Raw genomic sequence first — 72,089 nt, forward strand, 5'->3', positions numbered from 1 at the left:
TTACATGAATTTTAGGAAGAAAAAAAAAATTCACTTTGAGACAAAATTACCCCTATCTTTTTTAACCTAAAATTAATGTTTGACCTCTCTCTTTCGATTATAGCATGTCTTCTTCTTCTACTTTCTACACAGAACGTCAATTAATAGGCCAACCTCAATCAAATATGTTTTCTCAAAACTTACTTATCTATTTTATTGCTTTCATTATGCAATACTAGAGTTTATTTACAGTGTGTTACCTAAATTTTCAAAAGCAAAATTTGAATTTGGTCATTTAGGATTTATAATAATAATAATAATAATAATAATAATAATAATAATAATAATAATAATAATAATAATAATAATAATAATAATAATAATAATAATAATGGCATTTTAGACTTTATACTATTTATTCATTTTTTAATAATATTGACTCTATTACAAGGTAGTATCTGTTTTATACTTTTAATTTTCATTTATACCAAATATTAAAATTGAAATTTCCAATAATCATATTCTTGTCAACCAAAAACTTGTATTTAAATTACCACTTTATTCCCATATTATTTCTCTCCTATAAATGCAATCATTTTCTCACATAATTCCCCCCTCTCCCCTCCCCCCTCCCCCCACTCTAATCAAACGTCCCGTTAGTTTGAGACGGTACTCATCTATAAGCAGCTTAGACTGGTTTATCTTTTTGTGATTTTTAGCGGATTAAAACCACAAGATAGATTTTACTTAAAGAGGTAGAAAGTATATTTGGATAGTGACTATGATTTTTTTTTTTTTAAATCAAAAGTTGGTGTTTTTTCTTTTAATTTTAAATGTGAACTACGAGAGGAAATCATGGCCAAAAGTTCTTGGAACTCTTCAAACGTCAAGGGACCAGTACTTCCAAGTTCCAATCAATTTCCAATCAACGCCGAAGTCTTGCACGATATATATTATCTAATCAATTTGCAGAATATAAATTCTCCAAAGTCAATTCTTAACTTTAAAGTAGACTAGCTTCTCTGTCAAATTGTTATCTCAAGTCTTGCTATTATCTACGGCCATACGGTCAAGGACAAAAATAAAATAAAAAACTTATATGATAAAAATTATATAACGATATTGCATACATACAAAATTTGTAACAATTTTGGTCAGGTTGGTGAAGTATAATTTGTAAGAAAATTATATGAAATGCAAGCGAAGCAAAAAACAGTTAGGGTAACAAAAATCTGAGTAAGTATTCAGAGAAGATGTGCACCCCATCGATGCACAAAAAAGAATATCTATGTTATATAATTCAAATCCCTCCAAAAAGAGAATTGTATATATACTACTTCAAATCAACGTTAATTTTCCAAAGTGGGACACATGCATGTTACTTACAAGTCTTTTCAATTTTATTTTTCCTAACTCAAATAGGCATGTACACTTTGAATATTAATTTCTCATTGACATATTATCCGTTTTAAAAGTAATATATCGAATTAAAACTCTCGCTTAGAAGAATCCAAATCTACTTCATCCTGATCCAAATTGAAAGTGAACCCCTCCGATCAAAATTGTCTCGAAATGATCATTTTAAATGTAGCTAATTTTTTTTCTTTTAAAAATTGTTTTTGAAAGGTGATGAGTTTGATTCGGGTGGAAAAAAATTTCCAATCTAAAGAAATTGAGATATTTTATTCATTGCGGTCCTATGCAGTAATCTAAATTATGTGTTCTTTTATATAATTGCAAAACATTGGTAGCTGATTTAATTAACTAATCTGTTCCATCCTTTTTGGTAGAAAGGGGCTAGATCATGTGCAAACTTGGGGTGTGTTTGGTTGGTGGATTTTGTCCATAGGAATGGGTATGAAAGTGATTGTTGTTGTTTGGTTGATAGGTTTTTAGAACACTACTATGGGTTTCAAATACCCCATCAATTGAAAAACCCATACCCAAATACAATAAGGGTTTCATTCCCTTATTCATTTTCAAGCACTACTATTAGTAACCATTCCCATTCCACCCTACTACCAAACATGTTAAATACTTTCACCAAAACCCATTACCATTACCAAGTATTTGATATCCATTCCGATTCCGATTCCGATTCCTATGTGCGAACCAAACACACCCTTATTGTGCCCAAGTAAAAAAGTGCGAACTCTAAAGTGCACCACAAAGTGCATTTTGTGATACTTAGAAATTCAACTCAACAAGTAAAGCTTCATTACCTAGAATTCTAAAAGTTTAAACTATATATATATATATATATATATATATATATATATATATATATATATATATATATACTAGCATTTTGTACCCGCGATGCGCGAAAATTCATGCCCAATATTAAAACATTGATAAATACAAATAATTAAAAATTATAATTTGAATTATATATACACAAATAATATATGTATTTTGTACACACATATATAATTTATCATTCATAGAAATTTAATTAAAATATAATTAATTATTAAATTAATATATAATGATTTTAATAAAATGATAATTAAAAAATAAGAAAAAGATATGATAGATATAGGTGTATGGTAATAATGATGTGTTAACAATGTTAGAATTAAAAACTAACGGTGTTATAACGGTGTAAGGGTAGTTTTGTCTAATAACATTGGAATGTACAACATTTAAAGTAAAATGTACAAATTTATTTGCATACAAAAAGAGGGACATAAATCAAGGATATAACCTTAATTGAGGCTTATTATATATATATATATATATATATATATATATATATATATATATATATATATATATATATACATATATATATATATATATATATATGGGTTCCCGTGCGGTTGACCTTCTCAAGTGCGATTGTGCGGTTGTTTTAGGTGTGTGGTTTTCCTTCTTAAGGTGTGTTGTTTGTGTGCTTAATGTGAGTCAGTATTTATTTATATGTATGTATGTGGGAGCATTCATGTGAAAACCATTCAAGAGAAAATTAGGAACCAATTGTAGTTGTCCACCTAGAAAAATCTAACACATGCATTAGAAGTAATTATAGAAAAAATATAATGGCATTTTTATAAATAACTCAAATTTTAAAGCGTAATTAAAAACATTATAGAGTGCAATTAAGTTTGCAATAATTATAAAATGAACCTGTCTTTTAAAATTTTTAATAATTATAAAATTGACCCTGTATTTTTTTACCAAAACCCTCAATCATTGATTAACTTTGATGAACGATTGATATCAATCTTCACTCTTTACAGGAGAACCTTGTTAGAACAATTAGTAGACTGGAGATTATAATTTTTTCTTTCTTGAATAAGAGTTAAACTCTTGCCAAAGATCTTATGGTCAAGCGGCATGAAGTGACTCTCTCAAGTGGGAGGTCATTGGTTCCAGTCTCAGTGGAGGCGGTATTGACTCATTAGACTAACAGATACTACATGTAACAGGGTCAATAATATAAAAAAAAAAAAAAAAAAAAAGTTAAACTCTCATTTCAATTAAGTAATCTACTCTACAAAACTAACTATTGAACTTAGGATGCATGGCTATGCAATAGGTTGCCTTACTAGACCATTTCCTAAAATATTATAAAATCAAAAATTAAATAAATAATTTGGTACGTGAGGATTTAATTTGGTCAAACCTAAAATTGTTGAGTATTAAAATTTTGTTGACGAGAGACTTGGCAATTACATCATCTACTAGGTAAGAAAACTCTAATCTTTTTTACTTATGATGAAAAACTTTTCACACACACATTAAGAGACGATTCATGCGAAAAAAACCTCTCACATAAAAAACTGCGGACAATGAAATAAGAAATTGAAGATTAAGATCTTATCATTACAATACTTTTAAGTTTACAATGATTATAAATGAACTTTGCTCTTAAAAGTTTTCAATAATTAAAAAATTGACCCCGTATATTTTGTTTTACTAAATATATAACCATCAACTATTAATGAAGACTAATGGATGACTGAGATAAGATCAGTCCTCTCTTTTCACAAGACCTTGTTCTCATTTAATCATGCACCTATGTATATGGGCGAATTCAAATGAGAACAACACCCTCTGTAAAAGATACATTAGATCAATTTTATAATTTTTATAAACTCTCAATTTGCAATATTTATAGAAATGACCTTTCCCTTTTTTCCTTTATTTTTTGATAGTAACCCTCAATCGTTGATATACTCAAATGGATAGATCAAATCAGTCTTCACTTTTTGATAATTGAATTCTTCCCATAGTTGCTTTTCAGTTTTCACCTTTTAATTGTTAATTGATTGCTCTTTCGGTCCATGACGGCCTAAAACTGTTAAAACTTAACATTATATATATATATATATATATATATATATATATATATATATATATATATGTGTGTGTGTGTGTGAGAAATTCATTTATACATCATCAGTTTACAAATTACTATGTAACTAAATGATAAATTTCATGTCTTTCACAGTATTCATCTTATGCATATTAAGAAAAACAAAAACTAAAACAAAATTGAAGTCGCATTTAATTTTATGAGTCTTAAGATTTAAGCAGTGGGATAAGAAGCCCTGGTGTTAACGCCACAAACTCCATCACTATTGATCCCTCTGGCCATCCTCATATACCCATTCTCACCCCAACTGGTTCCCCATGAATTTTTCACCAACCAATAATCCTTCCCATCATCGCTCGTCCCGTACCCGATGATCGTGATGGCATGGCGGGACCCGGAGCCGCAGTCGCCGTTGTTGCCGGTGAAAACGCCGCTGCTGTAGTGGTGGAACAGTCCCCCGTCGAGCGAGATTCCGGCGGAGACAGGCTGGTTCGTGACGGCCGCGAGGAGGGACGATTCGCTGGCTTCCACCTCTTGGTAGCCCGTGATGGTGGCCGCCCGAGTGCCGAGGTTTTGGGTGTTGCAGCTTTCCTGAGCGCCCTCGTAGGGGTAGTTGGACTCCGTCACGAGGCCGCCGTTGTCCTTCACGAACTGGAAGGCCTCCGTTCGGATTCCGCCGCCGCAGCCGTTGCTGTTGCGGTCGCAGTCGAGGAGTTGCTGCTCGGATAAGGAGATTAATTTGCCCGTTCTGATTTTGGTTATTCCTTCCACCGCCGCCACCACCGCAAACGCCCAGCAACAACCTTATCCATAACCAATCAATAAAACCAATTATTATTATTATTATTATTATTATTATTATTTTGTGTTGCGTGTTTAAAAAGAAAAAAAAAAAAAAAAAAGAAATAACACTTGTGGCCGGTCCATAATTAAGCAATTAAAAAAGACATTTTTAAAGTGTGTAATAATGATTAATAGTTACATACCGCAGGTGCCTTGGTTTTTGATATCAGTCACAGCACCTCTCTCTCTCCAGTCCAAAGAGTTTGGAACTTGAGCCAAACTTTCATTCAAAAAGGATGCTGGTTTTGAAGGCTTTGGGAGTGGGGTTGACTTCTCTTCGTTAAGCAAGGTGGCCCGGAACTCCTCCTTAGTCAGATCAGTAAACTGGTTGATGCCAAGTTTGTAAGACTGGTTGGTAGCCTTGTTGAAATTTTCAATAAACTCCACATTTTCTTTGAAAATTCTGAACCGTTTTGCCCTCTCCACTTCATTTTTGTATGAACGCCCATGGCGAGCCATCCAGTTCTTATGGCGCAAGAGTAAGGAAGTTTCTTCCAAAGTACGTGCAGTGACTAGAGGTTCCCACGCCCCCATCAAGAAAAGGGTTGAAAGAACAACCAATCCGAAACGAAAGTTGAGAGCCATAGGAGATATATTTAGTAGTATATCTCTATATGTTATGGAATTAGTAATGTGTTATGGAATGAGGGATGTGCTACCGGTTTATTTATAGGGAACAATATAATCTTAAATTTCCTAAAATAGATTTAGGAGTTAATATAGATATAGGAAATTAGATGGTTTTAAACCCCTAAACTCCTAAAATTTGGATTTTGATGAATATAGGAAATTACATGGTTTTTTTTAATTAAAATTAAAGAATTCTTAATTATAAATATAATAATTTAGAAATTTATTTTTAGATATCAATTAGAATTCTTAATTATAATAGTTTGAGTAAAGGACCTCTTAATTAACATTATTGTTAATTAGAATTCTTTTACAGGTTAATTAACATTAATTAATAGATTAATCATGTAATTAAGTAATGGATTAATCCAATAATTAACTAATGACTTAATATTTGATGCATTATGTCAATTTACGTCCAGGTTATTAATCTTTCATTAATAATAATTAGATACATATAATAATTAAGTAATAAATATATTTAGGAAAGTATATACATTTTGTTAATTAGAAATAAAAGAAGTTTCCTTAAAAATACCAATCTTAGATATTTTGTAAAAAAGGACTCAATTAATATTGATTTTAATTTTTAATGATGTGTCATCTCTTTATTCTCTCCTCATTTACCGTTGGTGTATAGCATCTATACACCGACGGTGCATAAAATATTAATCCATTTTATTATTGTTAATTTGATTTTTCTTGTATAATAAAATTAAAAGAAAAAAGTCAGAAACTTAGCTGGTTTCCGTTTTTTTTTTCTTGGGGGGGGGGGGGGGGGGGGGTGGGGTGGGGATTAATTCTGACCCAAATAAACAAAATTTAGAAATGAGTTTTCTGGGTCAAAAACAATGTGAGATATTTTATGCAGGGTTGTAAAAATCCCGCCTAGGCACCGAGTAATCGGCGCCTAGGCGCTAGGCGCCCATAGGCCGTGGCGATTTCCGCCCTAGGCTCCCGCCTAGGAGACCGGCCACCTAGGCGCCCGCCTAGCGCCTAATTCAGCCGCCTAGCGTCTAACTCGTCCGATTACGCCGAGTTAACTCGTCAATTTCTGTCGAGTTAACCCGACCGACTCGACCTTGCTAATTTTTTCCATTTATATGACATATACATATAATATGACATATATACACTCGTAGACTAGTTTGATACTTTCAATCTTTGGATGATTGAAGTATTTGGGTATTTCATTTGATTTTTTTTTTTTAAATATTCTTTTGATGTTATGACTTATGAATTGTCATTATGCCATTTATTTGGATGTGTTATTTGATAAAATGTTGAAAACAGCCTCATTAAAATTGTCAAATTGCAAGTCTGCTACTGTTTTTTTTCGCGACCGCCTAGCGCCGCCTAGATTCCGCCTAGGCGCCGACTAGGCCGCTTAGGCGCTAGGCGTTGCCCGGGCGCCCGACTAGCGCCCAACGCCTACTGCAACCATGATTTTATGAAGATAAATTTGTGAACATAGAAGACACTATCAATCTATCATTATTAGTTTGCTAACTTATCTTTAGATTAGCTTGATCTAAAGTCTTAATCTTTTACTAAGACTATGTGGTCTAATGGTATCTGGGTTGAACTTCCATTTGGAAGGTTGTGAATTCAAGTTTCAATAGAGGCGTTATTGGTTCTTTGTGTTTCAGTAGCTCTACATTGTAATAGAGCAAGTAGCATTCAAAAAACGTCTTTATCTTTTATGAAAATATTAGCAAAAAATACAAATAATTAGAATGTTTAATTAAATATTAAGGTCTAAAAATATTTTATAGTTTATATGTTGTATTTTTGAGTTAATTTCAGTTTTGGTCCTAAAGTTATAGGTGGCAATTCACTTTAAGTTCTTTTTTATTAGGACATTCACTTTTGGTCTTAGTGTTATTGTGATTTGACCATTTTTGGTCATTTATCAACAAAACAGTTTAAATATCGTTAAATACAAAGGCATTTTAGTCTTTAATTATGATTTTTTTTTTTAAATATAGCAGTTCAACCTACTTTGTATAAAAAGAGATTGAAATGTCTTTGTATTTAACGATATTTCACGATTTTGTTGAATGAGGACTAAAAATGGTCATGCCACAATAATACTAGGACTAAATACGGATGTTCTAATAAAAAGAACTAAAAGCGGACTTTTACCTATAAATCTAGGGTTCTCGAATTTTAAAAAAAAAAAAAAAAAAAAAAAAAAAAAAAAAAAAAAAAAAAAACCTCCAATTAAATATTTGAACTTTAAAAAAAGTATAATTAGCCCATTTTGATATGTTATTGTAGGTAACTTTATTCCCTTAGAATGTCACATTCCCTTATTATTATTATTACGATAAATATTAAATTATTATATATATATATATATATATATATATATATATATATATATATATATATATATATATAATTATAAACATAATAAGTGTGAATGGAAGTTATACCCCTGATTTATGTCCGTTTTTTCCGTTAAGTTTTTTGTACATTATGCTATAAAGGTTGTACATTAAAATATTTTGGACAAACATACCCCTACCGTTATAACTTTCGTTATCTTTTCCACTATTGTTACCATGCACATGCATCCACCATATATTTTCTTATCTTCTTCATTAATAATAATATATATACATTATATATTTGAGTTATATGTTAATTATTACATAAAATATAAATATCAAATTTATAAAAATGATGATGATTATTATTATTATTATTATTATTATTATTATTATTGTTATTATTATTATTATTATTATTATTATTATTATTATTATTTAGAATAATTTAAATATGTAAAATCTAAATAAATTTAAAATTTTAATATAATGTATTAATATTGGGCACCTATTTTTTGCGCATCGCGCATAAAAAATACTAGTATATATATATATATATATATATATATATATATATATATATATATATATATATAGTTGAGTTATATATATTAACATATTTGAGTTATATGTTAATTATTACATAAAATATAAATATCAAATTTATAAAAATGGTGATGATTATTATTATTATTATTATTATTATTATTATTATTATTATTTAGAATAATTTAAATATGTAAAATCTAAATAAATTTAAAATTTTAATATAATGTATTAATATTGGGCACCAATTTTTTGCGCATCGCATATATATATATATATATATATATATATATATATAGTGCCCCGCACCACCAAAGCCTGCCATTTGGTCGAACGGGCTAAAAGCTCGCCAATTTGACAGATAATAAAACTAAAAGCTCACTCTATTGTTTTTGCGAAGCGAGGTGGACTAAATCCCTTTTGATACCTTAGTCACACAAAAAGAGCCATACAAATAAAAACCAACAAAAAGCCATTATGGGTAGGGATGACAATGGATCGGGGTGGGTCAATAAGGGCTACATTCATCACTCGACTCACCTTATATTTTCTCCACTCATCCCACCCCCACCCCCCACCTCGCATCACATGGACTTTTTCAAAATCAATTCCCACCCCACTGAATGCGGGTGCCCACCACTTATTATCAAAATAAAAAAATTTAAAATAATATTTCAATTATTTATACATACTAAAATTCACTAGTTATATTAAAACATAAAATTATAGAAATATTCAAATATAATAACTAAATTAACTACAAACTTATACTTATTTTACTAATATATACATGGTGGATCAGGTGTGGTTCTAGGCGGATTTTATACATAAAACTCGAATCTAACCCGATTCACCGTGAGTTTAAGTTTTTATGATCCATCCTAACCCACCACCCACTATCACCGAAGAAATCTTATTTATACAAGATGGATTCGTATGAATATCCGTGAAGCGGATTGAAATTGTCTTCCCTAATTTTGAGATGCTCTAATCAATTTGCAATTTGCAACCAACACCAACATTAATTAATGTATGTCCTATCAATTTCCATGGTAGAAGTACTTCTTCAAAGTCAATTTTTGTTAACATTAAATTAGATTTTCTCCCAAACTTATCTTTTACATACGTCTATTACCTAAGAATGAAGGCCGGCTTAATTAAGCTGTTTTATTACTAATTATCTGATTTTTACTCACGTAAACCTATACAATATTGTATTCCATTGTGAATTGAATGTAATGCAATATAAAACACGTTTACAAAATTTACACATGTTAGTACCAATCATTTATCATTACATGCCCTAACTAAAAGTTGTACTAGTTATCAAAATAAAATACTATCACGTTTTAATGATAAGATGTTGAACTTGACCCTCCAACCTCCATCCAATCATGGACGGAGCCAAAGGGGGGCCAGCTGCCCCCCCCCCTCCCCCCACCCCCTCCCCCCACCCCTCACCCCACCCCCACCCCATATATAATCTTTGTATGTATATATGTATATATAGTACATGTTTTTTTTTTGGTAAGGATATATAGTACATGTTTGAGTATTAGTATATAAAAACTGTTGATTGTTAATAAAGAATGAGTTAGATTAGTTGGTAGAGTATGTGTTTGGTTATAATAAAGGTCAAGGGTTTAAATTCTGTGGTTGGCAATATAGTTTTACAACTTATTTTTAATATTTAATACACACATACATATATTCAAATTATTTTATCAAATTAATTATGTTTCATATTTTGTTATGAATATTTTTATAAAGTTTTGATGTGTTATTTTTCGCTCATATCCCATAATATTTATACATATATTTCTTAGGTAATTTTTTTTAAAAAAAATGTCTGTTTTATTTTAATGTTTTGTCTTTACTGGAAAAAAAAATTTATGAATCCGTCCCTATTTCGCCCCCCCTTCCCCCCCCCCCCCCCCCCCTCCCCTCAACAGAATTCTTGGCTCCGTCCCTACATCCAGTAAGACACTCGATGTTAGAAAAGTTAGCTAAATATGTATTTACAATAATGGATGCATGGGTCAAAGGATAACACTTACATACCATATGTTGTAGGGATCATTTGTTAGATACAATCGTGACTTTTTATAGTCCCAAAAATCAATTTTTCATTCATGTGAGGATTGTTGAAAATATTAGCTAGCTAAAAATGACATTTGAAACAATTTTTTTGTTAAATGGGGTATACTTATGATTTTGGTTGGGTCAAAGTGGTCGGATCCCAGTTCTCTAAAGTGAGAGATTTAATTTGTTAAATAATACACTCAAAAACAAATAATGAGTGAATGAGAAATTAATTTTCAAAGTGTAACCATGAAGTTGGAAAAATTATAGTTTTAAAAGGCTTTTAAGTAGTATTTGCCCATATTGGAAAATCATATGTGTTTGCATTAATATATATACAATTCAACTTTTTAATGAGTTTGAATCGTATATTATAGATATTCTCTCTCGCATGCAGGGATCGGAGGTGGGGGCTTGAACTCGTGTACACCCTCGATACCAAATTAGCAGCATAGATAAGCTAGTAGTTTCTATTGGTGTGACTAAATTATTCTTTGGAATAGTAATTTTAACCGGTGATTAAATATTTAGCTTCATTCAATAATACACTTTAACGATAATCTGGGAGGTGTGATTGAGTGAGAGGGACTCATCCATCCTTAATCAAAAGTCAAGGGTTCGATAATTGGCTTTAAGTATAGAACAACCTTAAATCTCCAGGCCAGCTGTAGTCACTGTGTCCAACAGTGAAAATCCTGGGTACAAAAAAAAAAAAAAAAAACAAAAAACTTAACGATCAGGTTGGTCCTAATTGGATCTGATGTAATAATCTGAGGAACCTAACCTGGGTACCAAAAAAAAAAAAAAAAAAAAAAAAAAAGCTTAACGATCATGTCGGTCTTAATTGGATCTGGTGTAATAACCCGAGAAACCTAACCTCGTCGTAGTTGAAGCGGAAGCAAAGTTGATCTCCAACCATAATTATCGTTAGCCATTTTTGTCCCATACTCAAACTACTTAGTAATCATATTCAACTTGTACCACTTAATTTTAAGTCCTAATATATAATATATTATATGGAAAAATCATACATAAGGTATATAAAAAAGTTGTATGTAAATGGCCCTAAGCAAATGTTAATGTAAAATTATATTTGAGGTGGTCAAAAATCATGATGTTGAGATGTTCAGTTAAATTCAAAGAATTTAGGCTAAAGTGTCATCCCGCACCATGAACTATATCGGATTATTCATGCCGCACCCTGATCTTTCATAACGTACTTTTTGATCCATCTACCATTATTTTTTTTTCACCTAGCACTTTTTACAGGTTTTCCAGTTATGAAAGTGACATGGCACCGGTAATTGCTGATGTGGACATTCTTTTTAAGTCAATCCTCCCAAATTTAAATATAATAACTAAAATATTTTGAGTATTCATTCGCTGCCTACTCCGACTTGGCCAAAAAGGACGGGAGTTCTTCCTACCGTTGCCGGAGCGGTTGTTGCGACTGGAGTTCCTCTACTGTTAACGCCCCATCGTCTCTCCTCAACAAATCTGCATTCGGCAACGACGAGGATGGTCTCCACCTCCCCTGCGACAGTCGACAATGAGGACCACGTACACTCATATACAAGAGGTTTCAATTCAACTATGACTTAATGATGCTTTTGGTTCCGATGATTCCAGAGACAATGATGCTCATGGTTATAAAGCGAGACCGAATAGTAGGGTGGAACTTGGTGATGAGTTAACGCAGGCAATGTTATATTAGGTGAAGTGCCTGGAGTTGAAGTTGGTGATGAGTTCTAGTATAGGGTGGAACTTGCTCGTTGGTATTCATCAACTATATCAAGCAGGCCAGGTATAGATTCAATGAAGCATGCTGAGACTGGAATGACAATTGCAGTTAGTATTGTTGCTTCCGGAGCTTATGTCAATGATGAAATGGATGATCCTGATGTCTTGAGTGAGATCGGAATTGGGAGTTGGCTAAGCATGGCGTTGGTGAAGATTGTGCAGGGGGCCACCGGTGACGGTGAAGGAGGGTGGCTTTGAGATAACCTTAATCACAGCAAACTTATTACTTTTACTGGATTTTGGGTGAGATAAACGCCTTGAATTATGTCGTGTATTCATTTGTTGCGTTGTATTCCAATATTGGAATACAAGTTTGTTTTGTATATAATTAAAAGATAATTCAAAATTGAAAAACAAAATTAATCAACTAAAGAATTAATTCAATCTCATCATGGCAACTCAATTATCATATGATTACGATGGATCATATTTCGCCATGGTTGTTCGCTCGAGTGTTGCTAGGCATAATTTTCTTACTATCTTCCATAATTGGAATGCATGTAAAAATGCAAAGGCACAACGTTCATAGTCTATTCCATTATTGGCAAACAATATAACCTTGTTTGGTATATAATTAAAAGGTACTCTAGATAGAGTACGTTTGTATGGAGGTTGAGCTTGGGAAATGTCTCGGCTTTGGAGTTTAAGAGCGAGAATAATTTGGGTTTTGAGTGAGAGCAATTTGGCCTGCTTGAGCTTACTGGGAAAGTCATGGTGGTAGCAATCATAAGCATTTTCTTCGTTGTCGCCTTGGTGTTCTTGATCCATTTTTACACCAGATGGTTGGGTCGCCATGCGCCAGACAGCAAAACTGCCGACGCTTCGACTTCCCGGGAGGTTATCAAGAAGAGACTAACGCCATCGCCGCCCTCAGCCGGGGGCTCGACCCTTCAGTGCTGAAAACAATCCCAGTGGTTAAATTCAATCCTAAAGAGTTCAAAGACGGTGGAATGCGAGCTAATCCTGATTACTGGGGTGCGGAGATAGCAAGGCGCGAAGGGGAGAGGATCAACGGCGGTATTCCTGATTACTGGGCTTCCTCCTCTGGGCCAGGAAGAAGGACAAAGCCACCGTGTGCGTTGTTTCGTAACATGACCGGAGCAGACAAGGTGTTAAAAGAGAAAATAAAATTAAAAAAAAAAATCCATGTCAGCATTTATTACCTGTAACCTGTAGGTAACCTGTGAAATTTGCTAGATGAAAAAAATATATTAGTTTATGGCTCCAAATATCACTTATTAAAGATCATGGTGCGGCATGAATAATCAAAAATGGTTTAGGGTGCGGGATGACACTTTAGCCAAGAATTTATTCCAAACTTATCGTTTAACTATATTACCTAATTATTATGCAATCGTTATGCGTTGGACCCGTGTCCAGCATGGGCACTGTTATCTCCTTTTTTTTTTTTTTAAATTTCAGACCACTTCGTTATAGGAGTATATGTTCATAATTTTATTACTATATGTTAATAACTGTACATTCATAACTCCATAACTGTACGTTCATAACTCTATAACTGTACATTCATAACTCTATAACTGTACATTCATAACTCCATAACTGTACATTCATAACTCCATAATTGTACATTCATAATTTTCGAAGCTCTATGTTCACAATTTTAGAGCTCTATGTTCATAATTTTATCACTATATGTTCATAATGTCAGAGCTCTTTGTTCATAATTCGATCAATAATTGTACATTATATTCATAATTCCATGACTGTAGATTCATAATCTCATAACTGTAGATTCATAACTCCATAACTGTAGATTCATAACTCTATAACTGTACATTCATAACTCCATAACTGTACATTCATAATCTTCGAAGCTCTATATTCACAATTTTAAAGCTCCATGGTCATAATTTTATCACTATATGTTCATAATGTTAGAGCTTTGTGTTCATAATTTCATAATTGCATAATTGTATATTCATAACGGCATAACTGTACATTCATAATCCAAAAAAAAAAATAACGCCGTTAACACCGTTAACGGCAAAACACGCGCGGTTTTTTTTTTTTTTAACTAAATGACGCGTTTTTTTTGAAAAATGACGTCGTTTTGGGCCCGTGTCCACAATTCGTTGTGGACACGGGTCCAGGGCATAATTTAACAATAGTTATGCTGTGCAACCGAATGTACCATGCGCACGGTGCATACGGTTCAAAACGACGTCGTTTTGATTAAAAACGCGCGTCCCACTTTAAAAAAAAAAAAAAAATCAGGTTCGACTCTCAGCAATAGCATTATTGTGGATATATAATTATGAAATTGTGGATATATAGTTATGAAATTGTGGTTATATAGTTATGAATTTATGGATATTTAGTTCATTCATTGTGGATATTTAGTTCAATCATATATTGTGGATATTTAGTTCATTCATTGTGGATTTTTACTTCATTCATTCATTCATTGTGGATTTTTACTTCATTCATTCATTCATGGTGGATTTTTACTTCATTCATTCACTGTGGATATATAGTTATGAAATTGTGGATATATAGTTATGAAATTGTGGTTATATAGTTATGAATTTATGGATATTTAGTTCATTCATTGTGGATATTTAGTTCAATCATATATTGTGGATATTTAGTTCATTAATTGTGGATTTTTACTTCATTCATTCATTCATTCATTGTGGATTTTTACTTCATTCATTCATTCATTCATTGTGGATTTTTACTTCATTCATTCACTGTGGATATATAGTTATGAAATTGTGGATATATAATTATGAAATTGTGGTTATATAGTTATGAATTTCTGGATATATAAAAATGCTTTTGCCGGGAATCGAACCTGATTTCTTCTTTAAGTGGGACGCGCGTTTTTTTAACCAAAATGGCGCCGTTTTGCAACCGTATGCACCTTGCAAGGTGCATTCGGTTGCACAGCATAATTTGCAATAATTTGCCCTAATTATGTAGGCCGGCTTTAGATGTGTAATTACTAATTATATGAATTTTACCCACCTAAACATATACAATAGTGTATTCCATTGTGAATTGATGAATGCAGCAATGCCATATGATGAACACGTCGCGCGTACAAAATTTATACAGTCGACGACATTACTAATAATAGTCATATTACATTCTTCTATTAAATTCATTTTCTAATATTTACTCCTGATGTATTACAAAATTGATTAGATAATTGACTTGATAACTACTAAATTCTAGGTATAATTTTCTATAAGAGTTGTTTATTGACATTTTTGTTTGAGCTGATCAACTATGAACAACCTAAACATGTTGACAATATTACAGGCCGTGGTTGGAAGGAATTATAATTTCACTCTCACCAAATTCTTACATAATTCCGAAGTCAAGCAAATTCATTCGTTTGGTTGGAAGAAATTGTAATTCCGCGGAATTGAAATTTCCTCATTTTCATAGAATTAGAATCATATGCCCCAATTGGCATTTCAATTCCATGAATTTTAGGAAGAAAAAAAAAATTACTTTGGGACAAAATTACCCCTATCTTTTTTAACCTAAATTTAATGTTTGACGACTTCTCTTTCGATTATAGCGAGCCTTCTTCTTCTACTCCTCACACAGAACGCCAATTAGTAGGCCAACCTTAATCAAATATGTTTTTTCAAAACTCACTTATTTATTTTATTGCTTTCATTATGCAATTCTAAAGATTATTTACAGGGTGTTACATAAATATTCAAAAGAAAATTAAAATTTGAATTTGTTCATTTAGGAGGAATAATAATAATAATAATAATAATAATAATAATAATAATAATAATAATAATAATAATAATAATAATAATAATAATAATAATAATAATAATAATAATAATAATAATAATAATAATAATAATAATTAAATATGGGCATTTTAGACTTTATACTATTTATTCTTTTTCAATTTCCAAAGATTGAAATTAAAATTTCCAATAATTCTATTCATACAAACCAAAAATTGGAATTTAAATTGCCACTTTGTTCCCACATTATTTATATTTCATAGAATTGCAATTCTTTTTCGACTTAATTCCTTCCCTCTAATCAAACATCCCGTTAGTTTGGGACGGTCATCTATAGAGAGCCTAGACGGAATACGGATTTACCTTTTTTATAATCTTTTACCAATTAGAACCACGAAATAAATTTTACTTAAAGAGGTAGAATACATATTTGGATAGTGACTGCAATTTTTTTGTAAATCAAAAGTTGATGTTTTTTCTTTTTTAATTTTAAATGTGAACTACGAGAGGAAATAATGGCCAAAAGTTCTTGGAACTCTCCAAACTTCAAGGGACCAGTACTTCCAAGTTCCAATCAGCGCCAAATTCAGTTTTGCCCTAAAAACAACCTTTCGATGTTTTGGCGCAGTGGAAATGTTAAGTTCGTTTATTTGCTTTGCACGGGTTTTTGTTATAAAGAGAGCTTTCGGTAATGACGAGAAAAATAATATGATGCAGAAATGAAAAGCGTAAGTAAAGAGATAGGGAGACAAGAGTTTTATAGTGGTTCGGCCAACTTTGCCTACTCCACTCTTCTTCCACAACTTATGGAAGGATTGCACTATCACTCGTTAGTACAATTACACAAAGACTTCCTTGATCACTAAGCCGGACAGCCTTCGTAGGTTTTTCAACTCCTCGAGTTTACTCCGCCTCTATCAACGTCTTCTTCAGAGTTGAGGTTGGTAGAAAGTGATTTCTGATTTCACCAACGTGATGAAGTCTTGACTGATGAGGAATGATTGCTTCGTATAAATAGCAAGACTTCTTTAAGGTGTAAGATGAGGATCAATGAACTTCTTCAAGTATCTTTGCACCTTAACACTGGTTCACAAAAGCTTGAGAGAGCTGAGAGCGTTTAAGAGCTTTTGCGTATAGATAGATCGAGTGATAAGAACCAGCACCTTCTTAGTTGGTGAAGGTGGGTTTATATAGGTGAGGAAAAATTCATCCGTTGGAGGGAGATGAATTTTTAAACCTATTGTCCAGTGGGTAAGGATCGGGGAGCTTCCCGCATTAAATGCTCCATTAATGAGGTTGTACCTTGTAGCCGTTGATGGCATGGAGAACCTTAGGGTTTTGTCCTTTAGCTTCAGGAAATAGTACATCTTCATTTAATGCTCCTTGGTATGCGTGTCCCACAAGTTGAGGTCCTTTTGTTCCTAGGATGTTGTCAAGTCATACAGTGGAGATATTCTTCTTGCTGTTGGTGAGAAGAAATATCTTGAAGGATTGTCGTCAATAAGAATATTCTTTCGTGTTTAATGACAACTCCTGGTAAACTCTCGTTGCAGTTGCTTCATGCTTCGTGTCTTCTTTCATCTTGATAACCCTAACAACTAAGCATAACTCGTCTTCGTGTGTTTAACTAGCTTAACACGAATTACATGTGAGTTATGGAAACTTTCGTCTAAGACGAAAGCGGCGATTAAAAGTAATAACGGTTAGGGGTCTACTTTCTATGTTACATTGGTATCATCAAAATCCTAATACAAGTGTTCCTAACAAATTTATTTATTGAAATCATTTTCATCTTTGAAGTCTGTAGATGATAAACAATTCGTTGGTAAGTTTCATTTACAATTTTAATCTACATTTGATTTTTTTTTTATTAACATGTTTGACGTTATTGGTAGGGTCGTTAAATTAAAAATGGAACGAAAATATTTCATTAATAATATTATACATCATCAATTAAAAATGAAATGAAAATTAGGTAAAAATATCACATTCTAATTGACTAATTGACTAAAAATATAAAAGAATAATTTGCTGAAAATGAATTTGATATTACTAATGGACTTAAAATATAAAAAGGATCGCTAATTGACTAATACTCTACCATTATATATTTTTACTTGAGTCACATATCCTGATGGACCGAAGGTGTTAGCTCTATACGATGATGGACATGATTGCGTTGCTACTACCAATGTCGTCTACAAAGAGGTTTCAATAATGTGTAAATACAATCGTTGATATTTAATATTTTTTTAAATGACAAAATTGCTATATATCTAGACAAAAATATATATATTCTATACAAATGAATTAAGATAGCAATTCATTCATATAACTGAGTTGCTAGAGAACGAACACATTTGCCTAATTTATAAAAAAATAATACTAAATAATGATAATTAAAATCTCCAAATTACAGCACCGCATGCGTACATCTACACATTAGCTATTAATTTGAGCAATTATTTGCTCAAATTCAACCAATGATAACATCAAAACACATAAATAATCCAAAGCATATCTTCAACTGCACTATATAATATTTGATGTTCTAATTTAAATAACTATATATCAATCCAAATACTTTTAATATATTATAAAAAATTCATTCCGTACCTCGCACGGGCGCAAATACTAGTTTATAGAAATTACATTTCCCTTTTCTCCTGTATTTTTCAATAGTAATCCTCAATAGTTGATATACTCAAATGGATAGATAAGATTAGTCTTCACTTTTGGTAATTGAATTCTTTCCATAGAGGCTTTTCAGTTTTTACCTTTTAATTGTTAATTGGTTGCTCTTTTTGTCCATGACGGGCTAAAATTGTTAAAACTTAACATAATGTTTATAAAACTTAAGATTCAAAAGATAAGTTCATAATTTTACAATGCCCATCTTATTTCCTCAAATCCCTTCGTTGAAACATTCTCCTCTTATCTTTGAACAAGTACATCTCAAAAAGCAAAGTCTCTATTGCAACATAGAAATTGCCTTAATGAAAACACATGCAAACGTCTGAATATTGTCCAGGAGGAAGTGTCAAATAGCTATCTAAGATAATGACCGCCATCTTTTGACATTGTATTTATAAATTGTAAAACATGATCAAATATTGTAAAACAAACAAACAAAAAATAAAACAGAGGTAATTATACTTTAAAAATATATGTGAAATTCATTTATACATATCATAAGTTTACAAATCACTATGTAATAACTAAATGATAAATTTAATGTCTTTCACAGTATTCATCTTATGCATATTAAGAAAAACAAAAACAAAATTGAAGTCGCATTTAATTTTATGAGTCTTAAGATTTAAGCAGTGGGATAAGAAGCCCTGGTGTTAACGCCACAAACTCCATCACCATTGATCCCTCTGGCCATCCTCATATACCCATTCTCACCCCAGCTGGTGCCCCATGAATTTTTCACCAACCAATAATCCTTCCCATCATCGCTCGTCCCGTACCCGACGATCGTGATGGCATGGCGGGACCCAGAGCCGCAGTCGCCGTTGTCGCCGGTGAAAACGCCGCTGCTGTAGTGGTGGAATAGTCCCCCGTCGAGCGAGATTCCGGCGGAGACAGGCTGGTTCGTGACGGCGGCGAGGAGGGCCGATTCGCTGGCTTCCACCTCTTGGTAGCCCGTGATGGTGGCCGCCGGAGTGCCGAGGTTTTGGCTGTTGCAGCTCTCCTGAGCGCCCTCGTAGGGGTAGTCGGACTCCGTCACCAGGCCGCCGTTGTCCTTCACGAACTGGAAGGCCTCCGTTCGGATTCCGCCGCCGCAGCCGTCGCTGTTGAGGTCGCAGTCGAGGAGTTGCTGTTCGGATAAGGAGATTAATTCGCCCGTTCGGATTTTGGTTATTCCTTCCACGGCCGCCACCACCGCAAACGCCCAGCAACAACCTTATCCATAACCAATCAACAAAACCAATTATTATTATTATTGCCCACAAAATGGGAAACTCTTCTTACCCTCCGACCCACATCTCAATCCGACAGAATAAATTAAGGTGCTGGAGTATTAGTATCTGGTGTTCACACAAGAAACAAAATTTTTCTCACCCCTAAGGCCCACATCTAAATCAGACAGAATAAGGGGAGTTTTTGTGCGTAATGAACAAAAGGTCTAGTTTCTATGGTTCATGTTCAATTGAGTTATCATAATTTACATCCTCCCAAATACTCTCCTCCGATCGGGGTGTGGGAGACCCTTATGATTGAGATTCAACCTTTTGGAAGAAATTAGGGTACTCAGCAACTCATTAGGTGGAGGACTAAGTCTCAGGTGCTCACAAAAGATAAAATTTTTCTCACTCCTAGGACCCACATCCCAACCGGATTAGATAAATCAAAATAGCTCAGCGGTCTATAAGGTGAGAAAATCAGCACAAACAACAATTATTATTATTATTATTATTATTATTATTATTATTCTTTTGTTGTGTTGCGTGTTTAAAATGAAAAAAAAAAAAAAAAAAAAAAAAAAAAAAAAAACACTTGTGGACGGTCCATAATTAAGCAATTTTAAAAGACATTTTAAAAGTGTGTAATTATTGTTAATAGTTACATACCGCAGTTGCCTTGGTCTTTGATATCAGTCACAGCACCCCTCTCTCTCCAGTCCAAAGAGTCTGGAACTTGAGCCAAACTTTCATTCAGATAGAATGCTGGTTTTGAAGGCTTTTGGCGTGGGATTAACTTCTCTTCGTTAAGCAAGGTGGCCCGAAACTCCTCCTTAGTCAGATCAGTAAACTTGTTGATGCCAAGTTTGTAAGACCGGTTGGCAGCCTTGTTGAAATTTTCAATAAACTCCACGTTTTCTTTGAAAATTCTGAACCGTTTTGCCCTCTCGGCTTCATTTTTGTATGAACGCCCATGGCGAGCCATCCAGCTCTTATGGCGCAAGACTAAGGAAGTTTCTTCCAAGGTACGTGCAGTGACTAGAGATTCCCACGCCCCCAACAGGAAAAGGGCTGCAAGAACAAACAATCTGAAACGAAAGTTGAGAGCCATAGGAGATATATGTACTAGTATATGATATGTACTAGTATATGACTATATGTTATGGAATGAGGGATGTGCTACCGGCCTATTTATAGGGAACAATCTTAAATTTTCTTGTGGAAAATTCTGCAGAATTGAAGTAAATATTTAGTCGTCTTTATTTTTCTACGTAACAATTTTTTTTCCAAGTTGATGAGACTTGTTCATATTGAGACTGGTTGATAAGTTCAAAAGTGGAGTACTGCTTTTCACACATTGTTTGCACAAACTCTCACTAAATGATGGTGGGTACAACATAGAGCCGTGTAATAAATTATTTCACACACATCTTTCAAACATTATTCTCAACATCTTGAGTACGTTATTGGATATAAATAATTATTAATCAATTTTTCATTCGCTCATTAATATTTTGGGTCATAAACACATTTTTGAGCCAAAAATTAATCCAACCCCTATAATAAAATAACAAAGTACCTACAGATTTAGCAATAGATTAAATTATTATAGTTTAAATATCTCTGAATTTCAATGTTTTACCTGTTGGTAATTAAATGCATAGGATTTTAATAATTTACTTACATATTTTATTACTGTTAATTTGATTTTTCTTGTTAAAAAAAAAAAAAAAAAAAACGGAAACATTCCGTTTTTATTTTTATTTTTATTTTTTTTTGGGAGTGGGTGGGTGGGTGGGGGGGGGGGGGGGGGGTTAATTCTGACCCAAATAAACAGATTTAGAAATGCGTTTTCTAAATCTAAAAGAATGTGAGATATTGGTGAAGATAAATTTGTGAACATAGAAGACACTATCATTATTAGTTTGCTAACTTATCTTTAGATTAGCTTGATCTAAACTCTTTATCTTTTATGAAAATATTAGCAAAAAATATAAACAATTAGAATGTTTAATTAAATATTAAGGTTTCAAAAAAAAAATAAAATTAAATATTAAGGTTTAAATATATTTTATAGTTTATATGTTGTATTTTTGAGTTAATTCTATTTTTTGTCCTAATTTTATAGGTGGCAATCCACTTTAAGTCCCTTTTTTTATTAGGACATTCAGTTTTGGTCCTAGTGTTATTGTGGTTTGACCATTTTTGGTCATTTATCAACAAAACAGTTTAAATATCGTTGAATACAAAGACATTTCAGTCTTTAATTATGATTTTTTTTAAAAAATAAACATAAAAAAATTCAACTTACTTTGTATAAAAAAAAATTGAAATGTCTTCGTATTTAACGATATTTCAACGATTTTGTTGAAGGAGGACTAAAAATGATCATGCCACAATAATACTAGGACTAACTCTTGTATTTTTATTTGGGATAATTGTCAAATAAGCCTTTGAACTATTCATGAAAGTGCAATTAAGGCTCGCATGGGTAGCTCAACTGGTCATAAAGGTCAAACTTTGGAAGAATGACCAGTGTGGGAGCAACTTCTCAAAGTGAGGGGGGCTCCTTGTGCGCGGGTACAGCCTTTTGGAAGAATGAAAGTGCAATTAAGTTCTCGGATTAAAAAAAAAAAAAAAAAAACTCCAATTAGATATTTGAACTTACAAAAAAAAGGTATAATTAACCATTCTGATATGTTATTGCAAGTAACTTTATTCCCTTAGAATGTCACATTCCCTTTGTTATTATTATTACGATAAATATTAAATTATTAAAAAACTTGGTCACCGACCATCATGGCAATAGAAATGATCTTTTTTTTTTTTTCTAAAATATTTAATTTTCAATAAATTATTACGTATTATTATCATCATTATTATTATTATTATTATTATTATCATTATTATTATTATTATTACTATTATTATTTTTATTTTTATTTTTTTGAAAGGTATTATTATTATTATTATTATTATTATTATTATTATTTGACATTCAAGTCATCAAAATATATTGATGTGGCTTTCCTATCACCTTTAACTTGAAGATTACTCGAAATAACATGTCAAATTGTGTTAATTGCACTTTTTTTTAAGTTTGGGTTCCTAATTAAAACTTTTTCTAACTCAAGGGCTTAATTGTACTTAAATGAAAAATTCAATGACTAATTTAACCCTGACCCCTTTTTATTTTAAATTAAAATTATATTAATTGATATTTATTATTTAACTATTTATTAGTGATTTGGACACTAATTTTATATTATTCTAATATTTTTATCAAATAATTAATATTTATGCATGTTTACAAATATTTACAAATATACTCCAATATTTTTATATTCACACTTCTTCTCCACATTCCATTTGATATATTTTTCAGAATTATCATTTTCTCATTTTCTGATCTCATTATAGTGACAGACAGTTTTCATACATTTTAGTACATTGTGTGTTCAAATTTGAGTGAAATGATTGAATTGAAGATATATTTTGTATTTTTTAAATTCAAAGAGCATCAAACATTTTTACCGATATATAGAATTATCTTTCAAATTGTCACTGGAATTTTGATAACTAGTTATTTAAGTTTGAGTGTTTAATTATACTTTTTAAAGTTTAGGAGCTTAATTACACTTTCGAATAAAGTTCAATGACCTGTTTGGTTATTTTCCATTATTAATTTGTATATTTGAAAAGTTTCTAGTTGGACCCAAAACATGGGTGTCATTGTTGAGAAGAAAACCTTTTAACTCTGCAACTAGAAACCAGAAAGTAGGTTTAATTATTTTATCATGGGATTCATGGCAACTGAGTTGTCGTAATTGCTTGACTCCCAAGTTGTCTACCGAATCAACGGTTGAAGTTCTCCGCGGTCTTCCAAAACGCCAAAACCAATCTACCATTATTCCATCATTGCACAATTTTTAATAAATACTCTCCGCGTAATTGGCGTGTGTAAACACAAATTATGTGAATTTATATAAAGACTATATTAGAGACTTATACAATTATCACTCTTTTACATTCCCCTTTTTATTAGATATATATAAATTTATATTAGCAGAAATTAACGTAAATCAATTCAATAGTAATACAAATTATAAATGCATTAATATAGGTTTAAACTATCTAAATTATTTTATTATATTTTAATTAATTTTTATTTAAATTTAAAATTTTTAAAATTTAGTAGGTCCCTGTCATGGTCCTTTTACTTAAGCCGTGTCGGGCTGGACAAAAGTCAGTTTTGTCAAGTAGCGGGCTTTGACAGGCCTCATCTTATCAGCCTGCATTGGTAGTTCTAATCGTGTGTCACTAATGAATATTAAAAATTATAATATCTAAAATATTTTTTTTTTTATTTATAAAGGAAGGGGGATACCCCCTCCACTGAGGGGCAAATTATGTTGTGCATCCGTAAGCACCATTGGTGCATACGGATGCAAAAACGACGTCGTTTTAATAAAACGCGCGTCTCCTCTTTAAAAAAATCAGGTTTGATTCTCAGCAACAACATATGAACTAAAATTCCAGAATCGATGAATTATAATTCCATAATCGATGAACTATAATTCCAGAATCTAATCTATGAACTAAAAATTTCAGAATGAATGAACTAAAATTCCATAATCTATGAACTAAAATTTCAGAATCGATGAACTACAATTCCAGAATCGATGAACTATAATTCCATAATCAATGAACAATAATTCCATAATCTATGAACTAAAATTCCAGAATGAATGAACAATATAATGTTGTTGCTGGGAATCGAACCTGAATTTTTTTAAAGGGGAGACGCGCGTTTTTTAATAAAACGACGTCATTTTGGCATCCGTATGCACCATGCATGGTGCATATGGATGCACAACATAACTATTGCCACTGAGGCTCGAACTATCCACCTTCCACCTCCCACATAAGGAAGCAACCGGTTACTAGTGGACCACAAGATCCTTGGTAATATCTAAAATATTTTAGGAAAAAGTGTCAAATTGGTCCTCTAAGTCATTCGGATAGTGCAATTAGGTCCCCTAAGTATAAAAAGCTCCATTCAGATCTCCTAAACCTGTAAGATAGTTCAATTGATTCTAAATTTACCTGTATAGCAGAATAATTCATCCCCAGCTTGACACATGTTGCCTTTAAAATATTTTTTATTTTTATTATTTTAAAAAATATTTATTATTCAATTATTAAAAATTTTTAAAAAAAAATTCAGCCACCGCCGGACAGCCACGACTGTCAACATGAAGTCCAGATCTGGACCTCAAACGGCCGGTAACGAGGGCAGCGGCCATGACCGTCGCCCTTGTTCCAAACGGCCATGGACAACCATGGCTGTCTAAAAAAAAAAATTGAATTTTTTTTAGACGGCCATGGCTGTTTAGGGACGGCCCAGACAGCCATGGCCGTTTGAAACGAGGGCTCCCGACCGTTTGAGGTCCAGATCTGGACCTCATGTTGACAGCCGTGGTTGTCTTTCCCGGAAAGCCACGGCTGTCAGTGAAGGAGGCAGTCACCAGCTGTCCTCGGCGGACAGGCGGTGGTTGAATTTTTTTTTTTTTAATTTTTTAATAATTGAATAATTTAAAAGAATAAAAATAAAAAAAATATTTTAAAGGCGACACGTGTCAAGCTGTGGATGAATTAACCTGCTGTATAAGTAAATTTAGACTCAATTGAACTATTTTACAGATTTAGGAGATCTGAATGAAACTTTTTTTTTTTTTTTTACTTAAGGGACCTAATTGCACTATCCGAATAATTTAGGGGGGCAATTTGACACTTTTCCCAATATTTTATATCATTTAATATCATCTCTAATAAAAAAAAAATTGATATGATACAAATAATAATTTTTTACACAAAATATTTGATATCTCTATCAATATTAAACTAATCCAGGCCATAATCGCGGGCAAGTGCTTGGAATTTCTCTTCGAAGACCAACAGTTCCAATCAGTTTCCAATCAACGCCGACGTTAATGTATTTCCAATCAATTTCCGCAATATTGTCCGAGTCAATTCTTGACTTTGAAGTAGACTGTACTATTATACTATGAAAAATAATTGGTGGAATCCATTTTATACTCCTAACTTTAATTCTCTCTCACATATTTTTAATCTAGATACTTCTCTGTGGACTCACATGATGAAAACAACCAAACATTGTTTGCTATTTCAAGTAGCAAAAATAAGGGAGTAGAATTTGAGAATATACATAGTATGTAGAACTCTTAATAAAATAGTATTATCATTTATCAATGGCCCTTCGATCATGGACTTAATAAAATAAAATAAAATTTTGTAAGTGATGAAAACTAAATTAAAGGATTTAATTTCAGATTTAGTCCTTTGATTGTCATTGATTTTCAATTTTAGTATTTGACTTTTAGAGTTATCAAATTTAGTCCTTAAATATTAAATAATTTTCAATTAAAATCCATTATTAGATTTTTCCTGTGTGAATTATTGAATCATTAACATTGATGGTAAAAATGGAAAGTAATGACTGTTGATTTTATTGAGCATTGGAGTAGTCAAATGGTAGACCAACACTAATGAAAAATAAAGAAGCAAGGTTGTCGGAAAAGTGTTTTTATTGCTCGTGTATGCGTAAGAAAAGCTTAATCCTTTTTCAAGATGCTCTAGGCCTATTTATACAAGAGATGAAGAACTTAATTTAGGTAGTAACCCTAAACTGTCATAAATACAGTTGATTTTCTTTCCTTATGGCTTCCGGATTTTCCTCCCCCTTCCACAAGATCTACCTAAATCTCTTCTTGATACGGCTAGCATCTCAACACCTGTCCAAGCCCTTACTGGAGCCGGCCAATCCTCTCTCTATGGCCGACTGACGCGCTCAGCCGCCCATTCATCCTGCTATGCTACTAGGTGCGACCCATCTACGCAGTCAGTCTCCTGTCCGTCCCACCTGAATGAGTCCTCTACCTGCTTGGTACTTCGCCCGAGCGTCCGACTATGCGGCTCCCTCCCTTGGTCGCATTGTTGATTGCCTAAGGGGTTCCACTCGACTGGCCCCACCAACAGTCCGCCTTCCTGCCTATCTCCGTTAAAAATCCTTCCCTCTGACTGACTGATCTTATCTGTTAGCCCGCTTGACTGCCTGCACCCATGTCTCTGTCCACTCGACTGCCTACGCCAACCTGGCCGACTAAATAATAGTGCTCACCCGACTGGTACCATGTACTTCACACTCATCCTACCCGTCGACTTCGCCTATCTTATCTTGCCTAGTCTGACTGGGTGTATGCCCATCCCATCAATGATCATTGCATCAACTGTTTATCAAACGTATAAAACAAAGCCCTAATTTTTTTTTGAAAGGAAAAATTTAATGCATTAAATCAGCAGTAAGGCAATCAATAAAGCCCTAATTTCTTATTCTAGCCATCTTAGGGTGTGTTTGGTTCGCACATAGGAATCGAAATCGGAGTGGGTATCAAATACTTGGTAATGGTAATGGATTTTGATGAAAGTATTTAACATGTTTGGTACTAAGGTGGAATGGGAATGGTTACTAATAGTAGTGCTTGAGAATGAATAAGGGAATGAAACCCTTATTTAATTTGGATATGCGTTTTTCAATTGATGGGGTATTCGAAACACATAGTAGTGTTCTAAAAACTTATCAACCAAACAACAACAATCACTTTCATACTCATTCCTATGGGCAAAACCCACCAACTAAACAAACCCTTAATTTTATCCTCAATTTTAACATTTCACATAGACCAAAACTTGCACAATTGGAAATGATTCAATACTTATAGACTAAATTTTATAACTTTAAAAGTTAATGATTAATAAAAATAAATAATAGTCAAAGGACTAAATCCCGAATTAACTCAAACTAAAGCTAGATAACTATTACACAACAAATGCAGTTAGGTACTAAAGCTACATAACTTGTGCTCAGATGGCACCTCTGTGGCTCCTCTTGAGGGAAGGTCATAGGATTGAACCTCGGTGGTGGGGCTGCAGTACTTAGAGAAAGTATAGAACAGATATTACCTTATAATAGTATTAAAAAAAAAAAAAAAAAGCTAAATGCAAAACCTCATATAATAATCTTGAAATAGTGTAAATTTAATGGTTAACCAAAAAAAAAAAATTTATGAAATATAAAAAGTTTACTCAATATAATCTCAATTATTTAAGCAATTTTCTTTTCTCATCAGTCTTTAAGCAATGGGGTAAGAAGCTCTGGTGTTAAGGTTACAAACTCCTTGTGCATTGATTCCTCTGGCCATCTTCATATAACCACTCTCACCCCAACTGATTCCCCATGAATTCTTCACCAACCAATAATCTATTCCATATTCATCGCTAGTCCCGTACCCAATGATCGTCATATCATGGCGGTATCCAGACCCGCAGTCGCCGTCGAAAATTCCGGTGGCGTAGTGCTGGAATAGTCCCAACTGGCCGAGATCGATTCCGACGGAGACAGGCTGGTTTGTGACGGCCGCAAGGAGAGCCGATTCGGTGGCTTCCACCTCTTGGTAGCCTGTAATGGTGGCAGCTGGGTTGCTAAGGGTTTGCGTGTTGCAACTTGCCTCGACACCCTCGTACGGGTAGTCGGACTCCGCCATGAGGCCGCCGCTATCCTTTATGAATTGGAAGGCCTCCGTTCTGTTTCCGCCGCTGCAGCCGCCATTGTTGAAGTCGCAGTCGATGAGTTGCTGTTCGGATAAGGAAATTAATTGGCCTGTTTTTATTTTCGTTATTCCTTCCACCGCTGCCACTACCGCAAACGCCCACGCGCTATCTTATATAATTCATAACCAAACAAGAAAACCAAGGGTGAGTCTCCTATCGGACCACTATAAAAATGTTATACAATAATACTACGGAAAATAACAAGAAATGGAAGGATTACAAGTAGGCGCGCGAGAGAGAGAGTTTCTCAGTTATACATGATGATTATATTGACTTGGTAATCCGATTCAAATTATTCAATAAATATGGAATAATAAGGGATAAAGAAGGACAATGAATGTTAGGCAAGAAATATGTGTCACTGGGTCAAGATTGTATTAAGACTAGCATTACAATGGAGTTGAGTGATATGTCCTAACAAGACAAAGATGAGTACTTTTATACTAAACCGTGCTCCAACTACTCCCGCGAGAAAAGAGCGAGTAGTTACGTTAGACCTCCTCGACCGAGCCTAATGCCTTTACTACGCACGCTACAACTGTCTATGAAGCCACAGAGGCCGAGCCCTAGAGCTCGGCCTTGGACCTCCTCAAGGTGCCCAACTCGGAGCTCGGCGTGGAACCTCCGAGGTGCCAAGCTCAAGACTCGGCCTTGGGCCCAAGTATCATCGAGCCTGCTCCAGGGGGTTGATTTGCTCTTGGTCCATTTGTAATATATATCTATATATACAATTCAAGCTCCGATCCCTCTAAAAGGGTATTATATTGTATATATAGTTGTGCAAATCTACTTCTTTTTTCAATGGTGGACAAAGGATATTTACAAACCTTTTCACTTTCATTTTCCAACTCAAATAGGTCTACTTTGAGAATCAACTTCTCATTCACCCATTATCCGTTTTGATCGTATAATATATCAATCTGTTCTCTTTATTGTGTAGGAGTCACTGTTCAAACAAGGAGAGGTAGGTCCGAGACCCCCACAATGATACACTTTGTTTTATAATTTAGTTGTCCCATTGAACCTAAGTGCCAACTATGTTGGGTGTCCAGTATACAACTTTTATTCCAAGGGCTTTAATTCCACTTCTCATGTCAACTGCTCAGTCAACTCTCTATTTAACCATTTGGTTAATGGATTTGCTATGTTCCTTTTCTTTTGAGACTCAATTTATCATTCACCCATTATCTACTTTGAGCATACAATATATCGATCTCTTCGTTTCAATGAATAAACGAAATTCACTTTGACTCGACCTAAATCGGGAGTAGATCCCACATATATTTGTACCACAAAATAACTACTTAAAATGTCATTTCATGCTAGTTTTTCCAACAATTTTTATGTAAAAAAACAAAATGTAATACTAATCATGAATAAATTATTTTTAAATCAAAATCTAATATTAAGGCGTGAACAATTACTTATAAAAATGTAATATTAAAGGTTGAATTGTTACCTACGAGAAAAATTGTAATATTTATGAAAATTGGACCTGAGAGATGGTCTCATTGAAGATTTTGCTGAAAACCAATTTTTGTATTGTTTTTTTTTTTTTTTTTTTTTAAATGACTTTAAAGAAAAAAAAAAAAAACTTATCCAGCAATACAAAAAAGGAAAGCACCACAGTACTGCATTTAAAAATGACATTTAAAATTTTTTTAGTACTTATTTACCGCACTTTCCTTGGACACTGATATTAGTCACAGCACCCTGCTCTCTCCAATCCAAAGACTCTGGAACTTCAGCCAAACTCTCGTTCACAAAGGATGTTGGTTTTGAAGTCTTTGGGTACGGCGTTGACTTCTCTTCATTCAACAAGGTGGCTCGAAACTCTTCTTTAGTTAGATCAGTAAATTTATTGGTGCCAAGTTTGAAAGATCGGCCGCTAACTTTATTGAATTTCTCAATAAATTTCACGTTTTCTTTGAATATTGTGAACCGTTTTGATTTCTCAGTTTCATTTTTGTATGAGCGCCCATGGAGAGACATCCACCTCTCGTGACGCAAGATAAAGGAAGTCTCTTCAAGGGTGGGTGCAGCGGATAGAGATTCCCATGCCCCCAACAGGAAAAGGGCTGCCAGAACAACCAATCTAGAATGAAAGTTGAGGACCATGGGAGATGTATAGTATATTTTATGGAATGAGTGATGTGTTTTGATTAATAGGGATGAGAACAACCTTAAATTTCCTAGTTGAAAATTCTGCGGAATTGAAGTAAACAACAAGCTAGCCGTGTGTAACATGTCACATAAATATTCACTCGTCTTTCTCCATTATTTTCAACGTAGCTAGCACGGCATGAACCTGTCCAATAATATAATATATTTTCCAACTGAAGAGTAGGTTGCGGAAAAAAAACAACTGATGTATGGTAATTAGTACTTATTAGTGTGTTTGAACTTTGGATTGCTATTTTGTTATATAATGTTTAGATTTTGGATTTGGAATATTTGAATATGTATTGTTTGGTAGTGTGTTTGAAAAATTAGGAAATGTTAAAAATTGAGGTTCTTAAACTGAACTAATTGAGAATCGAACTTTTTCAAACTGAATCGAACTATAATGTTAAACCGAATGGTATCATTTTTTAATACTAAAATACCGAAACCAAAACCGAAAAAAAAAAAACCGAATCCCGAAACGTTCACTCCTAGTGTAAACCCACTTCCCAAACCAATGTGGGACAAGTGCTTTTACAAAGTCTTTCCACCCTCATTTCCAACTCAAATGGATCTACTTTGAGAATCAATTTCTCATTCATTCATTATCTGTTTTTAGCATATAATATATCAATCTTATCGTCTTACTACGAAGAACCCGAATTCACTTTGACCCGACTCAAGTGAAAGTAAAGCCCACATATATTTATACCATAAAATAGTCACTTTTTATGCCATTTTATGCTAAAAATTCCTACAGATATTCTCATAGAAATTTTAGTTATTTAATTTGAGTGTTCAGTGGAATGATTAAACTGAAGGTACTTTTGATAGTCAGATCAGGACCAGATAACTAATTGTGAATATTTAAGAGATAATTTTTATTTACCTTATTAAAATGAAAAATAATTAATTAACACATTGCCGGGTTTAATTTAACCTCATTTACCTTCGTATTTGTTTAAACACGTCAACGTGTGTGTATGAACATTATTAATTTATATATTTTAGAAGTTTTTAGTTGGACCAAAAACAAGGGTGTCACTGTATAGAAGAAAAACTTTTACGTCAACAATTAAAGAGGCAATGCGACTAGAAACAAGAAAACATGGCAACTGAGTTGTCATTAGTTGCTTGACTCCTTAACTTAGTCTTCTACCGACTAAGCTAAGAGCTTATTTGATAATTGCGCAATGTTTAATACTCTCCGCGGAATTTTCGTGTGTAAACACAAATATGATGTTTAGTAAATAGCTGATAGCGGTTCGTTGTTAGCTGATTGAGTTAGTAGGTTTGAGTAGTTGATAGCATTAGCTGATTGCAGAAAAATGTTTGGAAAATTAGCTCTTATTAGCTCATAACTGATTACATGCAAAATAATTTTGTCAAAAACTTAATCGAAAAAGTTACTTTGAACAAGTTTTTGCATTTTAACATTTTAGAGCAATAAGTTGTAATAAAAAATTTATTAAGCAAACACTCATATTGAATGTTTAACCAAGTCAAAAGCTAATAGTGGTTAAATAAGCCAAATACCTTGTTTAGTAACATGTATAGTTAGCTTATTAGCCAATTTTGATTTATTTGACCATTATTAACTGTTTGACTTGGTTAAACAATCATATGAGTATGATAGGCTTAAAGATGAGCACTTTTCTCCTTAATTGGTCCGACTCAGTACGAATGAGAATTAGTCTGAGTATGATAGATTTAAAGGTGTCTCATAGATCTACTCAAGATAACTCATTGTAAAATAAAAAAAAAAAAAAAAAAGTGAACTATGTGTGGAAATCATGAGCAGAAGTGCGGGCTTTGAACTTTTCAAAGACCCACACTTCAATCAATTTCCAATCAACGACAACGTTAATGTATTTCCAACCAATTTCCACAATATTGTTCAAAGTCAATTCTTAACTTTAAAGTAGACTTATTTCTCAAAGTTATATTTAGCAATGGAAAGTGATGAAAACTATAGCCACTTAGCATACATACAAAAGAAATCAAAATTATTTTACATAATCTCAATTATTTGCGTTTATATTCTATAAAATTAGAGAAACTTTCAATTATGAAATAAACCATTATAATATTCAAATCAAATTTAAGTAAAAAATATGATAGTATTATATATAATGCCATGTGAGGTTTTTTTACTTTTTTATTTTATTTTTATTTTATTTTTTTTATGAGTACTACTAACTCTGTTATAATGGAGTATCTGTTCATAACCACTTTCTCAATCTATTTATGCACAAAGAGTCAATAATCAGCTTTCCACTAAGACTCAAACCCACAACTTCCCATATAATGGAGCAACTTGGTGCCACACTGCCACTAGACCACAAGCAGTCGTTATATCATAGACCGCGGTCCATGTGCACCGCAGTAAAAAACGGCGCCGTTTCTTTAAGTAAAGAAACGGCCCGCCGTTATAGTTAACGGAGTCCGCTTGTTTGGTGTATTAAACACCAACTGACACTACAGTATATCTAAACCGACACTGCAGTTATATCAAAATGATACTGTAGTTATAGTGAAATGAAACTACAGTGTATATAAAATGAAACTGAATAACATTTCACATATTTGAGTGTATTATACAATGAAGCTGTAATTATATCAAAATGATCATGTAGTTGTGTTTTAATGAAACTATAGTGTATATAAAATAAAATTAAATAACATTTCACATATTTGAGTCTATGAATATCGAATGAAACTATAGTTATATCGAAGTGAAACTGTAGTTCTGTTGAATTGAAACTGCAGTGTACAAAATGACACTAAAGAACATGGTTACTTTTTACAAAAGGGTGCGAAACGACGGAAAACAAACACTGTTTGTTTTTATTTAAAAAAAAAAGACGCACGGTGCATGATTGATCATGCACCGTGGTGCATGATATAATTTGCGGACCACAAGGTACTTGACTACCATGTGATGGTATAAGTCCAAACAACCCAATAAGTTCAATGACTGCGAAGGTCCATAAGATATATGAGTGATCTAGTCCATGAAATTAATCGGTGAAAGTAGTTTTGGAAAATAGTTATGATAACTTTACAAATAAAAAGAAGTCATTAAATGGTGATCTTGCAATTAAGGAAAGTAAATCATTCCTCAATTACCTCATCATCTCATCAATCATGCCATCTTACCACAATGTTGGGTTGATATTTGAAGGGGCAAGTCTAGCATCCTAGTATTGAAACTTGTTAGGATCGATACTGTTCACAACACCAAAATATAATAGCAACTTGAACGAAATATTGAGAATAAATTTCTAGTGTAGGATTTAGAATAAATATACACAAAATAAGGCAAATTGAAGAAGAATTTTCTGTATTGGCAAAAGGATATTACAATAGAAATTACAAATATAACTCTATATTTCTACTCTCTGTATTTTGCTATACTACTCTCTGTATTTCGAATGGGATGATAAAAATGAATGCAAGATGTTGCTTTTATATAGCAACCTAAATGCCTAGAGATTTGCAAAGCATTAAATGTCTAGAGATTTGCAAGATATGAAAATCTATTCCTGCAGATTTTCCCCAAGCAAAACCTATGCCCAAGCTTTTCTCTTTAGGCAAACCTATGCCTATGCTTTTCCCCTTAGACAAACCTATGCCCGAGCTTTTGTCTTATTCAAACCTATGCCCAAGCAAACCTCATCCCATACATTTACTCCTCCAAACTTCATCCCAAACAAAACCTTAGCCCAAGGTTTTAAACCTCTGCCCATTTCCACATTTTGACTTTAGTATTTACAAATCTCTCACTTAAAGTCACAATGTGGATCTTCATCATTTTTGCCAATTCCCTGCTGCTTTCATTCTTGTTAGGCTAATTGAGGATCTACACCATACGAATTTATCGTTGGTCGTAGGCTTGTTAACATATATGCCAGGTTATTTTTAGTATGATTTTTCTGTATATCTACACTTCTCTCTTCCACTTTTTCACGAACAAAGTGATACTGAACTCGTATGTGTTTCGTCTTGGAATGAAATGCTGGATTCTTTGTCAAGTACAAAGCGCTCTGACTGTCACAGAATAGAGTCATTTCTCTGACTTGTGCCCGAGCTCCTCCAATAGCATTTGCAACCATATTGCCTCTTTACTAGCTTGAGTAGCCGCTATACATTCTACTTCTATCGTTGAAGTTGCCACAACCGACTGCAACTTCGAGACCCAGCTTACTGCTCCGCCAGCAAGAGTAAACACATAACCCATGGTGGATTTACTACAATCAAGATTACCTGCATAATCTGAATCAACATAGCCTTTAATAATGAAGTCTGATCCTCCATAACACAATGCAACATATGAGGTACCCTTGATATATCTAAGGATCCTCTTCACAGCACTCCAATGCTCTCTACCAGGATATGCCATGTATCGACTGACCGCTCCCACTGCTTGTGCAATGTTTGGTTTATTGCAGATCATAGCAAACATTAAACTGCACACTGCTGATGCATACGGTACTCGAGACATCTCCATCATCTCTGCTTCGTTGCTAGGACTCATACTTGAGGATAACTTGAAGTTAATAGAAAGAGGGGCAGAAATTGGCTTACAATCTTGCATGTTGAAGCGTCGCAAGATTTTCTTCAGATAACTCTGCTGAGAGAGCCAAATCTTCCTATTATTTCTGTCTTGGTGAATTTGCATCCCTAAAATCTTGTTTGCTGGTCCTAAGTCCTTCATTTCAAATTCCCTAGCCAATTGAGCCTTCATCTCCGTGATACGATCATTGTTGGGGCCTACTACCAACATGTCGTCAACATATAACAGCAAAATGATAAACTGATTATCGTCAAATCTCTTGCAATATGCACAAGGATCAGAGTTAAATCTGTTGTATCCATGGCTCAGAATGAAAGAATCAAATCTCTTTTACCAACATCTCGGCACCTGTTTGAGACCGTATAGAGATTTGTTCAACCTGCAAACCAAGTTCTCTTTTCCTTCTTCTTCAAAACCTTCTGGTTGGACCATGTAAATCTCTTCTTCAAGTTCTCCATGTAGAAATGCAGTTTTCACATCCAACTGCTCAAGATACAAGTCAAACACAGCACACATCGCTAAGTCTGCTCGACTTGTTGTAAGTCGTACAACAAGAGAAAATATCTCATTGAAGTCGACTCCTTCTTTCTGAGCAAATCCTTTCACAACTAATCGAGCACGATACCGTTCCACTTGATTATTGCTATCTCGTTTGATCTTATAAACCCATTTATTCCCAATAGCCTTCCTTCCTTGTGGTAACGGGAAAAGTTCCCAAGTTTTATTCTTATGGAGATCTTCAATTTCTTCTTGCATTGCTGTCATCCACAGAGATGCATCTGGATCTTTCATAGCCTCATGGTAAGTTAATGGCTCACCATCTTCTGTTAGTAGACAGTATGCAACATTTCAATTTCCTCTCATAGAATAATCTAAGTGCCAAGCTGGTTGCTTCCTCTCCCGAGTTGATCGTCGAACTTCTAAAGTTGAAGACTTAGCTTGATCTTGTTCATCATGCTCTATTGTTGCTTCAGGGGAAACTGGAATTTCTTCTTCCTTCCTTCCCTCAACTTGTACTGTTGTTAATGGTTTCTCCTTCTTAGTGTTTTCCCTTTCTTGTACCTTGTCTTCTACAAATACAACATCCCTATTGATGATAACCTTGTGGGCAGTGGGATCCCACAGGTGATACCTCTTCACTCCATCAGCATATCCCAAGAAAACACATTTTCTTGATTTTGGATCCAAGTTTTTATGTTTCTTGAATGTTGTATATCACATATGTCGGACTCCCAAATATATGTAAGTGAGAATACCTAGATGGCTTACCAGTCCACATTTCCATAGGCGTTTTCAGATCAATTGCGGTTGATGGTGACCGATTGATCACATAACAGGCGGTTTTGAATGCTTCAGCCCAAAATGACTTTGCCAAATTTGCAGTCCTCAAAATTGCCCTTGTTCTTTCCAATAAGGTTTTGTTCATCCGCTCTGCCACTCCATTTTGTTGTGGAGTATACGCCACCGTGAACTACCGTTTGATACCTTCTTGTAGACAGAATTTATCAAATTCATCACTAGTATATTCTCCTCCATTATCCGACCTCAAACACTTGATCCGTTTCTCGGATTCAAGTTCTATACGCGCTTTGAAGATTTTGAAAACTTCAAATACATCAGCCTTCTGCTTGATTGCATACACCCAACATCTCCTAGAGTAGTCGTCGATGAAGGATACAAAATATTTTGCACCTCCTAGGGATATAACTGGTGCTTGTCAAACATCAGAGTGGATTAGCTCCAAGATAGCCTTGCTCCTTGCTTTAGAGCTCTCAAACTTCAATCTATGTTGCTTACTTGTAACACAATGCTCACAAAAAGGTAATGAAACCTTCGTTAGCCCTGGAATAAGATGTTGATCAGCAAGAATCTTTAGACATTGTTCCGACATGTGACCAAGTTTTTGATGCCACATCATCGTTGATTCCTCTATAAGATTGTCTGATACTACAGCTGCTTCTCCTTGTAGTTGTATTTCTCCTTTAAGCATGTATAGATTGGTCGCTATCTTTTCAGCTTACATCACAACAAGCGCGACCTTGATTACTTTGATGATCCCATCTTGAATGTGAATTTTTCATTCACACACAATATATTTTTCTTCAGGCCTTTCACGTGTCGTACCTCTTGGATAGTGCGAACCGTACCATCAAACATTTTTAGTTTAATAGTACCAATACCAGCAATCTCTAAGGCATGATCATCTCCCATGAACACTGATCCTCGAGAGACAGGTTCATATATATATATATATATATATATATATATATATATATATATATATATATATATATATATATATATATATATATATATATATATATATATATATATATATATATATAGGATCCGGATCAGGTGAGGACCTAATCTTAGGTGAGGACGTGAGGACTAATCTTGTGCGTTTGTTTTTTTATTTGGATGACCTAGATTTGAGTTCTTGAGATGACATGGATTGATCTTTTTTGTTAAAGTGGGGTAGTAGTGCCTTTTTCTATTTTTTTAAAGTGTGAACGCATATGTAATCCTTGGCCAAATTGGTTTCCTATTTTCTTGGATCATCACCGTTGCAATTTGGAGCCGCGATTTCTTCATTATTGATTGAGTGTTCGCCCATGCAAACTAATCAGTATTTTTTATTTTTTTTCGCTCATTCTTTTGAGTATAATATTGTTTATATTTGGATTGTCGTGTATATGTATAAATGCTTGGGTAGTACGATTGTGCATTCGTGTGTGTTGATTGTGCAACCTAGTGTTGTAAGTTGTGCACTATAGATGAGATAAGGGATCACAGTTTCAATTCCAATAGAATAGAGATTACAGAACTATCTCCTAAATAAAACAGCGTAAACTAATCCTATGAATTAGGAAAGCCATAAATAACTAGTCTAACATAAAGACTAGTCAAACTAATAATACAAATAATAATATTGCTAATACACCCCCTCAAGCTCAAGAGTGGTGGGCTACAATGTTGAGCTTGTCACGCAGAGCTGCAAACCGGGGACCTGGCAACGGTTTAGTGAAGATATCTGCGAGCTGATCTTTCGTGGAGACGAAGTTGACAACCAAGTCACCTGAAGCCACCTTGTCCCGAACGAAGTGGAAATCAATTTCCACGTGCTTAGTCCTAGCATGGAAGACCGGATTGGCACACAAATAGGTAGCACCTAGGTTGTCGCACCAGAGTGTGGATGGCTCGCCAGTGTGTAAACCCAGCTCACGGAGAAGAGAAACCACCCAGGTGACCTCAGCTGATACATCGGCGAGGGCTTTGTATTCAGCTTCAGTCGAGGACCGCGCAACAGTCCGTTGTTTCCTTGACAACCAGGATATAAGATTATCACCCAGGAACACTGCATACCCGCTGGTGATCATTTTGTCAATCGGGCACCCAGCCCAGTCCGAATCAGAAAACCCATGAATAGTGGTCGAAGCGGAAGAGGTGAGACGTAGACCATGAGTAATGGTGCCCTTGATGTACCGAAGAACGCGTTTTAATAGAACCCAGTGGTCGTTGGTTGGTGAATGCATAAACTGACAAAGTCGATTAATGGAGAAAGCCAAGTCAGGCCGTGTGATCGTCAAGTACTGAAGCGCCCCAACCAAACGCCGATACTACGTCGGGTTGTCATACATTTGAATATCCAGTGTGACTGGTTGAGAGACGGCGGCTGGTGTGGCTAGCGGTTTGCAATCTGTCATCCCAGCTCGGTTGAGAATGTCTTTCATGTATCGGTGCTGAGATAGTAACAACCCTGTTTTATCTTTCAAAGTTTCGATCCCAAGAAAAAAACTGGGTGTGCCCAGATCCCGAATTTTGAAAGTGTTCGACAGGCGTTGCAATAACTCTGAAATAAGCACGGAGTCGTTCCCCATCATGATTATGTCGTCGACATAAACTAGCAGATATACACGTGACGAACCCGCGGAATAATGAAACAGAGACACGTCTGTTTTTGAGGATGAAAAACCTGCAGAAATCAGAAAATCATGCAAACGCTTAAACCAAGCCCGGGGGGCTTGTTTAAGACCATATAGCGACCGCTGAAGATGACACACATGATTTGGGTGTGTCGGATCTTCATATCCTGGTGGTTGCTTCATGTACACTGTCTCTGCTAGACGCCCATTCAAGAAGGCGTTGTGTACATCTAATTGCTGCATAGTCCAGTCTCGTGATACTGCGAGAGAGAACAAAAGTCGAACAGTGGTCGGCTTGACCACAGGACTGAAAGTGTCAAAGAAGTCTTCACCAGGTACTTGGTTAAACCCCTTTGCCACAAGACGCGCCTTATGCCGCTCGACTGAGCTGTCCGCATTCCGTTTGGTACGAAAAACCCACTTGCATCCTACCACGTTCATATGTGGCTCTGCAGGCACAAGTGTCCAAGTATCATTGTGAACCAGAGCGTTGAACTCTTGGTCCATAGCATCCCGCCATTGCGGATGCCCTACCGCCTGTGAATAACAAGTTGGATCTACGGTTGCAGTGAGAGCCTGAAATTGCTCATCGGTGCCCCGTGTATGGTGCCGGAGACGCATGACATGTGCTCGGGTAGCTAACTGACCGCGGGGCTTCCGGGTTCGAGCTCGAGGTGGCTCGGTCCTAGTCTGAACTGGCCCTTCTATTGCCAGCGGCGGTGATTCCCTAGCTAAGGGTGCCTGGCTGTCTGACTGAATGGGAGCAACTTCAGTTATGGTACCGGGCAAAGAGTTATGTGTCACAATTGGCCCAACGGCCCATGGGACGGCTGTAGAAGCCGATTGATCTTGATTACTGCCTGTTGTGTCTGAAAAAGGGAAAATTGACTCGTCAAAACGCACATGGCGACAAATGTAGATCTTTCCACTTGTTAGATTCATGCATCTATAACCTCTAAAGCTGGTAGGGTAACCTAAGAAGACACACGGGGCAGAGCGATACTCTATCTTATGCCGATTGTAAGGGCGTAGATAGGGGTAGCACTTGCACCCGAATACTCGAAGAAAAGTGTATGGGGGCGGAGTTTTATGTAGACGCGTGTATGAACTTTCAAACTGTAGGACGGGTGTTGGCAAATAATTAATTAGACAAGTAGCTGTCTCGAAAGCAAAGTCCCAATATTGTTGAGGAACTGAGCCTTCAGCTAACAGTGGTAACCCGGTTTCAACAATGTGCCGGTTTTTGCGCTCGACCCTGCCATTTTGTTCGTGTGTATAGGCACATGATTGACGGTGAATTATGCCTAGTTGGGTGAAAATGCTATGCAATTTGCGATATTCCCCACCTAGGTCCGATTGTATAGACTTGATGGAACGCCCGAATTGGCGCTCCACCATGACCCGAAAGGACTCGAATATTTTATAAATGTCTGATTTTACCCGTAAGGGATAAAACCAGCAGAAATGTGAGTAATCGTCTACAAACAGCAAAAAATAACGAAAACCACTATGAGAAATTACAGGAGCCGGACCCCAGATGTCCGTATATAACAAATCTAAAACATTTTCACTAGAACGATCAACCCTATCTAGTGGAAATCTAGAAGCTTTGCCAAGGTGACACGAAACGCACGACCCCAAATCGGTTTTATTAGGAGCTACCGGACACGACTTTAGGACGCGACTTTGAACGTGGCCATGTGGATGTCCCAAGCGACGATGCCAAACCGTGGGAGATGCCCGGGCCGAAACAAACGCAAAATGAGACTCAGAGATCGGGAGCTTGTATAAGCCACCCGATGTGGAACCTTTAAGTAGAACCGCCCTGGTGATTGTATCCTTCACAATAAAACAATTTTTGTGAAATTCAACAAATACATTATTCTCATTCGTAAGGCGATAAACAGATAGTAAAGGAACGGACAATTGAGGAACATGTAAGACATTTGACAAACGTAACATTTTTGACGCGGAAGGTATAGTAGTATGACCAACACGTGAAATTATCAAACCTGTCCCATTACCCACTCGGAGCACATCGCCGCCGGTATACTCATCGGATTGAGACATCATGGATGCGTCCGGGGTTGCATGAGCCGTGGCTCCAGTGTCCGGGAACCAGCCCGAAGCCGCCGAAGAAGCTGCTGCCGTTTCATCTCCGGAGACCACCATGTTCGCCTGGGGCTGCGGCTGCAGAGCATATCGTTTATAACAGTAAAGAGCAGTGTGGCCCTGGGCTCGGCAGATTTGGCACCGGGGCACACCACCGCGACCGCCTCGTCCGCCGTTGCCGCGACCTCCACGGCCTCGGTTCTGGTTATGGCGACCACCATTCCCGGAGTTTCCGCGGCCGTTCTCACCACCACCACGGCGTCCGCGCCCAGCGAACATAGCAGTCGGCGTGGTCATCAGTCCCGTGTCAGGTCCGGCCGGGAACTCGTCTGAATAGATGAACTCCTGGGCACGTAGATAGTCGGCTATCTGAGGGATCGTGACTGGGGTGCCCGTCTCCGTGAGAGAGGAAGCCATTGCACGATACTCCGGACGCAGGCCACGGAACACGAACAAGTTTTGTTCGTCCAGAGAGATGGGGCGTCCGGCATGCGCAAGATCTTCTACCAACAATTGCGCACGCCCCAAATATTCCGCGGTAGTACTATTACCTTGTCTGAGGGAGTGAAACTGACCAAGTAGACTCAGGCATCGTGCCCGAGTCGAACTCCCAAGAGCAGCGCCTATGGATTCCCAAACAACGCGCGATGTGGTTTTCCCGACAGCCAGGTGCATGACTTCATCGGAGAGTGATGAAATCAACAGGGATAGGAGCTCCTGATCTTGCTTCACCCACGCACGGTATTCCGGGTTCGGAACCGGTGCGGCTGTAGTCATGGCGGACGTGGACTCGCCAGAGGTCGGGGCAGCGGGAATGGTTGGTGGTGGGCATGGTGTCTCACCACCGACGTATCCAAGCAGTTCTTGGCCACGGAGGAAGGGCACCAGTTGCGTACGCCAAAATAAGAAGTTGCGGTACGTCAACTTAATTGACACAAAGTGGTGCGCTCCTGATAGGGAATTTCCGGTGGGGTTGGGGAGGGAAGGGTCGCCGGCCGATACTGTGCGTTCGGAGGAATTGGTAGACATAGTGTACGCCGGCGAGTTTTGGCGGAGGAGCTGCGATCGGAATACGATCGAAAAGTGTAGAAAGGAGAGAGAAACTGACCCGGCTCTGATACCAGATGAGATAAGGGATCACAGTTTCAATTCCAATAGAATAGAGATTACAGAACTATCTCCTAAATACAACAGCGTAAACTAATCCTATGAATTAGGAAAGCCATAAATAACTAGTCTAACATAAAGACTAGTTAAACTAATAATACAAATAATAATATTGCTAATACTATAGGCTAGAGAGTTGTGCATTATAGCACATAGTTCAGTGCATCGTAGGACATTGGGATGTCCACTGTATGATTTTTTGGCGGGATTTGAATGCACAACAATAAAGTTATCGATGCACAACACTCACTATAGGAATGCACAACATTTTGTATAGGAATGCACATCTTTTGATAAGACTGATTTACCCTAAATTTATATATTTTAATATTTTAAAGGGATTTATTTTCTTAATCCGTGTGATTTGTTCCTTTTAATCTCAGCCATACATCATTCTGATTTAATAGTCTAGATTAGTCCTTACGTCCTCACGTAAGATTAGGTCCTCACCTGATCCGGACCCTATATATATATATATATATATATATATATATATATATATATATATATATATATATATATATATATGTATGTATGAGTTCTGGTGCGGAGATGCCCCCAGGTGAAAAATAGGGTTAGATATGAGTCGTTGATCAAATCTAGATCAACGGCATAAATCAATGAAAATTAAATAAAAAAAAAACGCGCGTCCTCAAATGCATTCATCTTCTTCAAGTTTACTCCAAAAGATAACATACAACTACATTATTTGTTATTATATTGCTACCATATTTTTTTTCTTTTGAACTAGACCATTTTAAACTTGGGAACCAAAACTGAAAAAATCCACTGTATCGTTGAATGAAAAAAAAAACTGTAAAAATGGTGAACCTAAAGAAGAAAATCAACGCACCTTAAGAAGGAAAACAAAGCACCTTAAGAAAGAAAACAATGCATCTTAAGAAGGAAAACAACGTAACTAAAGCATTAGATCGACGCACCTTAAGAAGGAAAACAACGCACCTTAAGAAGGAAAAACCACGCACCTAAAGCTTTAGGCCGACGCACCTTAAGTTTCAACAACTGACGTACCTTAAGAAAGAAAACCACGCACCTAAAGCTTTAGACTGACGCACCTTAAGCACACAGCTCAAAAACCACACCTTAAGCACAGAAACCACGAACCTTAAGAAGGAAACCCACGCAACTTAAGGAGAAAAATCACGCACCTTAAATTTGACCTAGATGCAAAAAGATCGAATTGCCACCGTATTTTTTTAATCATTGTTAATCCTATACGTTGATTTAGGCAAGATCAATGGCTCTCATCTCACCGCACCTAGGCGCACTATCCTCATTTGAACCTAATTCTATATATATATATATATATATATATATATATATATATATATATATATATATATATATATATATATATATATATATATATATATATATATATATATATATATATATAGAATTTGATTCATGTGAAAACACCTCTTAAAATAAAAACATGTGGACTATTTTGGGGCGTTGGATGGTACGGTTAGATGGCTATGATTTAGGCGTGCATCCCCTCTCCTTTTTTGTGTGTTTTTATGTTAAGAGGGGTATTTATGTATGTTGTTTGTTTTGAGTCCTTGTCAGATTTAGGTTCAAACACACGCGCACGGTTGGAATCTTCCTATTCTTCCGTTTCTTCTATTGTCGTGCGTGGGGAGTGCGTCGAAGAATTCCACAAATCGCGTCGCCTTCGTTCCTTTGCTTTTTCGATCTTCATTCCCACGTTGCTATGGTTGTTGGTGGGGACCGCGGCACGCTGAAGAGGGGGGGGGGGGGTGATCACCGGATGTCGGCCGAGGTTAGTTCTTTTTTTTTTTTCTTCTGTTTTTGGCCTTTTTTGTGTTCAACTTTTGGGATTTTGTTGCTTGGTGGGTGGTAGTTGTGGGTTGGGGTCGGGGGTTATGGGGTTTTGCCGATTTTGTGGTCGGATTTTGTGTCTAGGGTTTTTTTTTTACTCGTTTGTAGGATATGGCAGGCTGGTTTGGGGGTTTGTTATCTTGTGCCCGGTCGATGGGGGTTTTGGGGTCTGAGGGTGTGGGTGTTGGCGTTTTCGTGGCCGGATGTTTTTTTTTTTTTTTTTTTTTTTTTTTTTTTTAATTTTTTTTCTTCTTTGTTTTCCAGCCGGTCACGTCTTGGGTTTTTTTTTTTGAATTTTTTGAATTTTTTCCGGTGTTATGGTTTATGGCAGGATGGGTGGGTGCATTGTGGATCTGGTGTGGTATCCGGAAGTCTGGGCAGTTTGCGCTTCTGTTTTTTTTTTTTTTTAAATGAATTTTAGTTTTTATGTTCATTGAGGTAGTGGCCGTGGTTTTCTCTGTTATTTTGTGGTCTAACTTAAATTTCTGTGGAATGATGTTTGGTTTACTATGTCATATTTTGAGTCTAGCTTAAATTACTGTGGCATGATTTTTATTACGAGTTGAAATTTTTTGGTACATATCCTTCTGACTTAAGTATGCTATGTATCCTGTGTTTTGCATTTATATAGTGGCGGGAGGTTTTTTTATTGTTCTGTAATGATAGGTCTAAATTGTATAGTATTTCATATGATGGTGTATAGTAGTTAGTTTTTGGATTTTAGTGCATTTCAGTTTTTTGTTTTGTTGTTACATGTTCTATGGTCGGTTGTTATAAGTGTGCAGGTTTTAATTGTTGTTACATGTTGTATGCTCGGTTGACAATTGATTTTCCAAATCAGGAATTTGGTGGGGGGTGGGGGGATGTTTCTGCCGGGGTGGGAGGGTGTGGTGGGTGTTCTTTTGGGTTTTTTATTGTGCTGGATGTGGTTGGATGTGGTGTTGTAGTTGTGTGGGTTGGTGTGCAGGGTTGTGTACTGAGTATTGTGGGTCTTTTTTCTGCAGGTAAGAAGCTTAAGGGGTTGCGGGGTGTTCCTGGGGTGGTCGCGAGGTGTGCGAGCGATGATGACTTCGTTTCGCTACCTTTGGCTTTCTTGGCTAGGTTGGAGCAAGACCCGCTGTGGAATGCTCCTGAAGATTCCTCTGATGGTGGTGAGGAGTTTGTAGAAGAGGATTCTGAATTTCCAACTGTTAAGTTTCGGGGGCAAACTGGTGTTCTTGTTGATGCTCTTCAGGATCTGTCCGTGCGTAAAAAAAAAATGATATTAGGGGTTTAGGATTAGGGCATTTGTTGGATTTCAAGGTGTCGGAGTGTCCTCCGAGTCTGGTGCATTTGCTCTTGACTAATTTTGACGGGCGGACGCAGACGTTTGACTTGGGTGGTGGTAGAGTCCTGCCTGTGTATGAGCGGGACGTTGAGTTGGTGTTGGGGTTTCCACGTGGCAAGACTGAGATGGTTAAGAGTGAGAGGGTGCATATTAGTAATCTGTTGAAACATTGGAGGGGATTATTTGGGAAGGTGCGTTATACGGTGTCGTTGTCCATGGTTGCAGACAAGGTTATTGGTGAGGTTGATGGTCGCGATTGGTTTAAAAGGAATTTTTGTATGTTGGTGCTGTCCACGTTGGTGTGTTGTATGAGCAATGACTATGCAAATCAAATGTATTTCGATTGGTTTGATGATGTCTCTCGGATCTATGATTTAAATTGGTGCAAGCTTCTGTTAGATTTGTTGGTGGAGACTCAGGATGCTTGGGTTACTGGTCGTCATAAATGCTTTGTGGGTCCTGCGGAGTTTGTTGCGGCATTATAGTTTTTGTTATTTTATTTTATTTTTTTACTGTTTCATTGCGTTATTTCCTTATTTTGTTGTTTTGTTGTTCAGTTGTTTTATGTGGACCGTGTGTTGCCGTTTGAGCGTTCTGTCCCACGGCTCGTGCCTTCGTTTCGCAGATGGACATCGGAGTTGCTTTTTGCGAGGGAGTCTGCGGAGATAATTGCTGGTGGGTTTGGTCGTGGAGAGATCGAGCCTGGTGTTGGGGGCTTGAATGTGGATGGGGATGGCCCCGAGTATGGCCCTAAGGTTGGACTGCACACCAGTTTATCTTCCTTGCACACCTTTTTGTTTTTAATTTATTCAGTCCATGCTAATGTAAGGTTTGCTTATGTTTTTTTTTTTTTTTTTTTTTTTTTTTTTTTTTTTTTTTTTTTTTTCTTTATCTCTATAGGCAGTTCATTACTTTATGTGCGCACTGTTGGACTTGTGTGTGTGCTTACAGGTTTTGACTAGTCTAATCAAGGTTTGTATGCTAATGTATGTGTTCTTTTTGTGTTCGCGCTAGACGTTTGAATGTGTGGTTGGTGAGGCTGTTGCTGTTGTTGCAAGTTCTGTCGATACCTTGGATCAGTTGTTCAAGATGGCACATGGTAGGGTGGTAGAGGGGGAGGTTTGTCGCCGATTTTTTGCTCCTATTCAGGACCGATTGCGTGTTTTGGATGTGAATTTTTGTGACATTTCTGAGGGGGGGTGGCCTCAATGATATGCCTTCGTTTAGCATTGGTTTAACTCAAGATTTTGCTGTGGCGGGTCCTGAGGGTAGAGGTACCGATGCGGTTGTTGAAGTGGTTATCAAAAATGCGGCGGAGTTTAGGAGTGATGACCCTGGGCCTGTTAATGTTATTCCTTCGGTAAGCTTGTTGGTGTTTTGTGTTGTATGTGTTTGATATTTGGCGTTGATTTTTGGTTTCTATTCTGGTGTGGGGTTCATTAAGTTGGGTGTGTGTTCCCTTGTAGGAGGTTGGGAATGTGTGCGATGAACCACCTGGTTTGGGGGCCTCGGTGCAGGTTCGTTGCGGCTTTTTTTTTTCTTTTTTGTCAAATGCAGTTGGATGAGTTGCTATTTTTAATTCTGGTTTTTTTTTTTTTTTTTTTTTTTTTTTTTTCGTTGTGTGCTGGCGTATACATGTTATTGTGCTTGGCAGTGTGGCCTCTATATTGGTTTATGAGTGGGTGTAGTTTTTATGTACATTTTTTACATGTTGTTGGTTGTAATATATTTGGTTGTCTCTTTTGGTGTAGGGTATTGGTGATGTGGTGGGTCCCGATTGTCTTGGTGGGGATCAGGTGAGTGTGTGTGGGTCTTTTATTGATGTATGAGTGGGCTGTAGTTTTTCTATTCATTTTTTACATTTTTTTGATGTTGTTGGTTGTAATATCTTTGGTTGTGTCTTTTGGGGTAGGGTATTGGAGATGTGCTGGGTCTTGATTCTCTTGGTGGGGATCAAGGTACTGTGTGTGCTGGGCCCGGGTGTGCTGATAATGATGGAGGGGGGGGGGGGGGTTGTTGTTCATGGTGCTGGCACCGGGCTGAGTGTTGTCCCTACCTCTGACGGTCCGAAGTTTTTTACGCCCACGGAGGTTTGTTTCGTTAATATCTTCTTGCATTTCATGTTTTGCATATGTTATAGAGGGTGTATGCTAGTGGGCTGTACTTCACGTGCTTGCACGTCTCTTAGTTTCCCATGGCTGGTTTGGTGCTTGGTTTTGGTGAGGTTAATACATGTTACGGTTGTTTGGTGGGCAGGTGTGTGTTGGTGGTAGTGGTTCGACTGGGCCGACATTTTCTGAGGGGCCGGTTTGTGCAGCTCCGGTTAAACCTGTTCGTCCTAGTAAGTCTCATGCTTCTCATATTCCGGTCGTTGCCTCTCACCTTCAGTATCAGCCTTTCAGCGTCAGTGAGTGTGTTACGTTTCCTGTTCCTGATGTTCCGGAAGAGGCTTTAATCGTGAATTGGTTGCTTGGGGGATCGACTGCTGACATGTTAGTTTAGTGAGTTTGTTTCTTTGTGGTCGGTGAGTCGTGTAGTTTATATTTTTTTGTGACTGTTTGGTGTTTTTTTTTGTTATAGGGGGCGTACTATATTTTCAGCCGGCATTAGGTCTGCGACTTGGGCTGCGGTGCTTAATTGTTTGGAGGGTTCTAAGCCTCGGTCGGCCCCGTCACGTCTTTTTGCGTCTACGATGACCTCGGTTAGTTTTAGTTCCACCTATTGCATTTCAATTTCTATTTTGTGGGTTATTTGGTTTAATATTGACAGGTTTCGTCTTGTGCTTGGTTGGTGGTTTGTGTTAGCTCACGACTGTTGTTGATACTTCCCGTCTATGGATCAGAGGGACGTGTGGTTTCGTGAGAGGTTAATGATGGATCTCCGGTTATCACCGTCGTGTGGTTTGTGCGCATATATATTTTTCTTTGTGCACGCAGCCAAATCTCGCATTCGTTAATTCAATTTTGTTAGTGTGCGCGTCCTGCTTCGTTTGTGTGTGCGGTGAGTTTTTTTTTTTTTTTTTTTTTTTTTAAAGACTCGCGTGCATCCATGCGTTGTGTGTTGGCTTATGGATCTTTGTGCGCGTATATATGACATAAAAATGATTGCTTCATAGAAGTAAGTAAATATGGTTCGTAAATGTAAACATAATGACATTATTTCATGGGTTGTTGTATTGAACTGTTGCAAACTTCGTCTTATGCAAGTTTATCCGGACAGGTGCGGCTGTTGTGCCCTGGGAGATCGCATATATTGCATGTTCTTTCCCTTTTCTTTTGGTTGTTCGTGGCGGCTTTCTCTCTGTTGCTTTTGAGTCTCTTCCCAATCCCTTTGTTCTTTGCAACTTTGGGTGGTTTTATTTGTATGTCGTTCGGTTTGCTTGATCCGACTAGTCTTTCAAACACAGATTCATTGTTGGCACCCTCTTGTGTTTGTTGCCTTTCGTTTTCTAGGTCCTTCTTGAGTTGTTGCAATGTTGCCAACATTTGGTCCATCTTGTCTGGCCAACCATTCACTAATCCCATACAGTTGTAGAATTCATTCCATAGTTGATTTGCAACTTTTGTTGTTTCATTTGCCTTGGGTATTTTTGTTCTTTTTGCCCATGGGACATCGTATAATGGCTGTGCACATGCGTCTCGTGTCCATCGTGAGACGATATACTTTTGTGGGATTGTTTCATACCCTTTTGTCTTCATCACTTGCAGCACATGCCTGCATAGTATACCGACATGGTTGAATTTCTTGCATGCACACTCTATTTGCTTCGTGCTTGGGATTTCTGTTACTTCAAACATTTTTCCACCAGTCTCTTCAACTTTGTAAGTCCATATATCACCTACGTTATTTTTTTCGGTGATGTGGCATTTGAAACTAGCATCCCATACCTCTTGTTGGAATTCATAGAATATGTTTACGTGTAAACTCTAGCAGCGTGCTTCTCAATACTCAAATGGGTTTTAGTTTCAGGGTACGAACCTTCATTTTCTGCGTTGAGTTTTGATTGTCTTTGCCTCTGTTCTCCAATGACACTATTGTATTGTGCCATGAATTCTACCAAGCTGCAGTGGTGGTTTGTAAATTTACCAAAGTAGTTGTTTTCTGATTCCGACCGTGATGTGGTCCTTAGCAGACCTCCCATTGGTATGTCGTTGAAGTATGCAGGTATCCACGATGCACGTGCCTCGTACAGTTGGGCAAACCACTGGTGTTCTTCAAGATTGTAGTCCTTCATTAGTGTTGTCCATTTCCTCTCAAATTCATCTATTGTTAATGTGTCATCCCATACGGTGTTATTTAGTTCCTTTTTGAAGTCTGCGTTGTGCAACAATGCAACCCCTACCTTTTCCCCAACTTTTGTCATGATGTGCCACATACAGAATCTATGCCTTGTTGTTGGCATAATGTGTGGTACTACTATTTTTAGTGCTGGATCTTGGTTAGTTGTAGTACATCTTGGTGTGTATTCCATTGCAGTTTTGAACTTCATGACTAGCCACTCATATGATTCTACATCTTCTTTCGCAATCAACCCTGCCCCAAATGTTATGCACCTTTTGTGGTTATCCACCCCTGTGAAAGGGACGAACACTAACTTGTACCTGCAATGTAAGCACGATTGTAATTAGTATTAAGCAGACTTCTTGTAAGTTGCCGACTAGTATACAACACGTTGTTGCGCATGCTGATTTACTACGTCCGGCACGCTCTTTTTTCCCCTCATTAGCTCCCAGCGCGCACACTGTTTATACAACGTATGTACAGTGGCCGGTCAGAATAAATTAAACCTCATACGATTTATACCTGTTTGTACTGTATGTGGCGTCAAATGACATGACATCGCCATAATATGCATAATTCCTCCGACATTCTGCGTCTGCCAAGAATAACCTTGTTAATTGCGCTTCTTCGCCTATGTCGAAATCGAAATAGAAGTCCGGGTTCTCCTCTTTTCTTTTGAACATGTCTTCTATCACCATTTGGGCGTCGGCCTCAGCTATATAGGCCAATAGGTCCCGTCTAAAATTGCAAAACTCAATGCATGTTGCTCCTACATCTGTAAAACTGCCCACCATCTCTTTGAACAGTCTGAAAGCTTTTGTGGGACCGATGTTTTCCTTTGCACAGTGAGCCAAGAAGGTTTTGTGACCGATGTCAAGTTGCCTATTTATCTTTAAAAAAGGTTTGGCCGCATCTGAGCATAAACAAAGGGTATGTCGTAGCTGGATTGCATGTACTTTATATTCGCCTTTGTCACACTTTGTCATTACCATACGTGCCTTACAGCCTATCCTATTGGACACTCTCCTCCGTCTCTGTTTTACTTTTGAGCTATTATTGGGTTCCTTCCGTTCGGCCTTGTAACCCTCTCGTGAGCACAGCATGTATTTTATTGACACTTGCCCGAATCAATTTCTACGTTTTGTTCCATGCCTAACATCAAATCCGGCTTCCTTAGCATATTCCTCGTAGAATTCAATTTCGTGTTCAACTGTTTCGAATCGCTGTCCTTCGAACGGTGTTCTTTCTTTTGTTGTTGGCGGTGTCCAGTATTTTGCTCCATCTTTGTGTATTTTCATTTCGCATCCCATTACATGGTGTGCACAGTGGTCTTCACCTATTCAAGACAACAATTAAATATTTCAGTTTTCGTCCAATAATGAAAGATGTGTTGCAGTGTGTAATTGTGTTTCAATTTGGGGTATAAATTATGTGCATGCTGGGTTTTCTGTGTGGCCATGGCTCTAATACTGTGATACTGTGTGTGTATTTTTCACATTACTTTTATTTGGGTCTGTTGTGTGCCCGACTTACCATTATCCTGTGCACACGTATGCGAACGTAAGCACTGTATGTTCTGATTGTCTGATGATTGTTTAATTATTTCCCTGCCTTTCCTACAGCAATATGCTGATGTGTAAATGTCCTCATGCATGTCTCTACACCTATTTATCTACCCAAGCTTATGTGCGCATGAGACTATCTAACTTTGTGCTTAGTTCTCTAATCTCTTCACCCCTCGCGTGATCACAGTTTTAATCTCCTGTGGTTTTGTAGGGTTTCCCGTTACTGCTATTTGCACTGGGTTTCCCCAATAAATTTTATATATTTCAAACAGTAATAGCTTTCTATTCATAAATACACTTATGCACATACTTTTCAATAACTAAGCACGGTGTGTTCTACTTGATGCATAATCGTATTTCGATGCTTACCTGGGAATTTGTGTGTGCGTGTTCTCCATGGTCGCCTCCTTCAGTTGTTGTTTGTGGCGGCGCCGGTCTCTCTTCTCTGCACAGTGTTTTGCGTTTGGGTGGTGGTTGGTGTAGGATTAGGAGTGCCCTATTTGAAGGAGGATACCTAATTATACTCTAATTAAACTCCTTTAATTTAGGCTGATTATGTAAATCGTGTTTTAATTTCACCTTAATTAGGATTTAATCAATTTGTCTGATTTGCCCTTTTCGCATGTTATCTTACCACATCAATTTTTGCATATTACATCCAAACCATTAATCTCATCTAATCTAATGGCTCATATTTGTCCACAGATTTGTATTTTAATGGTGTTTGCATGTGAATGCAACCCTATATATATATATATATATATATATATATATATATATATATATATATATATATATATATATATATTTATTTATTTATTTATTTTCCAATATTTGAACCAAACGCACACTTAAACTAAATATTTAGACTCCATTAATAACGGGTTTCAAACATAAATGACATGATCATGTTGAGCATATATAATATATAAATATAAATGTGCAATCTAATTATTAGCTTAGACTTTTAGTTGTGATGGAGCACATGTTTCAATTTGGTATCAGAGTCAACTTCATGCCAATTGTTATGGATTCAAATCTCTGTGTCATCCAATAAAAAAAAAAGATTGTAGTCAACATGTTGCTTGGAACCAATCAAAGATAATCAATTTGCACACCTGAAAGGAGCTAATGCTTCAATTGTTCAGTACTACAAATTGAACTTTAGGTTGACATTACGTCAATTTTGTACATAACAGGCATATGTATATATTTCTTTTACTAGGACTACTCGATGACTTAGATCTAGTTAGTGTTTTGTACATAACTAACGTATAATATATATATATATATATATATATATATATATATATATATATATATATTAAATAAATTTCAGCAATGGTCATCCGACTATATTGATTTTCCTCATTGACTTTTAATTTGGACAATTTAAACATTTGGCTTTTGAAATCTTTTCAATCTTGGTCCTTCCGTTAATTAAAAGTTAAGTGGACATTAGTTTGAAGGGTAAAGTAGTCATTTCAGAGTTAGCCTTTAAACCTCACTGCCAACACTTCCACCGAGGTCCACCAAGCAGGATGGACCAACAGATTCCGAGCACCTCACTGCCAACGCAGAGCACCAACAGCTTGTGCAAACCAGACCTCCCAGCTTCAATTTTTTTTTTCCTATTTCGCTACACATCAAATTCCAGTAGCAACCTCTCAACTTCAATTTTCAGAATCAATTCAATTTAATATGCAATTCCATTTCCAGTAACACTCCCAATAGCCTTTCTTTTTTCAATTTCCAGTAGTTTACTCCACTTCACTCATTTCATTTGGCCCATCAATAAAGAACCAATTCATGCTAAAGGTCCGGCAATTTATATCCTACACCACGGCGCGCGTTGCACTATGCGCTCAGATGCAAAACGACGTCGTTTTAATTTTTTAATTTTTTTTGAAATTTTCCGCCCCAGTGAATGGCAGTAGTTTTTTCTTTAAAAAAAAACCTGCTGTTCAAGAATGTACATAATGTTATACTACAATACATATAATTGTATACATGAATGTACATAATTATATAACAAAATATACATACTCTTTTTAAAAGATAATACACATAATCTAACATAATACATAATAAACATAAACTTTTAACATAATACACATCAACTATTAACATAATACACACAAATTTTCTGATTCGAATGTACATAATTGTATAAAAAGAATGTACATAATTGTATAAAAAATGTACATAACTGTATGAACCAATACACATAATTGTATGAACAAATACACATAACTGTGTGAACAAATACACACCCAGCAATTTCCTACCGCGCCTCCCAAAACGACGTCATTTTTGGAGGCGCGCAGCGCACAGTGCTATGTGCGCCGTGGTGTAGGGTATAACGATTGTAAAGGTCCCAGTCAGATCATGCAATTCCAGAGGTCCACCACCTTTGATTAAAACCCCCAATGGTCCATCAAGCTAGATAGACGACCAATCCCCATCATTCAATTAATTTTTCATTCGGATATCCCCGGCCATGCTTCCTCCACGCCCACCTACACAATCTCCCTCCTAGCCATTCTTGATTTGATCTTAGTTGACAACCCAGCTCCCCCCCCCCCCCCCCCGCCCCACTCAGATCGGCTTTGTCCCATTCCATCAAAATAATACATACTTTAATTGCCGTGGCATCCTCATCCTCATGATTTTGCCCATTCCATACCACTTCATATATGATTTTATCTCCTTCAATACTTGGGGTCTCTTTGGATAGAATACACGTTGATCATCAGCATTGTGCCGGCGGGGACACGGTAGCCACTGACGGTGCACTCATCTGAGGACTTGTGAAGGACTAAAGGTGAAGTTACCTTTGGCGATGATATTAAAGGTCAGGTTACTGACATAGGCACACTAAATGTAGTTGGCTTGTCAAAGCTGGACAAAGTATTGCTTGTCCGTGATTTTCACGCTAACCTTATCAGCATAAGTCAATTATGCGACCAAAATTGGAACGTGTGCTTCACTAAAGATAGTTGCAGTGTGATGGACAAAACAAACCAATGTGTTATGAAAGGTAAAAGATCAACTGATAATTGCTATATTTTAACAAATAATATGTTCTGTTGCAGGTCCAGCATAAATGAAGCTGAGCTATAGCATCAAAAATTGGGGCATCTGAGTTATAGACTACTTGATAAACAAGTAAAGACAGAAAGTGTTCGTGAGTTACCTAAAATGAAAATTGACAAATTTGCAAGTGAGAGTTGCAGGTAAGAATTACAAGTAATTTTCTAATTTTAATTATATTAACCATTTTGTTTTGCTAATAAAGTTTGCTAATGTCTTAGGTTACTTAATTTTTTCTAGACTGTTTAATCTATAGGATCTCAAATCTCTTCTCCTTTCAAAAGTTTCCCTATCCTTTTAAAATTCTTGTACCCAAAATTGTTACAAACCTTTATCTATTCTAAGACTTTTTCCCTTATTTAAAAAAAAAAAAAAAAAAAGAGAAACAAAAGGAAAAAGTGTATCAGTAACAAGACAATTGAGGTAGTTGATACAGAACACGACGGGAAGATTGATATGGAGAAGGAAGAAGACTTTGACGAAGAACATTTTCTCAGTACTTTGAAGGCTTCAAACACTCAGGAAGTTGGTACAGACTCTAACTCTCCTCCTTTAATTGGTATTACCTCAATACCCGAGTTTGGGAATCCTATTGTGTTACAGTACAATTTTTTACTTGCAATATTCTTTCGCAGCCTTCGTATGCCATTTATGTTTTTTTTTTTTTACTCTGTTTTTTTTTTTAAATGTGCCTAAGATGAATTTTGTCTTTTATTTTATGTGAGTGGCTTTAAAATTGAACATGAATTATCCATTCCAACTTCTATATATGCGTGTATCTCTGAATTTATTAACACATCAGGCACATTCGATCATTCTGGATTCTTTCTCTTTACTTGTTCGTTTAATTTTTATCTTTAAAGTGTTCGTTTAATTTGCCTGGGTTACTCTTTATGTTTTGTTATTAGTTGTTTCTGTGTGTCCACTAAATGTCCTATTTACGTTTAATTTGCCTGGGTTACTCTTTAAAGTGTTAGTTTAATTTGTATGGATTAAAGTGTTCCTTTTTGTTCGTTTAATTTGGTGCAATTTGATTAATGTGTTTATTCTCTTGTGTTACTTTATGTTTATGTGATTGTGTTTTGTTTGGTCCGGTCATGACCATATTTGTGTTTATTTATGTGTTTCCCGCGCTATCTGTGCCTAAATTGTTTATTTGTGTGTTTTTCGTGATATCTGGTCTGAATCTGTACCTAAATTTGGTTTATATGTGTCTATGTCTGAATTTGATTTATTTTGAATCTTTGGCTTGCTTTACATGAATTTGCTTACTGTTTTATTTGCTAATCTGTTTGACTCGAATTGAAAATTGAAAATTCCTGAATTTTTTCTTTCTTATGTGTTTTGCTAAGTTGTTTGCAAGTTGCATGTGCATGGCTCTAGGGCTCTCGTTTTTTTTTTTTTTTTTTTTTTTTTTTTTTTTTTTTTTTTTTTTTAAATCTTTTGCAGGTTCAAACAAAGCAAATAACTTATTATGGAGGCCCAATTACAGCTTCAAGCTAATGTGAAATTTTTGGCAAAGGAAACAATCACGATGTACATTTTGAGAGGGAGTTCTTCTTAATCTCTTATGGTAATCTTCTTTTGGTAAATCTCTTGCTATTATATCAGTCTTCGGTTATGAAGTTTATGGTTATTAATCTCTCACCAAGTATAAAGCCTTTATTTGACTATATGTTGGCTATATGATGCATTGGATTCTCTTACTGGAATTTCTCAGATTTTGGATTATCTCGTTTCGTTATAATTTTTTTTGCATCATCATAATCTTTGGGGTCTCATTTTATAATCATCACCTTATTTGGATTATTCTTGGATTATCTACTTGATGAGATTATTTATGAGGAATATTTTGGATGTGATTGCTTTTAAGGCTTTATCCTCTTGGTGTATGACATTTGATGCTTATCAATATAATGCAAGATTGGATATGAGAGAAAATGATAAACTAAGCCAGCAAGTAAGTATGAGGTTGATACTGGCGCTACTACTAATGAAACTGATGATGCTGGCGACGACTCAGTTTCGGGCACCCCGTCTGCACGGTAAAACTAATCCACTTTTATGATGTTCACCTTCCTTTGGCATTTATTTGGCAAAAAGGGGGAGTTTTTGGAGTAAGGGGGAGTATGTATGGTATTTTTTTGGAAGTGGAGTATTTGGCAGTGGTATATGGAGTATTTGACAGTGGTGTATTTTTTGGCAGTGGTATATTTTTTGGACGTGTTTCTGTTAGTTTTTATGGAAATAATAGGACTATATTTGTTAGGCGGAGTAGTAGTTTCTTTTGGTGTTCCTAACAATTTGAATGGATGATTCTTTTATGCTACTACTCACATGAACAAGTTGATTTATGATGTGGTTTTATGATGTGGTATGCTATGAATTCAATTATACTGTGTGTGATCCAAGGCTTGAAGAATTATAATCAGGTACATTATTCACAAATGGTCCAAAAAGAACTTAAGTTGTGTTATATTTTGATTTTATACCTTTGTGTCTTGTTTAAGTACCTATACTAAGGGCTATAAATAAAATTAAATATTGATTCTTGCCCAAAGTATTTGATACTCAAGTTTTCCCAAATAAAATACCAAAGGGAGAAATTGTAAGTGTAAAATAATTTACACAATATTGGCTATTTTATTTAGCTGTAGCTTTATTAGTTTTAAGTAAGAACTTAATTATTGTTGTTAGAATTATTTCATTTTTTGGATCATGTGATTACAAAATAAGTGGATGGTATGCATTGGTGAATAAAGTCAACGGATGAAGCTTTCAAAGAAATAAAAACGTGGCTGTGGTTTATTCGAACAAGGAAAAGCAAGGAAAAGGGCTACATTTAAGGATCACAAAGGAAGCTCATTATGTGCTATAAAAAGGTGCTGTTCGAAAGAAGACATTGCCAATTTTGAGATTATTATTTACGAGAGCTATTCTGATTTACAAAGCTATTCATTTTAATTTGGTTTATTATTTAATTCTTAAGAATATTTAATCTGTACTACATGATCAGTACGTGGTACTGCTGAAGTATCTTGTGAAGATTGTTCGGGTATTCATGTGTCAGTCCTGGATAGGTGTTAGAAAGAGTGGTAGTGGTAAAGGCTGGAGGCCATCTTCATTTACCTCTTGTAATACTCCTTTTGGTGAACATCTATAGTGGATTGGGCAGACGTGGGTTGCCCCGCAGACGTAGGAGAAGGAGTTCCGAACTGCGTAACAATTTTTTGTGTTTTTAATTTACTTTATGCTTTCTGCTGTTATTATTTACACTTGCTTAAACGAGTCTAATTAATTAACGAAACTGGTGCATAACTTAATTAACGAGTAAAAACACATTGCTTTTATTTTTCAAGTATCACGGTGCAATTTCAATTGGTATCAGAGCCTGTAGAATTAATCTATTAGTCTATCGATCTGGCGAATTCGTGCCTCTTGAACTTATCTCTTCAGCGGCTCTTTATATTTATCTGTTTATTGCTTATTTGTTTGATCTCACGGGGTGTTAAGTGTTGCAGAATGGATCGAACTAAAGCCATTCCCCAGTTGACCGGCGACAACTACGCATATTGGAAGGCTCGCACCCGTACGCATTTAAAAGCTCAAGGTGAAGCCATATGGCGGTCTGTGGTGTCAGGTTGGACACATCCTACTAAACCCAGTTCCAGCACTGATGGAACAGAAGTAGCTAAGCCTGAGACTGAGTGGACTCAAACAGAGATAACCAATGCTGGAAACAATGATAAGGCTTTAGACACAATTTATTCTCTTATGCATGAAAGTCAGTTTTCAATTGTTGTAGGTATTCCTTCGGCTAAAGGTGTTTGGGAGGCTCTTGAGTCTACATACGAAGGAACTACTTCGGTAAAACAGTCAAAGCTGCAACTGGTCCAATCAGAATTCAAAGAACTGCGCAAGAATGAAGATGAGACAATCATCGACTTTCACACACGCGTACAGGAACTGGCGAATCGCGCAATGGTCCTTGGTGAACCATTCTCGCAAGCAAAACTTGTTAAGAAAATACTAAGATCTCTACCTCCTAGGTTTCGAATGAAAGTCACAGCCATCCAAGAGCATGATGGCTGGGAGAATAAAACTGTTACTCAGCTAATGGGAAATCTTAAAACATATGAAATGGAGATTCTAACTGATCATACGAAAAAACAAAAAAAATGTTGCTTTTGCCGCTGAAGACAATAATGTTGTATCGATTCAGATGAAACTAGTGATGATACAGTTGCGTTCTTGACTAAACAGTTTTCCAAAATTTTGAAACAGGTATCCAAAAACACATGCAACAGAAATTCACAAAAGGGAGCAACGCCGTTCAAAACTGCGCCTAGGACAGGGGCGTCAAACTTCAAACAGTCTGTCTCACGTCCAGGACAGTCCAAAGAAAGGTCCAACAATAAAGGAATCAAGTGTTATGAGTGCGAGGGCTTTGGACATGTACAAGCTGAGTGTGCCACCTATCTTCGACGCAAAAAATCTATGTCAGCCATTACCTGGAGTGATAACGAGCCTGACTTTGAACAAACTGGATCAGATGTTGAAGAAATCTCGGGTAATTTTGTTGCATTTACGGCACGAGTTATTGGCAGTTCAGACCCCGTTGAAGACTCAGAAGGTGGTGAATATGTCTCCGCAGAAGACTTGGAATTAAATACTTTGTCTTTTGAAGCTGAGTTTAATAAGGAGTAAATACCCAAAATGGTCCCTCGACTATAGCTAAATTCACAAATTGATCCTCAATTTTCAATTTCAACCAATTAAGTCCTTAACTTTGTAATTTTAACACAATTTGGTCCTTTGTCTATTTGACCGTTTGTTGACTGTGATTTTTGAGGATATATATGTAATTTCATGGTCCATCGTCGGGTTTTTAAGGTTCCGGTTGCATTTCCAGACCGCACGTTACATTTGAATCCACTGTCAAAAGCAATCTACCAAATTCGGTCGCCTTTCTTCATCCTCCCTTTGGATTCAATGTAGTTGAGTTCGTACCAGAGCGAAGAAGACGACGTGTTTCCGAACCGGTGCAACGTCATCCTGGAGACCTCCACGTGCTCCGACGAGAGCTGAAGGTTCTTCTGGAGATCGTCGATCACGGTCAACAAACGGTCAAATAGATGGAGGACCAAATCGTGTTAAAATTGCAAAGTTAAGGACTTAATTGGTTGAAATTGAAAGTTGAGGACCAATTTGTGAATTTAGCTATAGTCGAGGGATCATTTTAGGTATTTACTCTTTAATAAGTTGTATCCCAAATGGGAAGCTCTACGAAAAGTAAACTGCAAATTAGCTATTGAGATAGAGATTGTAACCAATGCTAGTAAAGTATATCAAACTCAAATAGCAGATAGGAATGTTCTACTTAAAGAAGCGGCTGACCGAGAAGAAAAACTACAAAACAAAGTACAAACTGGCAATGTACTACTCAAGGAGGCAGCCGACCGAGAAGAAAAACTCCAGCAAGAAGTACAGACCTTGAAACAGGAGCTCAGCACCTACAAACGACAAATCCAAATGATGGATACCACTTCAACACTTAATAAGATTCTTGATTCCGGCAGGAAATCTTCTGCAAAATTTGGTTTGGGCTTCACTGGAAGTAACTCCAAAGATAAGACAGTATTTGTCAAAGCATCTGGACCTGATCCAGAGGACATCCCTGAATCCAGCACAATGAAACACTCCTATGGTAAAGTAAGCGCAAATAAGCTATATAACCCTGTTTGCCACTATTGTAGGTTACGAGGTCATACCAGACCTGAATGCTATTACTTCTACAAGGATCAAAGAATCGAGAAGTTCAGGCACAAGAACATACAACCATTCACAAAACAGATTTGGGTTAAAAAGATTGACTATATTTCATTTGTTTCTTTTCATTCTAAAAGTGCAGGAAGAGAAGAGAAATGGTACTTTGACAGCGGGTGTTCCCGTCACATGACAGGAAATGTCAAATTCCTAAGTAACGTAAATGGTAGTAAAGGTGAAGTTACATTTGGCGATGATATTAAAGGTCAAGTTACTGGTAGGGGTGTTCAATCGGTTAACCGAACCGTTTTAACCGAACCGAATTAACCGAAGTTTTTTTTTCTTTAACCGTTAACCGAACTGAAGTTTGCTCTACCGAATTCACCGAACCGAAATTTTTTTTGGTTAATCGGTCGGTTAACCTATTAACCGAACTTTTTAAAGCTAAAATTTAAAATTCTAAAAATAACACCTAAAATAATAAATTCAATTAAAATAAAATACATATTATAATAAATTCATAACAAAATATAAAAAACATGAATTATAAACTCCAAACATCCATAAATTCAAATTAGTATTTATATTTTTATTATTATTTATATATATATTAAAAACTTCGGTTAACCATTCGGTTAATTCGGTTAACCAACCTTTCGAACCGAATTAACCGTTAACCGAAGTTTTAAAATTCCTTTAACCATTAACCGAACCGAAAAAGTTTGGTTCGAAAACGGTTAACCGAACTTTGTCGGTTCGGTCGGTAAACCGAAAATTATCCGAAGTTTGCACACCCCTAGCTACTGGCATAGGCACACTAAATGTAACTAGCTTGCCAAAGCTGGACAAAGTATTGCTTGTCCGTGGTCTTCACGCTAACCTTATCAGCATAAGTCAGTTATGCGACCAAAATTGGAACGTGTGCTTCACTAAAGATAGCTGCAGTGTGATGGACAAAACAAACCAATGTGTTATGAAAGGTAAAAGATCAACTGATAATTGCTATATTCTAACAAATAATATGTTCTATTGCAGGTCAAGCATAAATGAAGCTGAGCTATGGCATCAAAAATTGGGGCATCTGAGTTATAGACTACTTGATAAACTAGTAAAGACAGAAAGTGTTCGTGACTTACCTAAAATGAAAATTGACAAATTTGCAAGTGAGAGTTGCAGGTAAGAATTACAGGTAATTTTCTAATTTTAATTATATTAACCATTTTGTTTTGCTAATAAAGTTTGCTAATGTCTTAGGTTACTTAATTTTTTCTAGACTGCTTAATCTATAGGATCTCAAATCTCTTCTCCTTTCAAAAGTTTCCCTATCCTTTTAAAATTCTTGTACCCAAAATTGTTACAAACCTTTATCCATTCTAAAACTTTTTCCCTTATTTAAAAACAACAAAAAAAAAAGAGAAAAAAAAAAAAAAGGAAAAGTGTATCAGTAACAAGACAATTGAGGTAGTTGATACAGAACACGAGGGGAAGATTGATATGGAGAAGGAAGAAGACTTTGACGAAGAACATTTTCTCAGTACTTTGAAGGCTTCAAACACTCAGGAAGTTGGTACAGACTCTAACTCTCCTCCTTTAATTGGTATTACCTCAATACCCGAGTTTGGGAATCCTAATGTGCCACAGTACAATTTTTTACTTGCAATCTTCTTTCGCAACCTTCGTATGCCATTTATGTTTTTTTTTACTCTATTTTTTTTTTAAATGTGCCTAAGATGAATTTTGTCTTTTATTTTATGTGAGTGGCTTTAAAATTGAACATGAATTATCCATTCCAACTTCTATATATGCGTGTATCTCTGAATTTATTAACACATCAGGCACATTCGATCATTCTGGATTCTTTATCTTTACTTGTTCGTTTAATTTTTATCTTTAAAGTGTTCATTTAATTTGCCTGGGTTACTCTTTATGTTTTGTTATTAGTTGTTTTTGTGTGTTCACTAAATGTCCTATTTACGTTTAATTTGCCTGGGTTACTCTTTAAAGTGTTCGTTTAATTTGCATGGATTAAAGTGTTCCTTTTTGTTCGTTTAATTTGGTGCAATTTGATTAATGTGTTTATTCTCTTGTGTTACTTTATGTTTATGTGATTGTGTTTTGTTTGGTCAGGTCATGACCATATTTGTGTTTATTTATGTGTTTCCCGCGCTATCTGTGCCTAAATTATTTATTTGTGTGTTTTCCGTGATATCTGGTCTGAATCTGTGCCTAAATTTGGTTTATATGTGTCTATGTCTGAATTTAATTTATTTTGAATCTTTGGCTTGCTTTACATGAATTTGCTTACTGTTTTATTTGCTAATCTGTTTGACTCGAATTGAAAATTGAAAATTCCTAAATTTTTTCTTTCTTATGCGTTTTGCTGAGTTGTTTGCAAGTTGCATGTGCATGGCTCTAGGGCTCTCGGTTTTTTTTTTTTTTTTTTTTTTTTTTTTTTTTTTTTTAAATCTTTTGCAGGTTCAAACAAAGCAAATAACTTATTATGGAGTCCCAATTACAGCTTCAAGCTAATGTGAAATTTTTGGCAAAGGAAACAATCACGATGTATATTTTGAGAGGGAGTTCTTCTTAATCTCTTATGGTAATCTTCTTTTGGTAAATCTCTTGCTATTATATCAGTCTTCGGTTATGAAGTTTATGGTTATTAATCTCTCACCAAGTATAAAGCCTTTATTTGACTGTATGATGGCTATATGATGCATTGGATTCTCTTACTGGAATTTCTCAGATTTTGGATTATCTCGTTTCGCTATAATTTTTTTGCATCATCATAATCTCTGGGGTCTCATTTTATAATCATCACCTTATTTGGATTATTCTTGGATTATCTACTTGATGATATTATTTATGAGGAATGTTTTGGATGTGATTGCTTCTAAGGCTTTATCCTCTGGGTGTATGATATTTGATGCTGATCAATATAATGCAAGATTGGATATTAGAGAAAATGATAAACTAAGCCAGCAAGTAAGTATGAGGCTGATACTGGCGCTACTACTAATGAAACTGATGATGCTGGCGACGACTCAGTTTCGGGCACCCCGTCTGCACGGTAAAACTAATCCACTTTTATAATGTTCACCTTCCTTTGGCATTTATTTGGCAAAAAGGAGGAGTTTTTGGAGTAAGGGGGAGTATGTATGGTATTTTTGTGGAAGTGGAGTATTTGGCAGTGGTGTATTTTTTGGCAGTGGTATATTTTTTGGACGTGTTTCTGTTAGTTTTTATGGAAATAATAGGACTATATTTGTTAGGCGGAGTAGTAGTTTCTTTTGGTGTTCCTAACAATTTGAATGGATGGTTCTTTTATGCTACTACTCACATGAACAAGTTGTTTTATGATGTGGTATGCTATGAATTCAATTCTACTGTGTGTGATTCACGGCTTGAAGAATTCTAATCAGGTACACTATTCACAAATGGTCCAAAAAGAACTTAAGTTGTGTTATAATTTGATTTTATACCTTTGTGTCTTGTTTAAGTACCTATACTAAGGGTTATAAATAAAATTAAATATTGATTCTTGCCCAAAGTATTTGATATTCAAGTTTTCCCAAATAAAATGCCAAAGGGGGAAATTGTAAGTGTAAAATAATTTACACAATATTGGCTATTTTATTTAGCTGTAGCTTTATCAGTTTTAAGTAAGAACTTAATTATTGTTGTTAGAATTATTTCATTTTTTGGACCATGTGATTACAAAATAAGTGGATGGTATGCATTGGTGAATAAAGTCTACGAATGAAGCTTTCAAAGAAATAAAAACGTGGCCGTGGTTTATTCGAACAAGGAAAAGCAAGGAAAAGGGCTACATTTAAGGATCACAAAGGAAGTTCATTATGTGCTATAAAAAGATGCTGTTCGAAAGAAGACATTGTCAATTTTGAGATTATTATTTACGAGAGCTATTCTGATTTACAAAGCTATTCATTTTAATGTGGTTTATTATTTAATTCTTAAGAATATTTAATCTGTACTACATGATCAGTACATGGTACTACTGAAGTATCTTGTGAAGATTGTTCAGGTATTCATGTGTCAGTCCTAGATAGGTGTTAGAAAGAGTGGTAGTGGTAAAGGCTGGAGGTCATCTTCATTTACCTCTTGTAATACTCCTTTTGGTGAACGTCTATAGTGGATTGGGCAGACGTGGGTTGCCCCGCAGATGTAGGAGAAGGAGCTCCGAACTGCGTAACAATTTCTTTGTGTTTTTAATTTACTTTATGCTTTCTGCTGTTATTATTTACACTTGCTTAAACGAGTCTAATTAATTAACGAAACTGGTGCATAACTTAATTAACGAGTAAAAACACATTGCTTTTATTTTTCAAGTATCACGGTGCAATTTCAGTATAAATTAGCGTTGTACATATTATTACAATCCACTTGTAATATCCTACATCAATAGAAGAAAATATTATTGCAATTATATTGTTCTTCTATTTTACTACTTTTATATTATATGCGAGATTATTGACCCGTATAATTACATACTCCGGGGTCAATTTTCTCCATCATCACCTTCACAAACCTCTTCTCCAAGCTCCGGAACACCTTCGTCTGGCGGAGGATGGTCGTCGTAGACAGGTCGGAAAACAGCGTGGCGACCAAGGAAGGTGAATTATACTCCAAGTAGGTGAAATGACTACTTTACCCCTCAAACTAACGTTCATTTAACATTCAACTAACGGAATGACCAACATTGGAAAGATTTCGAAAGTCAAGTTTCTAAATTGTCCAAATTAAAAGTCGGGGACCAATTGTGGAAAATCAACATAGTCGGAGAACCATTGCTGGAATTAACTCAATGAACTACTTCAAAAATAAAACACAAAAAACATGCATCTATTTCTTAAAAACTGACATATATTAGGTGATATAGTATTGTTTATGTGAGTTTTCGGCACTTTTGGTCCCATAATTATAGTGCCACTATCAGGATTGATCCACAACTATTATTTTTTTTGCAAAAATGATCCTTCCAGCTCATTTTCGGCCAATTTTCCGGCCCGCTTTTGACGAAAATGGTTCTTACTCTGATGAGAAATTGATGTATTGCTTTGAGCATCAGTAATTGACTAATTGTAAACCCCTTACAACCCATTTTTTAGGATTTATATATAAGTACTAGTAATAATATATAATTGGAGACACCAAAAGAAAAAAACTTTTTTCTCCAAAAAAAATGAAAAAATTGTAATCCCTGCTCTTTACGGTGTATTTGGGAACCTGGAAATGACTTGTTATTTGTTTATTTGCACTAAATATTTAAAAATCTCATTTTATAACGTTTTTGGTTTTTCCAAAGAGACTATACCACCCCAAGAATCAATTTTTTTTTCCTGTCAATTCCTGAAACATTGGCATATATATTCCTATTCTGGATCCAGCCGGCTTCAATTCGATACACACAAAGTAAAAAAGAAAATAACGTTAAAATAAAACAATTGTGTCTCATATGTTTAACAACAAATTAAAGCCACCATATAATGCATATTGTCATTACACACAAATTAAAGTAAGTCAGCAGAAAACAATCTAAGTAGTCATAATTACATTACATACAGAAGGAAAGAGATCGAGAAGAATGGCCTGCGTATCTGTATGTTCTCTTATGAGGACCATAGAGCTTGAGTTCTTACAATCTAAGCCCCGTCCAATCATACTAGAAAAAGAACTCATCCCTTGCAACAAAGACTTGTCATTCTTGCAAACTTCTTTGTATATTAGAACAAGCAATAGAAGACATTGACACCATCAAGGAAGAGTTGTGGAAAGTCAAGATGGAATACAAGTATTCCATAGCCTTGAAAAGAAGGAAAACAACAACACTTGGTGCTTTTACCAATGGTGATGAAGTTATCATGATGGAGGATTCCTCCGAAAGTGCTTCAAACTCCGAGGACATAATGGTGGGGAAAAACAATGAGTTCCAAATGGTGAAGAAGATGCTAATTGAACATCCGTCAAGACAACGAGAAATTGTCTCGATTAAAGGTATGGGAGGTATTGGCAAGACAACGTTAGCTAAACGGTTATATGATGATCCATCGATTGCCTCCCACTTTAACAAGCGAGCTTGGGTTGTTGCATCGCAACATCATAACAAGACACATATGCTCACAGATATTCTTGAATCAATAGGCTATGTAGATTGTGACACTACAAAGGACATAGAGGAAAAAGTATATCAATGTTTGATGCATCAAAGGTACTTGTTAGTGTTTTTAAATGTTCAAAAACCCCATATTATAATTGGCAATATTATTATGGCATACTAAGATAGGTTTAGAGTCTGTCCGTTTATCTCTACAGATAACTGATCAATCAGAAGCAACAACAGAAGGACTGACACTGAAGATCTGATTTAGGAAGCTGGTTTCTTAAAAGGCTTACGCGGTATTATCAGACTCATATGGAAAGATGATCAGCGTATATTCTTAAGAAAGGTATGGACCTAATCTTCTGAGATTACATTCCTCTTTTATAGTCCTACCTTCTACGATCAAAGACATCTATGGAGAGTGGTTATTGAAGGATCTATAAGTACCCTTATTCGAAGAGAATTAGGGTTACGCCGAAAGTAAGAAGAAACACTCCATATCTGCTATATGAGATTAGATCTTTGATTGTCATGCATCTTCTCAATACAATATGTTCACGGTGATTAAGATGATGAACTTGAGAAGAGTTACTACTACTTAAACGAAAGGACACTGTGATCACACTATTGTGGGAACAACTTTATAGAGCGTCATTGAAGTGGACTGCATCATAGTGGGCTCTCCAAATGAAGGGATTTCATTGGACTTCTGTATGCATGGCTCTCCATCTTCAACAATCCACTAGACCTGTGTAGCCTGGGTTTGAACCTTGTGTGGGGCACTTGGGTAAGATTATTGTATATCTACCTTTTGTACATTGGTTTATGATTTAGTGGATTGGACGCCTATGTGATCGTCCCCCAGACGTAGATACACACCGTATCGAACTGGGTAAACATTCTGCGTCTTTGGTTTTTGTGCGGTTATCTTTCTCTTATTCTCTCTTTGTGATCTATCGTTACTGATTGGCCTCTTATCTGAATCAATCAGTAATCTACATCAGTCATCTAATTCTGTCAAATTACTTAAAATGAGGAATTGCAAAATTACATGTGGTATCAGAGCTTTTATGTCTACATAGTGACTTGATCCGAAGGGCTGTTTTAGTTTTGCATTCTCTCTGTTTTTGTGCGAGTCTCTCTGTGTGTTCATTGCCTGGTTGTTGTATTCAGGATGGACGCAAGTATGAAACCGCCAAAACTAGATGGTCACAACTACTCTTTCTGGACGGCTCGAATGGAGATATATTTTCAAGCACAAGATACCAGGGTTTATCGCACCATTCTAACTGGGTGGAGTCGGCCTACTACTCAGAATGCGCAAGGAGTTGCTGAAGAAAAACCCATGGAGACTTCGACAGATGATGAAATGAATGCCTCTGATCTGAACAACAAAGCATTGAACTCAATTGTAGGATCACTGCATGAATCTGTTTTTACGCTTGTTACAGGAGTAAAAGAGGCTAAACGGGTATGGGAAATTCTTGAAACCAGATTTGAAGGAACCAGTGATGTCAAACAGTCAAAGCTGCAAATGGTTCTGTCAGAATTCGAAGCACTCAGAATGATTGAAGACGAAACCATTTCGACCTTCCACAGTAGGGTTCAGATCTTGATGAATCGAGCCTCAATTCTTGGGGAACCATTCACTGATGAGAGAGTGGTCAAAAAGATTCTTAGATCTTTACCTAAACGCTTTCGAATGAAAGTAACTGCTATTCAGGAACACACAGGTTGGGAAAAGAAGACTGTCGGAGAACTCATGGGAAGCTTACACACATAAGAACTGGAAGTTCTTGCTGATGATGATATTGGAAGCAACAGGAAAGGAAAGTCGGTAGCCTTTGTGGCTGAGGCTGATCGAGAATCTGACACAGACGACATAGATGATGAAACCTTAGCTCTTCTAACCAAAAACTTCAAGAAAATTTTAAAAGGTTTCAACAGAAAGGGTCAAGGTCAGCCTACCAGGACACAATATAAAGGCAACAACTCCTCATATCAAAAGGTAGAAACAACACCTTTTTCACAAAACAATCAATCTCAGACTGGGCGATCAAGACAAAACAGAAACAGTTCCACAGACACAGGAAAACCCCTCAATCGGTCAGTGCAATGTAGGGAATGTGAAGGACACGGTCACATACAGGCTGAATGTGCAACATATCTTAAAAGGAAAAAGGCTATGTCTGTAGCTACTCTTAGTGATGATGAGGAGGAATCAGACGGTGATCAATCTGATGGAGAATCATACATATCAGCTGATGATTTTGAAGAGAGACATACTCAACTTGAGACAGAATTTGCAAAACTTGTTGCTAGCTGGGAACAACTTGTGAAAGTGAATAAGAATCTGAATGACGAGCTGAAGCAAAGAGATGATCTTCTAAAGAAATTGAATGCAGAATTGGTCATAAAAGAAGATCTCATCACTCAGATACAGTCCAGAGAAGGAAAACTAATAAAGGAATTGGAGAGCTTGAAGAAAAATATCCAGATGATGGACACCACATCTACCTTAGATAAAATTCTAGACTCTGGCAGAAATCCTAATGATAAAAAGGGTCTGGGATTTGAACAAGGAGAGTCTTCGAATAACGCACCAAAGTTCATCAAAGAGGGAATGTCTAAGACCACTACTGATCACAGGTATGAACAAGGACAGTCATCTCAGTCAGTACAAAATAAGGGAAGGAGGTACGATCAAAATACTGATACTAACCTGGCCAGATCAACTCATCAATCTCATTATTCGAGGTTTAAAAATAAGATTGTCAAAGTTAAATATAACACTCCCATTTGTCACTACTGTCAAACAAAAGGTCATACTCGACCTGAGTGTTATTTTTTCTACAGAGATCAAAGGAAGGAAAAATATCAGAATAAGACTATTACACCATTCACTAGACAGGTTTGGGTCAGAAAGTCAGAGGTCATCTGCTACCCCCACCATTGTTCTGACTGCATCTACAACTGATGCTAGATGTATTTCGACAGTGGATGTTCCAGATATATGACTGGAAATATTAAGTGTCTGATGGCTGTTCAATCCAGCAGTGGAGCTGTAACATATGGAGATGGACAAAAAGGTAAAATAGTGGGAAAAGGTATCCTAAATGTACCAGGCTTACCTCAATTAGAAGAAGTCCTGCTAGTCAGTGGGTTGAAAGCGAATCTAATTAGCATCAGTCAGTTGTGTGATCAAAATTGGAATGTGTGCTTCGATCGTAATTGCTGCAGAGTTAGTGACAAAGCAAATCAACTTGTCATGGAAGGAACTCGGTCCTCAGACAATTGTTATGTTTTGACAAATGAAACTGCTTGTCATCTATCCAAGTCTGATGAATCAAAACTCTGGCATAGACGACTGGGTTACATAAACTTCAGAGATATGGATAAGCTGATAAAATTGGAAGCAGTAAAAGGTGTACCTAAGATCAGAATTGATCCTGAAAAAATCTGTGGCGCATGTGCAATTGGGAAACAAATCAGAACTCCACACAAAGCAATAAAAGGTATCACCACTGAGAAATGTCTAGACCTTGTCCATATAGACCTCATGGGGCCAACACAGACTGAAAGTATTGGGGGAAAGAAATACATATTTGTGTGTGTGGACGACTTCTCTCGATACAGCTGGGTATACTTTCTGAGAGAAAAAACAGAAGCCTTCAAGGCCTTTAAGACTCTGTGCATAAGAGTTCAGAAGGAAAAGGATGAGTCCATTATAAAAGATCAGAGATTGAGGAGTGATCATGAAAAGGAATTTGAGAACTCACTATATTCAGACTTCTGCTCCGAGCATGGTATATCACATGAGTTCTCAACTCCTAGAACTGCTCAACAGAATGGAGTAGTAGAAAGAAAGAATCGAACTTTACAGGAAATGGCTAGAGTCATGCTACATGCCTCACATCTGCCACAACGCTTCTGGGCTGAAGCAGTTCACACAGCGTGTCATACTATAAATAGGGTCTATCTTAGACCAGGAACAACGAAAACTCCTTATGAGATCTGGAAGGGAAAGAAGCCAAATCTGAAAAATTTTCATGTGTTTGGAATAAAGTGTTATGTGCTAGCTGATAGAGAACAAAGAGGGAAGTTCGAACCCAAGAGTGATGAGAGCATCTTCCTTGGATACTCTCCGAATAGTCATGCCTACAGAGTCTACAACAAGAGGACTCAGTCTGTGATGGAGTCAGTGAACGTGGTTATCGATGACAACCCAGAAGAATCAGTAGACTCAACGGTGATAGAGTCTTCTCTAAGTGATCCAGATGCGAGTAATAACAACAGTCAACTCAAACCACAAGATTCGTCAGATGAAGATCAAGAAAGTTCGGAACAGGAGATAGATCTCATGAATGATGTTGGTAAAGACAAGCCCACCAGAACTCGGAAAAACCATCCATCAGATAACATTATAGGAGATCCATCAGATGGGATGAAGACCAGAAGCAGAATAAGAAATAATCTGACAGAAATATCTGGGTCTACTTGCTATACCTCAAAGATAGAACCCAGAAATGTCAAAGAAGCCTTACAGGATGATCTGTGGATCAAGGCAATGCAGGAGGAACTACATCAGTTTGAGCGGAATCATGTCTGGAATCTTGTACCAAGACCTGATGGTGTCAACGTAATTGGAAAGAAGTGGATCTTTAAAAATAAAACTGATGAAGCCGGGAATATAGCCAGAAACAAATCTCGGTTAGTTGCTCAAGGTTATACTCAGATTGAAGGGATTGACTATGACGAGACGTTTGCTCCTGTAGCTAGACTCGAGTCAATCAGAATCTTGCTGGCTGTCGCATGCATTTTGGGATTTACGTTATATCAGATGGATGTCAAGACAGCATTTCTGAATGGGTATCTCCATGAAGATATCTATGTGGCTCAACCTAAGGTTTTTGAAGATCCAGAACACCCTACTTATGTCTATAAGCTTTGAAAAGCTCTCTACGGTCTTAAACAAGCCCCACGGGCTTGGTATGAACGACTGACACAGTATTTGCTCCAACATGGGTATAAACGCGGAAGTCTTGACAAAACTCTATTTGTAAAAACTACTGGAAGTCATGTAACCATAGCTCAAATCTATGTTGATGACATTGTGTTTGGATCAACCCTGCAGAAATACACTGATGAGTTGGTAAAAGTAATGGAGGAAGAGTTTGAAATGTCCATGGTTGGTCAACTGACATACTTCCTAGGTCTACAGGTCAAGCAAAGTTCTGAAGGATACTTTATTTC

At 36.1% G+C, this 72,089-nt stretch overlaps 5 protein-coding genes across 6 annotated transcripts in view; 1 reads left to right on the top strand and 4 right to left on the bottom strand.

Moving 5' to 3' along the window:
- Nucleotides 1-4,469: 4,469 nt before the first annotated feature.
- Nucleotides 4,470-5,812, bottom strand: LOC109169633 (ervatamin-B-like). The gene is made up of 2 exons (XM_019318514.1): nt 5,287-5,812; nt 4,470-5,103 (listed from the first exon to the last, which is right to left on the bottom strand). Exons 1-2 carry the CDS (start codon nt 5,726-5,728, stop codon nt 4,514-4,516), a joined length of 1,032 nt encoding a protein of 343 aa, XP_019174059.1. The 5' UTR covers nt 5,729-5,812; the 3' UTR covers nt 4,470-4,513.
- A 13,596-nt stretch (nt 5,813-19,408) lies between these two features.
- LOC109169632 (ervatamin-B-like) lies at nt 19,409-21,343 on the bottom strand. Its single transcript, XM_019318513.1, has 2 exons — nt 20,855-21,343; nt 19,409-20,186 (listed from the first exon to the last, which is right to left on the bottom strand). The coding sequence occupies exons 1-2, from the start codon at nt 21,294-21,296 to the stop codon at nt 19,597-19,599; spliced, it is 1,032 nt and encodes a 343-aa protein (XP_019174058.1). The 5' UTR covers nt 21,297-21,343; the 3' UTR covers nt 19,409-19,596.
- A 6,616-nt stretch (nt 21,344-27,959) lies between these two features.
- On the bottom strand, nt 27,960-31,081 carry LOC109169614 (zingipain-2-like). Of its 2 annotated transcripts, XM_019318493.1 has the most exons (3): nt 30,553-31,080; nt 28,403-28,985; nt 27,960-28,007 (listed from the first exon to the last, which is right to left on the bottom strand). In XM_019318493.1, exons 1-3 carry the CDS (start codon nt 30,992-30,994, stop codon nt 28,004-28,006), a joined length of 1,029 nt encoding a protein of 342 aa, XP_019174038.1. In that variant the 5' UTR covers nt 30,995-31,080; the 3' UTR covers nt 27,960-28,003. The 2 variants fall into 2 exon arrangements, with proteins under 2 accessions (XP_019174038.1, XP_019174039.1); XM_019318494.1 differs by lacking the exon at nt 27,960-28,007 and having other exon boundaries at nt 28,365-28,980; nt 30,551-31,081.
- Nucleotides 31,082-49,207: 18,126 nt separating this feature from the next.
- Nucleotides 49,208-51,085, bottom strand: LOC109169619 (protein FAR1-RELATED SEQUENCE 5-like). Its single transcript, XM_019318497.1, has 3 exons — nt 50,814-51,085; nt 49,928-50,611; nt 49,208-49,724 (listed from the first exon to the last, which is right to left on the bottom strand). Exons 1-3 carry the CDS (start codon nt 51,083-51,085, stop codon nt 49,208-49,210), a joined length of 1,473 nt encoding a protein of 490 aa, XP_019174042.1.
- Nucleotides 51,086-66,431: 15,346 nt separating this feature from the next.
- LOC109169624 (disease resistance protein RPP13-like) overlaps nt 66,432-72,089 on the top strand; it is an 11,011-nt gene continuing 5,353 nt past the window's right edge. The window contains exon 1 of the mRNA XM_019318503.1: nt 66,432-66,944. Coding sequence (XP_019174048.1) covers nt 66,517-66,944 — 428 coding nt within the window. The 5' untranslated portion in view covers nt 66,432-66,516. The remainder of the gene's footprint in view (nt 66,945-72,089) is intronic.

Source organism: Ipomoea nil, unplaced genomic scaffold (assembly GCF_001879475.1).
Source record: "Ipomoea nil cultivar Tokyo-kokei standard unplaced genomic scaffold, Asagao_1.1 scaffold3316, whole genome shotgun sequence".
Classification (NCBI taxonomy): domain Eukaryota; kingdom Viridiplantae; phylum Streptophyta; class Magnoliopsida; order Solanales; family Convolvulaceae; genus Ipomoea; species Ipomoea nil.

What these genes read in the sequence shown, in the direction of transcription:
- LOC109169633 (XM_019318514.1), bottom strand. Translation starts at nt 5,728, where the DNA reads ATGGCTCTCAACTTTCGTTTCGGATTGGTTGTTCTTTCAACCCTTTTC. An exon ending in CAAAAACCAAGGCACCTGCG is followed by an intron (nt 5,104 to 5,286) that starts GTATGTAACTAT and finishes GTTATGGATAAG; the next exon opens with GTTGTTGCTGGGCGTTTGCG.
- LOC109169632 (XM_019318513.1), bottom strand. Translation starts at nt 21,296, where the DNA reads ATGGCTCTCAACTTTCGTTTCAGATTGTTTGTTCTTGCAGCCCTTTTC. An exon ending in CAAAGACCAAGGCAACTGCG is followed by an intron (nt 20,187 to 20,854) that starts GTATGTAACTAT and finishes GTTATGGATAAG; the next exon opens with GTTGTTGCTGGGCGTTTGCG.
- LOC109169614 (XM_019318493.1), bottom strand. Translation starts at nt 30,994, where the DNA reads ATGGTCCTCAACTTTCATTCTAGATTGGTTGTTCTGGCAGCCCTTTTC. An exon ending in CAGTGTCCAAGGAAAGTGCG is followed by an intron (nt 28,986 to 30,552) that starts GTAAATAAGTAC and finishes GAATTATATAAG; the next exon opens with ATAGCGCGTGGGCGTTTGCG.
- LOC109169619 (XM_019318497.1), bottom strand. Translation starts at nt 51,085, where the DNA reads ATGGTGGGCAGTTTTACAGATGTAGGAGCAACATGCATTGAGTTTTGC. An exon ending in GCCACATACAGTACAAACAG is followed by an intron (nt 50,612 to 50,813) that starts GTATAAATCGTA and finishes CTTACATTGCAG; the next exon opens with GTACAAGTTAGTGTTCGTCC. An exon ending in CACGCTGCTAGAGTTTACAC is followed by an intron (nt 49,725 to 49,927) that starts GTAAACATATTC and finishes TATACTATGCAG; the next exon opens with GCATGTGCTGCAAGTGATGA.